Raw genomic sequence first — 61,966 nt, 5'->3', positions numbered from 1 at the left:
TAATGCTCTGCAAAATGTGATAAAAAAAAAAAAAACACAGTGTAGGCCAGAACGCTATGATGAGAACTTTGTCATAATATCTTCTTCTTCTTTCAGCTGCTCCCTTTAGGGGTCGCCACAGCGGATCATCTGCCTGGTCGTCACACCAACCATCTCCATGTCCACCTTCACTACATCCATAAACCTTCTCTGAGGTCTACCTCTTCTCCTTCTACCCGGCAGCTCCATCTCCAACATTCTTTGACCAATATATCCACTATTCCTCCTCAACACATGTCCAAACCATCTCAACCTGGCCTCTCTGGCTTTATCTCCAAACTGCTCCACCTTCACTGTCCCTCTGATCTGCTCATTTCTAATCTTGTCCATCCTTGTCACTCCCAACGAAAATCTCAGTATCTTCATCTCCGCCACCTCCAGCTCAGCCTCCTGTCTTTTAGACACAGCCACAGTCTCCAAACCATACATCATAGCAGGACGCACAACTGTCTTGTAAACCTTCCCTTTCACTCTTGCTGCTATCCTTCTGTCACCCATTGCACTGTCCATTGCTCTGGATGGTTGACCCAAGATATTTGAAGTCATCCACCTTTACGACCTCTACTACTTGCTTATTCACCTTTCCACCTGCCTCCCTCTCATTCACACACATGTATTCCATCTTGTCTCTACTGACCTTCATTCCTCTCCTCTCCAGTGCAAACCTCCACCTCTCCAGATTCTCTTCCACCTGCTCTCTACTCTCACCACAGATTACAATGTCATCTGCAAACATCATGGTCCATGGAGCCTCCTGCTTCATCTGTCAACCTGTCCATCACCATTGCAAACAAGAAGGGGCTCAAAGCTGATCCCTGATGTAACCCTACCTTCACCTTGAAACCATTTGTCACTCCAACTGCACACCTCACCACTGTCTCACTATCCTCATACATGTCCTGCACCACCCTAACATACTTTTCAGCTACACCTGACTTCCTCATACAGTACCACAGTTCCTTTCTTGGCACCCTATCATCTGCCTTCTCTAGATCCACAAAGACACAATGTAGCTCCTTCTGACCTTCTCTGTACTTCTCTACCAACACTCTCAATGCAAAAATTGCATCAGTGGTACTCTTTCTGGGCATGAAACCAAACTGCTGCTCACTGATCTGAATCTCTTGCCTTAGCCTTGCTTCAATAACTCTTTCCCATACCTTCAAGATGTGGCTCATCAACTTTATACCTCTGTAGTTACTGCAGCTCTGCACATCACCCTTGTTCTTAAAAATGGGGACCAGTACACTGCTTCTCCACTCATCAGGCATCCTCCTCTCCAGGATATCGTTAAACAACAGAACTTTGTCATAATATGCTTTTCTGAATTCATGATGGGTAACCTGGCTTTTTTAAATGCTCATCCTGTTAAAATAGAACAGTTCTAAGAATAAGTAACAGAATGTAACAGTTGTTCTATAAACCTGATCTCAGTGTCTTAAACAACTCTACATGTAATTACAATCTGATTCCTGAACAATGAATCTTTTTTACAGTGTGACTCACTGCATGTTTAAAAGTTTTACTGCCGTTCACTGTATGTTGGAGTTTTGAATCCTAATGATGCTGGGAGAGGTGTGCAATACAGGTAACGATGAATAATAAAGAAATCACTGTACTCATTGTTTTGGATTGCATTTTTAAAGCTAGGCACAGCCAGTATTTAGCAGACCTGAATACTATCCAAAGTTAAATTAAAATTTTTCTCTACAGTAGGTATTACACATTACAGCAATGTGAGCCTATAAGGGGGCTTTCACACAAAGAATATGGCTTCAGGGGACTGACACCATCTCAAAATGAAGAGCAAACATTTCTCCAAGCAAATTAGGTGCACACTTTTCTCATTAAATGTTAGCGTCTGTAAAACACTGGAACAACAGTATCGTTACTCATTTCCTTTTGCTAGCTTTTCACATGAGCACCTTTAGTTTTACGTTTTGGCCCATGATGCACATGTGTGTCAAATGTAGTTTCACATGTGAACCTGTGGTTTCAGTCAATTTCCGGCTGTTCTGTTTCACACTGTGGGAGCACAAGTTGTGCATGACTGTTACAGCTCGCATGGGCAGGTGATTAACATATACAGTGTTTGCACTGCTGAGCAGAGCAGCAAGAAACATCTACAGATATTCTTGATCCAAACTAATATCATTCAAATCAGACACTCTTCTCGGTAAAAATGTCATTCTTAAAAGAGCACAGTACATTTGTTTATTCTCAACGACATTCTCACTTGTGATTGGGTACTAATTTCAAGTTCTGTGACTGGGGAATTTGTTGTGGAATGGAATGCATTGCATTTTTAAAAGTTTTGTTTGGTTTTTGATTCATTTTTATTTATTCTTATGGCTTATTCCACTGTATTTTGCTGTGTGATGCATGCAGGTCCTTGTCTGTTATGTAAATACTGTGCTCCATTGCCACCCTGCACACAATGATATGACAAGAGGAAATGTTTTAAATTAGAAATATGTTCAGTGAATAATGATATAAATTAATATTAAGAGCAGATCACATTCCATTTTCTCCAGTTATCTGCAGATAATATTATGAGACCACAACAGTGCAATATTATCTATTTCATCACAAAAGTGTATGATGATGAAAACAAAATAAATGATTAGTTAACATAGATTCACCTATGAACCCTACTCTTCCTTCTGTGTGTGTTTTTTGTTGTTAAATTTTTTTATCAAGTTATTTGGGCTCCAACCAACACTAACAAATGGGCAGAATGTCTTCAAATAAGAAAGATGTCCTTGGTCCTCACAGAATGAATAGAGGATGACATGGGCTACATTGCGTTTTGGAACAGTGAAAGAAGCACCGAGAGTTGAACCTCCTCATTCAGTAACTGAAACAATATGAGAACTTTCACATGTAGCTCACTCCTCTGTAACTCTGGACACAAGTTCACCCTCCATATGGGGTTAGTTTACACACTGTTACAACCAAGACCTCCCAAAGAAAACAATGGGAGAATTCCATATGTCTCCCATACACATTTTACAGAACATTTTATCCAGAGATTCAAGAAAACATAATATAGATGAACAAAAATGAATACTTGTTCTCTGGCTGATAGAATGCATACTAAAAATGCTAGCAAGCTTCTGATCTGGTGAAAACTTAACGGCAGCTATTTGAGCAAAAATATCTGCGGTAACCAAAACAAAACAGGAGCAATTACATTTCATAAGGTGGAACAGTGTAAACAGAGTTAGAGAACGCTCCAGTGAATTTCCATCTACATTACACACAAGCTTAAACCTGAGCAATTAGGAACACTTACATGGTCAGCCATGATTCCCTGGTTAATATATATGACATGAAACACAGGCCAGATTTCCTCACAATGCATCTCCATGAGAAATTCAAGAGAATGCAACAGTGATGTACGACAAATCGAAAGCTGCACAAATCGAGAAATGGCTATGAAAAACAGCTAAACAGTCGAGAAAGCCCATTTCCAATATCAGAGCAATAATTAAGAAGCTTGAACCAACTCAAGATGTCTAAAGTTATGAATCTAAAGTTATGCTAAACTTGTGACTACAGTACTAAAACATTTGGTGAAGTGTCAGTAGTGATAAGGTTTTGTTTGTGACAAAATGGAATGTTCAATCATTGGTTTTAATGAAATAATTAAGGTATAAAGTCATTTAAAGCAAAAGCATTTTAGTCTCAAGTCCAAGTCAGTTGTTTTGAACAGTGACTCTGATCTATATCCTAATTTAGGTGAACGCTATTTCTACTAACTTTCAAAATCTCTCTTTAAAACTTTTCTATAACACCTTTGGTCCAGGAAACATTGTTTAAATACATTGCTACTATTTTTGTTGTTAATTATCAGAAAATTTAATTCAACATACATGAATACATGCTGTACTGATATTTGTCAGTACAGCGTGTATAGGCGTGTACACCTGTGCATGGATGATCATGATTTAAACAGTGACCCAGAACTCAGAATTTATTTATTCTGTAGTTAATTTTTACATTTTCAACTCTTCAAAGTAGTTGTTCTTACCCAACATTTGCCTTACCCAACAACGTAACCCAACTTAATTTTAACCTGTAAATGTTTTTTTTTTAATTATTATTATTCAGACATGGAAATATAATTCCAGCTATTTATATAATAGCAGCTATTTGAGTGAAAAGATCTGCGGTAACCCAAACAAAACAAAAGCCATTATATTTAAGTGGAATAGTGGAATTTCCATCTGCATCAGATTATACACACATTTAAACACCGTGGCAGAAACTTTTCATGTGTTGTTTTTTTTTTTAATTTTCTACCAAAACAAAAAAAGAGATTCAATTGAGGTTACATAAACAGCATTTTCTCTGATTTACTCACAGTTACAAATGACCAGATTACAAACATCTCATTCACACACAAACTGTACTTTTCATGCAATTCATGTGTAACCCCACTGCAGATGCCCTGAGATGGTGCATTAAAAAAGAAATAAATAATACATTTAATACACAATTAAAGGTATAAGGAGAACTAAAGTTCAGTTAAAGAACACACCATGGTTTTTGGACTAAAATTGTCTTTTCACTACAAACTGACTTTTAATCAAATCAGCCTGACTGTGAGTCCTTATAATATTATCAGTAATAAACAGCATTACTGAATAACCTAAAGCCAGGGATGAGTTTGATAAACTTATAAAAAGCTTAAAAACCCTTACCTCGCTCAGTGCTGCATTCAGGGAAATATAATCTCTTACACTTTGTCGGGACCAGGAGCTATTTTGTAACAAATAAGGTTTAAAGGTAAACTATTCTATGCCATGTTTTTGTTCTGAATATAGTCTAATCAGTTACACTAAAATCAACAAAAATAAAAGAGTTTTGAACCAAAAATAAAAAAATGTCAAATAAAAGATGTCAGCCGTTGAGTTTTTGTGGAAGGTATGGAAAAGGCCTTCTTCTTTATTTTGCTTCAGGAGCCTAGGTGGTTTCCGTCCAAGCACAATGTAAGATCATCCCAAGTCATCCTGTGTTTTATCTTGTTTGATTGTGATGAAGTAAACACCCCTCCTTTCCTATCATCTAAGTCCCCATTATATCCTTATTCTAAACTATCCTTGACAACCTTTATCTCCACACATACATGTTAGACATGCCATACCCTTCTCTCAAGGCTTTCAATTTAACTCTTGCTTTATTATGTCTCCAAAAACTGGCTTCTACAGGTTCTTATCAGCTTTGAGGGTCAGCTCGTCCTTGTTTTTTACTGTGTCAGCATTGCTTACTTGCTTCTAGTTGCTGCTAAAGTTTCAGGGGCTCTTCAATGTCTAAACTCCCTTACACAAGCAAATCAAGGCCTATCCTTATATAACCCGCATTTCATGTGGTGTTAATATAATTCACATTAAAGACTTCCCGGTTAGTGAAGGGTTAACTTTCGCCTAACCTACGTGCTGCACCACCAATCTTAACCAGTCGAGATTGAGAAGTTGCCTCTTGTCCCGCACACTCAGTACAACTCCGCTTCCTATTCGAGCTGCTACAATGAATTACAGCTGAGAATTTAGTTGTCTCGCCCACTGCTTTGTGCTGCCCATCGGGACCCCCCCCCCCCCCAATGTATTTGTAAGCATTTAGAGAAGTTAAAATGAGATGATAACTTAGCTTATGCCTTAAATAAGTGAACTTATATCTTAAATAAGTGAACTTATATTTTCGGTTGAGTTAGTTTGGTTTAATCAAGTTTAGTTTGGTTCTAAGCGCAAATGTGGAGTTTGTAGAGTAAAATGTGTTTTATTTACTCTTAGCCGTTGCTGGCTAAAGCTGGGTTGAGACAGTCCAGAGTCCAGCCGCGATTCCAGGTCATTCCAGAGGTACATTTTCCTTTGTTTTTCATGGAAGTGTGTTTGTCAACAAACAGAATAATTGTTGAAATTAAGCAAAGAGCTTTATTTTCATTTACATACATGATGTATAAACATAGACAATATATATATATACATTTTAATGCACAACCTGCAAAAACATAAGAGAAAAAAGATTGTTATATGGAGATGTGTATAAATATCTTAATACTTACCTGTTGATGTTCTGAACCTGGGGGAAAAAAGAGTATTGGTTATTATTAATCATTTTTATGTGTAATTGTATTGTTTGCATGTAACAGTGAAATGAAAGGTGTTATAGCCACTTAGGCTTAAGTATAGAGAAGTTGCTACCATACCTGTTTTGTTTAAACAGGTCAGGTTTTTTTATTGGGGACCATCAGAATCCGGGGAGACGGTACCTGGTGGATCTACTGAGAATTAGATGGCGAGCCACCCAAGAGTTGAACTGTTTTTTTGAGAATCATCTTCACTACATACTGGTGAAGTAGGAGAATGCTAGCCTGAAAGACTCTTACCTTCCTTTCACTCACAAGCACAAGCACTATTTTTGTTATTTTTGATATTTGTTCTGTGTTGGATATCTGTATTTGACTTGCTGCTAAACAAAAACTCTAACTAAATAAGTTAATTAAAGAGAGAATTCTATTTAAAGCTAATGGGTTTAAATTAAACTAAATAAAGTAAGGGAAAAAGAGAATAAATCTTAACCAATATTAATTTAACCAAATTAAATACTTTCAAGAGTCAACTTAAACTAGGGGACATAAGTGAAAAAAACGGTATATTTCATTTAAGTGTTATTTTTTTTACTTTCTGAAACTCTGTAGACCTACCTTCATCCCACAGTAAAGTGTCCACTCCTTTTGAAACTTTACCACAGTCTCCTGTGTATGCTGTTATACACCTCACCTCCCACTGAACCTGGATATACTGGTCCATAGCCTTATTGCAGCTTTACCCATTGCAGCCTATTTATAGCGTATATATATATATATATATATATATATATATATATATATATATATATATATATATATATATATAGCATTGCAGTTTTTGGCAACCAGCCATATTGTTGAAGGTAAAGCAGCTGTTACTCTATGTGGTAACTGCAGCTAAACGGGTGCTACACTTAGTGAGAAGATTAAAATTGAAACAGAAATTATCTGTACGGTTTTAACTCTTTTAATGATTAAGGTAGTGATTTAAGAAAACATTTTATTAAAACTACAACTTACTGAGCCTTCAGTGTGTGTGTGTGTGAGTGTGTATGTGTGTGTGTGTATAGTTGGACGTGACAGTTGTTTGTTAAACATCAACCCCCAGGGTAAAGAGAAAGTAGAATATGGAATAAAACCACAGACAGCATGATTTTTTCGAAGGTACATCTCAGTACGTTTAGTCAGGGAACATAACTCTCCCATAATAATAATCCATTGAAATGATATTTTCTAGTTGTATTGACTCTGCACACCCTGTCTTGGCTCCAGCCTTTTTATTTTATTGTTCTGCTTTTAAACATTCTGTTATGAAAAGGTACAAATTTTGACCTGGGCAAAACTTAAGGCGCACAACTGGACCTTAAAACCACTGTTGTACCTTTGAGAGAACATTTACATTGTTTGTACCTTGATGAACAAAAAATGTACCTGCGCACCACCTTTATTTCTAACCGTGTAAAAAGTAACAATCATTTCTTATAAAAAAATTTGATAACAAAGTGTGTTAAAGTGAGAGGAGAGAAAGAGGTGGTGGGGAGTGAAGGAGAAACAGAAGTGGAGGGGAGAGGATGAGGGACAGGGACCAGGTTGAGCACATAGGTTTCTTCACCTGGAGGTGAGGGGAAGAGCTAGCTGGCAGCTGCTGTCTCCAATATGTTGGTCACTAGAGGAGCTTTTACTCAGCCAATTTGCAGTGAGGTCCCTGTAGTTAGTGAATAACAATATCTTGTAATGTATAGAAGGACTTAAAATCCCTTATTACATATTTGACCACTTAAAAACTCAGGTTTATTACACACACACACACACACACACACACACACACACACACACACATATATATATATATATATTTTATTTATTTATTTTTTTTTTTAAGTGGCCATATATAGAAGGATCCTTCCTGGATTGTGGCCTTGATGTGGTGGAAGGGCTTGTGTGGTCTAGCGATCTTCAGTGCCAAGCTGTCAGGAGCAATGTGCTCCTGGTAGGGTCTCCCAGGGCGAAAAAGGTCTGGACGGGAGTGGGGATACTGACGAGTCCCCGGCTGGCAGCCATGCAGTTAGAGTTTGTCTCAGTGGACGAGAGGGTCGCCCCAGTGTGAATTAAAATCACAGAGACCTCTGATTATGATTATTATTACCTCTGACCTCTGTTATGTGTGCTTATGCACCAAACAACAGGTCGGAGTATTCGGCCTTCTCAGAGTGAGTGGGTGGAGTTCTGGAAAGGGTCCCGCCTACAGACTCTATAGTCTTACTGGGAGTTTTCAATGCTCATGTTGGCAATGACTGGGAGACCTGGAGCGGCGTGACTGGGAAGCATGTCCTGCAAGCAAGCAAGCAAAATTTATTTATGTAGCGCTTTTTACAACAGATGTTGTCACAAAGCAGCTTTACAGAACAATCAGTATTACAGAAAGAAAAGAAAAGAAAATCCAGGTCCAAGCCCGCATGAGCGTTGCCAGCAGCGACAGTGGCAAGGAAAAACTCCCTAAAGAGGAAGAACCCTTGAGAGGAACCAAGACTCAGAAGGGGAACCCATCCTCCTACAGTCGACACTGGATAGCAAACATTATTAGTATGAAGTTTTATAGTACAAAGTGGGAAAAGAAAGATCTGAGGGTGAGGATTGCACAGCGTTGTAAAGCAAGAAGCTCAGTGGTGGTCAAGCCGGTCCAGAAGGCTGGTGAGCAGCGGTACCCAATCAAGGCAGAAGAGGCAACAGCATCAAATGCACAAGATAGGCAGTTGATCAACTCGGCAAAGAAAGGAAAGAAAAAACGCAGTCAGTTCTGTAAAGCGTGGCTGACCACAGATTACAGTATAACAGAGCAGCAGAGACTCTGGCAGGTCTAGATCTGACAGGGAAGACTAATCACCAAGGCTTGACTTTACAAGTGAGTTTTTAGCCTAGACTTAAAAACTGAAGCTGTGTCTGAGTCCCAAACATTAACAGGAAGATTATTCCAGAGCTGTGGGGCTTTGTATGAGAAAGCCCTCCCCCCGATGTAGCTTTATTAATTCTAGGTACGAGTAGTGAGCAGCACCTCGTGATCTAAGTAGGTGTGATGGTTCATAGTGGGAGAGAAGTTCACTCAGGTACGGGAATTGTTTGCAGTGTTGCTGTCGCTGTTGGAAGGACTTAGTCTGTGCATGTGCATCGATGGGAGTAACCAACCAAGCTGGTGTGCATTAGCGTCAATAGTGACTTAACTGGTTCAATGCTACCTACATATTCATTAGTTTACAGCTATGGAACAAGTAATTGTATTGACATCAGCAGTGTCTGTTACCTGGAATGTGGTCGTAGGCAGGGCACTTGCGGGCCACTGTTTTCCCTCTGCTGTTTTTATTGTATTGTGTGCCATTGTGGATGGTATAGCTTGTAATTGCACCATGTTCACCTCGCTTATAACTAAGTCACCCATTGCTATTTTATGAATGAAAGTTTTTTTTATTAAGGATGCTGTGTTGGGGTTTAGATTTTAGATATTACAGTTGTTATCTGTCAAGCATTGTAATAGCATATCACAAGTCCTTTATGTGTTATAAGTGGAGTTATATGGTATGTAGTAGCTCAAAGCATTTGCATTCCTTACCACATTAATAGCTTTCAGATCTACATCCTATATGTTTCTTGCATTTTTTCCCTTCCCAAGGTGCACATGTGTATTTTCATGCACGTTTATGTACCAAAAACAGCCATAAATCATTTTTACATCACCATATCCAACCTCTCTTTACCTCTCAGAATTAAACTGCCTGTTGGTATTTTGTAAGAGTGATATATGTAAATGCAACCTCTTTTATGATTGGCTGTCCTCTATGGGGCTTCACTCAAAAACAGCTCAGAATGAAACCCTGGTGGAGCTTCAGTGTGTTAAACCGCTGTATTCTGAATAGGCTGGCATAGGTAAATATGTTGGTTTTTGTGACATCATAGAAACTATTTTGTTCACCATTTTTTGCAGCTTGCTTTCCGTTACAAGAAAGTGAATGGAACATTTTAAAACTGTAACACTGTGTACATACTACGTCAAACTCTTATTCTCAGAGTTTCCACTATTTATCATGATTAACAGTAGGGAGAACAGAGTGTACTGAGTCAGTGGGTAAAATTATCCATCCTTTGTATTTAGACAACCAGACACAGAAATAACCATGTAATTGCATGTTTATTGAGAATAATTAATTTCACATGAATTGAAAAATGTGTGATCTCCACATGATTGGAGGTGAGCATATGAAAAGCAACTAGTGATTATCTTTCCGAGCAAAATTATAAAGGTTAAGATGTATCAGTTTAGCCTGCTAAAAGAAACAGAAACAGGCATTTTCTTGAGGCAATAGCTCAATGTATCTCAATTGAAAGGAAATGAAACCACAGATGTAAACCAAAGATGTAACCAAGAAACCACAAATGTAAAACCAATAGCGGCTGATCTCCATTGAAAGATCTGAGGAGAGCAGCCAGTCAGTGTCAGATGGGAAATGTATTTGGCATGCTGCAGAGGAGGAAATATGTAGAAACTTGATCAAGAAGAAACTCTCAGTACATGTTATTACAGACTAGCAAAGGCTCATCAGATTTTTAATGGTAAGATGGAGTGTGAACTTTTCAACCACATCAAGAGACTACCCTGCTGGGAAAAATCATAGAGAGCCATGACAAGGATCTGTTGGTTTCTGGTGGTGTCCAGCAGGCAGTAGTGGTGTTTTGTGTTTTCCTGATGTGTTGATATCACAGTGTAGATGTTCTGGGACTTATACCAGATGTATTTAATGGTTTTCTATTGGACTGGCATTTCTGTTCTTGAGAACTGGACGGAGCAAGAATGAGCCAGTTTGCGAGGTCACTTTGTTCTCTATTAAACATAATCACTATAAATTATATAATATTCACAACCACCCTTCTTTGAACACCACTACTTTGATTAATATGAGCTAGAGTGGAGAATCACTGGAGTGGTTTTATTTTATTCTTTACTACATTTATTTTGCTACTAGTCTAATAGTCACTGAATGATTTTGACCCAGAATACACCTCTGATATGCAGGGCCTTGTATAGCCTTTTGGGACCCCCCCATCTTGCTAGCTGATGTGTTGTGAAATTTAAAGCTAAATATTAAAAATAATTATGCCAAGCTAATGTCTTAGCTTTTACTAGCTAAGAGGTGTATTTCTGATGTTTTGATGCTGAAATAAGTGAAAGTTAAATCTAATTAAATTCTAGTTAAATTGCTGGTATCTTGGCATTCTCTATCCACTGCGCTTAATGCTATATTTCTTGCTTACGCAGATTACATTAAGCATAGTTTGATCTAACACAGGAGGCAGTTACAACATTGTTGCTTTAAAAACAACATTAAAAAACATTAAAAAAAACATTACAAAGAATGTTACATGATACGATATTCAGCCATTAGATTGGCTTCTATTAAAATAGTAGTATTACAATTATTCTAAGATACCATCACTCAACCTTGTAATAAAAATAAGTAACATTATTGTGAAATAAAATGAGCTGAATATCTTGATAGTGATTGAAGCTGTTCAAACTTTTACAGGAAATGAGTGTGGTGGTTATTAACTGGTTTCTCTTAAGTAATTTAATGTTTTTTGTTGTTGTTTGGCTGCCAACTGTAGCTTTACTTGATGTGAGTCTTTAATATGCATCACCTCGTTTACATGTTGATTTTGATTGGCTCTTGCCTATGACACAGGTGAAAATACTGCAGCACTAAAAGGCACCAGTGTGTTAATCACTGCCAGTGACTTTATGACTTTATTAGTAAAGACAGCAGTTCTACATAAAGCCATGAACTCTCCATTTGCATGCTTAAAAGGTTCTTTGCATCTTAAAATAGTTCTTCATATTGATAGAGAATGTGTTGTAGATGAATCTATATAGAAAGTTTTTAAAAAGGTTTCTATATAGAGCTAAAAAGGGCTCTTCTTTTGTTATAAGTTTGATATAATAGAAGAAGCCTTTTTAGCGCTGTCACGATTGGCTCCTCCCACTCCATGTGCGTTTGTTTTGGTTTTGTTACTCCGCCCTTGATTGTGTTCACCTGTCCCTCATTGTCCCGTGTATTTAAGCCCGGTGTTTGCCCCTTGTGTTTGCCAGTCTTTGTATGAATGTATTGGTCTATGTTTGTTTGCTTGAGTCTGTTTATAGTTTGTCATGTCTGAATCCCGATGTGTCCGTATTGGCTCTTTGACTCTGGACCGTCTTGACTATGACTCTGGATTTGCCCATAATAAAGCTTGCTTATCTCAACGTGTGCGTCCGCCTCCTCGCTCCTCCTTACAAGCGCTATATAGAACCGTTTTCACAAAGGTACTAAAGAACCTTTAAAAAAAACATATTTTTTAAGAGTGTTAGATAAATAAACCTGCCTGATAAAGGCCCTTTAATTATGTAAATGTAAGAGTGTTCTCACAATAAGAGAGCTTGTACAGTAAATGTTGTTCTCACAGTGTTTTATGTGCTTTGATGGCTGTTCCAAAAACATCAGTCTAATGTTGCGATCTACTGTAGTGATCAATAATAGAATAATTAGCACTGCTTATAAGTGGTTTAGATGAATCCGACTGAATCTCCTGCGTCACATCAGACTGGGTGAAGTATAAACAGCACTTGAGCTAATACAAATGACCCTACCAAAAGTCGCGGAACACTCTTCGTAATAGGGAATAAAACGTCAGCCACAAGTAAGACGTCACAGAGCGGAAATCCCAGAGGATGAGGTGTGTGTTTGTGCTTCGTGGCGTGGAAAAGCTTCTGAGGAAGCTGTCCCAGTCCGGTGCTGACAGTGGCAGCTCTGACTGGAAGTGTTTCCAAAACCTGCAAGACAAAATCAGACAAATTTAAAGTCTCGGATTCACTGACTGGAGGCTACAGCAGACACAGGCAGGTGGTAAAGGCTGTGTATGTGTATGTACAGAACTTCAAGAGGCCAAAAATTCAAGACTTCTTATTAGATATCAGATAAATAACAATGTTTTATTTCTCATTTCTGACATTTAAAAAATGTTCCTGCCAATAGCGCATGATAAGCAAGCAATAGGTATGATTACTGAATTTAACTTTTAGATAATGATTTTAATTTTGATTTTAGACAAATTTGTAATGACATGCAGTTAGCACCATGCTAACAGGTGGGGTAAGCTTCCATTACTCATTAGCTACATTAGTCTCATAGCTCCAGTGTAAAACTGACGAAGCAAACTTCAAACACCAAAATGTCGTGGCTAATTGACTTGTTAATTGATGTTTGGTGTAAATGGGGCAATTGGACTTTTTGAACTATCGCTTTGGGTTCAGCATTAGACTGGGTTCAGGTGTGTGTCATGTGTGTATATATTATGTGTGTGTACTGTGTGTGTGTCTGTATTGTGTATTTGTGTGTGTACCTGTGGTGGTAGATATCTGGATCTCGGCTGATTCTGTTGTTGAAGCCAATGTACAGATCGTCCCACAGCAGGCCGTTCAAAACCACATGCCTTATCACCCCCACTCTGTTCTGGATCTAAATAAACAGTAAAACATAACCAGATCAATTAGCTCAGTGGTCAAATTCATGCATGTGGTCATTTTGGGTCCTCCATCCATCCATCCATTATCTTCCGCTTGTCCGGGGTTCGGGTCGCGGGGGCAGCATCCTAAGCAATGAAGCCCAGACCTCCCTTTCCCCAGCCACTTCCACCAGCTCTCCAAGGGGGATTCCGAGGCGCTCCCAGGCCAGCTGGGCGATATAGTCGCGCCAGCGTGTCCTGGGTCTTCCCCGGGGTCTCCTCCCAGGTGGACTCGCCTGTGACACCTCCCGAGGGAGGCGTCCAGGAGGCATCCTAACCAGATGCCCGAACCACCTCAGCTGGCTCCTCTCGACGTGAAGAAGCAGCGGCTCTACTCCGAGTCCCTCCCGGATGACTGAACTTCTCACCCTATCTCTAAGGGAGAGTCCAGACACCCTGCGGAGGAAACTCATTTCGGCCGCTTGTATTCGCGATCTTATTCTTTCGGTCATTACCCAAAGCTCATGACCATAGGTGAGGGTGGGAACGTAGATCGACTGGTAAATCGAGAGCCTTGCCTTATGGCTCAGCTCTTTCTTTACCACAACAGACCGGTAAAGAGCCCGCATCACTGCTGACCCAGCACCAATCCGCCTGTCAATCTCCCGCTCCCTTGTACCATCACTCGTGAACAAGACCCCGAGATACTTGAACTCCTCCACTTGAGGCAAGAGCCTATCCCCGACCCAGAGAGGGCTCTCCACCCTTTTCCGCCTGAGAACCATGGTCTCGGATTTAGAGGTACTGATTCTCATCCCAGCCGCTTCACACTCGGCTGCAAACTGATCCAGTGAAAGCTGAAGTTCGCGGCCTGATGTCCCCAATAGGACCACATCATCTGCAAACAGCAGCAATGTGACCCTGAGGTCACCAAACCGGACACCCTCCATCCCTTGACTGCGCTTAGAAATTCTATCCATAAAAATTATGAATAGAATCGGTGACAAAGGGCAGCCCTGACGGAGTCCAACTCTCACTGGGAACGAGTCTGACTTACTGCCGGCTATGCGAACCAAACTCCAGCTTTGTTTGTACAGGGCCTGAATGGCTCGTAGCAAAGAGCCATGTACCCCGTACTCCCGAAGCACCTCCCACAGAATACCCCGGGGAACACAGTCAAATGCCTTCTCCAGATCCACAAAGCACATGTGGACTGGTTGGGCAAACTCCCATGAACCCTCCAGAATGGAGAGGGTGAAGAGTTGGTCCAGTGTTCCACGACCAGGGCGGAACCCGCACTGTTCCTCCTGGATCCGAGGTTCGACTATAAGCCGGACTCTCTTCTCCAGTACCCCTGCATAGACCTTGCCAAGGAGGCTGAGGAGTGTGATTCCCCTGTAGTTGGAACACACCCTCCGGTCCCTTTTTTTAAAAAGAGGCACCACCACCCCAGTCTGCCAATCCAGTGGCACCGCCCCCGATGTCCACGCAATGTTGAAAAGGCGTGTCAGCCAAGACAGCCCCACAACATCCAGAGCCTTGAGGAACTCAGGGCGGATCTCATCCACCCCTGGAGCCTTGCCACCAAGGAGCTTCTTAACTACCTTAGCGACTTCGGCCTCAGTAATGGACAAGCCTATTCCCATGTCCCCAGACTCAGCCTCCTCACTGGAGAACGTGTCGGTGGGATTGAGAAGGTCCTCAAAGTATTCCTTCCACCGCCCAATGACGTCTTCAGTCGAAGTCAGCAGCACATCATCTCCACTATATACAGTGCTAGTGGCACACTGCTTTCCCCTTCTGAGTCGCCTGACGGTTTGCCAGAATCTTTTCGGAGCCGACTTAAAGTCAGTTTCCAAGGCCTCACCAAACTCCTCCCATACACGGGTTTTTGCCTTGGCAACAACTGAAGGCGCAGATCGCTTGGCCTGTCGATACCTGCCAGCTGCCTCTGGTGTCCCACAGGCCAACCATGCCCGGTAGGACTCCTTCTTCAGCTTGACGGCATCTCTCACCTGGGGTGTCCACCACCGGGTTCGAGGATTACCGCCCCGACAGGCACCAACTACCTTACGGCCACAGCTACAGTCAGCCGCTTCAGCAATGGAGGAACGGAACATGGCCCATTCTGAGTCAATGTCCCCCACCTCCCCCGATATCTGGTCAAAGTTCTGACGGAGGTGTGAGTTGAAGATCAATCTGACAGGTTCTTCTGCTAGACGTTCCCAGCAAACCCTCACTATGCGTTTGGGCTTGCCTGGTCTGACCGGCATCTTCCCCCACCACCTGATCCAACTCACCACCAGGTGGTGATCAGTTGACAGCTCAGCTCCTCTCTTTACCCGAGTGTCCAAAACACATGGCCGCAAGTCCGATGACACGACTACAAAGTCAATCATTGAACTGCGGCCTAGGGTGTCCTGGTGCCATGTGCACTTATGGACATCCTTGTGTTCAAACATGGTGTTCGTGATGGACAAACTGTGGTTTGCGCAGAAGTCCAAAAACTGAACACCACTCGGGTTCAGATCAGAGAGGCCATTCCTCCCAATCACACCCCTCCAGGTCTCACTGTCATTGCCCACGTGAGCGTTGAAGTCCCCCAGTAGGACAATAGAGTCTCCAGGAGGAGCACTTTCAAGCACCCTTCCCAAGGACTCTAAGAAGGCTGGGTACTCTGAACTGCTGTTCGGTGCATAAGCACAGACAACAGTCAAGACCCGTTCCCCAACCCGAAGGCGTAGGGAAGCTACCCTCTCGTCCACCGGAGAAAACCCCAACATACAGGCACCGAGTCAAGGGGCTATGAGAAAGCCCACACCTGCCCGCCGCCTCTCACCATGGGCAACTCCAGAAAAGAATATAGTCCAGCCCCTCTCAAGGAGATTGGACCCAGAGCCCAAGCTGTGTGTTGAGGTGAGCCCGACTATATCTAGCCGGTATCTCTCAACCTCGCGCACCAACTCAGGCTCCTTCCCCGCCAGTGAGGTAACGTTCCAAGTTCCAAAAGCCAGTTTCAGCAACCGAGGATCAGAACGCCAAGGCCCACGCCTTCGGACACTGCCCGATCCACAACGCACCGAACCCCTACTACTGCCCCTCCCATTGGTGGTGGGTCGATGGGAGGGGGGACTCATGTAACTCCTTCGGGCTGGGCCCGGCCGGGCACCATGAGTAAATGCCCGGCCACCAGACGCTCGCTGGCGAGCCCCTCCCCCAGGCCTGGCTCCAGGGTGGGGCCCCGGTAACCCTGTTCCGGGCAGGGTACACAAGTCCTGTTTTTGTGTCTTCATAGGGGTTATTATGGATCACACTTTGTCTGACCTGTCACCTAGGACCAGTTTGCCATGGGAGACCCTACCAGGAGCTTTTGCTCCAGACAACATAGCTCCTAAGATCATTCAAGCACGCAAACCCCTCCACCACGATAAGGTGGTGATCCAAGGAGAGGATTTTGGGTCCTGTGATGTCTTTATGGAACGTATTAGCATAAAAAGACAATTTTAACAAACTGTAGCCAAATTCTTATCAGATTTTGATTTTTGAATAATAATCCAATATTTGAAAATGTCCAATTACTGAATAATTATAATTATAATAATAATTATAGTGAAAGGGCCTCCAGTGAGCTCCAAGGTCCCTGAAATGCCTTTAGCAGCTGTTACTCCACTGAGGGATTCTGGGTGCAGTCAGATTTCTGAGGCTGGCTTGTGCTAAATCAACTAACTCCCTCTACTTGCCTGAGACAAGATTGAAGAGCTCTCTCGATGGTCAGTTCAAGACCTCTTTACCTTTAAGTGTGGTTTAAAACCCAAGGTGTACACAAACTAACAAACAAAGTACAGAGACTAACAAAAGAAAGCTTCTCAGATCTTTTTTGACCTAGGTCAGCATGGACTTGTTCTAGCTAGCTTTCCTCTCCAAACACAGAACAGGTGGAGCCAGAGAGCTAATAGGGCCTTCTCATTTAAAGGTAATTAGCTATTCACTGTTTCCCGCTCTGATTGGTAGTACATGATCTATTAGCACCTCATCAAGAATCTCACCCTCTTTCCTTTTAACTGGATCTAAACATAAAAAGGGGAGAATAATTCTGATACCAAATCAAATTGGGGCAGTCGTGGGCGGGAGGTTAGGGAACTAGCCCTGTGACCGGAAGGTCACGAAGAAGGTTCGATCCCCAGTGCCAACAGTCCATGACTGAGGTGTCCTTGAGCAAGACACCTAACCCCCAATTGCTCCCTGGGCACCTTGGATAGGGCTACCAACTGCTTCAGGCAAGTGTGCTCAATGCCCCCTAGCGTGTGTGTGTGTATTCACTAGTGTGTATGTGATGTTTCACTTCATGGATGTGTTAAATGCAGAGGTGGAATTTCCCCGTTTGTGGGATTGAAAAAGTATCACTTAACATTAGATTATTTTATATTTAGATTATTTAGGGAATAAACAAATAAGACATTCATTTATATTTCTTAATGGACGATTTAACCCATGCTACCTGAAAAGCAACACACATATTAAAAGACAGAAGCAAAGCCTTTGTAATCTTTTGGTATCATTATGAATACATTTGACCACAATATGGTCGTTCACCAATAAATCAAACAAAAAAGGAAGAAAAGTGTCCAGAAAGGGGTAACTCCCATATAGATTCTCGACCCCGTTTCATTCTTAATATTGTCAGTCTCCTCGAAACAAACCCTGACGAGTTTATTCCATTCAGAGTTGATATCTCTTTTAGAAAATTGATTTTCTGTTGCTTAGAGAGTTTTTGTTCAAACATGCAGTATTTTGTTGGATTTGAGAGAATGATAAGAATATCAATGAATAAATATGATCACTATGTTAGCATTTCTTTCCAAATTCTTTATTGAAAAAGTGTCATATCGTCATGCAAGTATGGTCTGCTATAAACATGTAACAGTGTAATAATCTGATGTTATTGGTTACCTCCAGATAGGCGTGGTCTCTCTGTGGTCTGACGGAGGGAAAGGAAAGATCCAGGAAGTCTACCAGATAATCATAACCTCCATCCAGCGGCTGAAAATCATCATCCGTCTCAATCATCTGACAGACATTCAAAACGACAGGTGAGAATTTTACAATGGAAAAGTCCAGATTATTTCAGATTAGCCTACAAAGAGCAGTGCGTTCTGACACAGCTTTGCCTTGCCTGATTAAAAAACAGCCGACAGAAATGTTTGGATATCTGGAAAATATATAATATGTAATATTTTATATAAACTTACACTCGCCGGCCACTTTATTAGGTACTAGTAAAAGTTTGGACCCCCTTTTGCCTTCAGAACTGCCTTAATTCTTCGTGGCATACTTTCAACAAGGTGTTGGAAACGTTCTTCAGAGATTTTGGTGGTTATTTGAGTTCCTGTTGCCTTTCTATCATCTGGAACCAGTCTGCCCATTCTCTTCTGACCTCTCACATCAACAAGGCATTTTCGTCCACACAACTGACCGCTCACTGGATATTTCCTCTTTTTCGGACCGTTCTCTGTAAACCCTGGAGATGGTTGTGTGTGAAAATCCCAGTAGATCAGCAGTTTCTGAAATACTCAGACCAGCCCGTCTGGCACCAACAACCACACATTCAAAGTCACTTAAATCCCCTTTCTTCCCCCATTCTGATGCTCGGTCTGCACTTCAGCAAGTTGTCTTGACCACCTCTACATGCCTAAATGCATTGAGCTGCGGCCGTGATTGGCTGATTAGCTATATGTGTTAACAAGCAATTGAACAGTGGCCGGTGAGTGTATATATTATATAAGGTTGCATTATTACTATTGTGACAGCGTAATTCCTTTGGAAAATATGTTAATTTAATGGGAAATCACTGTGAGAATTTTGCACTGTAGACCTTGTCAAATGAAAAATCGCAGTTGAATCTTCTCTGCAAATCCAACTTTATCACTTTAATTTACATTGTCGATTAATAGAGCTACTGCTTTGGCTGTACTAAGCTCTTCATAGGTGGGGCTTCATATAGCAACACTGATGATCGAGAATTCAGGAAGTGTGAAGGCAGTGAACACACGAGTGGTAACCAATTAACAGACAAATGCTAATCATCTGTTACCTCTGTTAACTTATTTCTCTTTGACCCTTAAGCACCTGAAACCAAATGCCAAACAACTCGACATGATTGATTCTCAGATGATGAAGTTGACTCGTGAATGCATCAATGAAGCACACATTTGATCTGTACTGGTAAACTGAGATGAACTTTTCTTCATAATTATAACTGCTTTGAATGTTATTGTGCGACCACATCACTTCTGTTCTCCAGTGTAGTTGTTTGAACTCAGTTTGAAAAATGATTGCAGATGTCAGGAGGTTGCATGAGAGTTCTCCTCTAGTCCTGGTGTAAATACAAAGACACAGGTTCATTCACCTTTTATGTTTTCGATCATTATATCATTATAATCTTGCGTCTATGAAGAGTTTGTGCTATTATATCAGGTCACTGTGATTTGTGTCTCAGTTTAAGAGGGACACAAAAGCTCTGCATATGGGCATAGAGGAGACTTGTTTATCCACTGTTTCACAACCCAACTATGAATGAATACACAAAGGAGATGCAGCATGGTATGTAAATGCTTTCTTCCTTGGCTCATTCTCACTACAGTATCTTTAGCCATTGGAAATGCTAATTTGTGCTAATTTGCTAAAAGAATTATATAAGAACATTTTGTATTCACATTACTATTTTCTATGTATGAAATGTTTTTTTTTTCCTTTTTAATTTGTATAAGAAATCTTTTCTAAATGTAGTGATGTTGATATCAGCTAGCCATGGTTTTATTTTGGTTGTATTGTTTTGCTATTATCTGTCCTCCGTACTGTGAATGAAGCTGATAGCAGTAAACATGATTTACCCGAATCACCAGGTTGTAGTCCTGAAATCCTGCCCAGTTATAATAAGCCTGGATCCAGCTTTTGTGTTCAAAGATTTCTGATGAAATGGCAGTGTTTAGTTTATCCACATACACATCAAAATGCCAGCTGTCCTTAAACACCTGAGTACCACTCGGGGGTTCGGTGATCGCATCCCTGTAGGTGGAAGGCTGGAGTTAAAAAATACTGATATATCACAGACATTTTTACTGTATTAAATTATTAATACTCAGGGTGAAGTTAAAATCAATATCTAGAGTGAAGTTCTAATAACATTAAATTCCAGATGGAAGCGCTAAAAATTCATATCCAGACGTATAGTAACGTTAATATTTAGAAAATCTAGAATTAAGTTTTAATACATTAATCTTTAAACATTAAACAGTTTTGTCCTCAATGCAGTTCTAATAAATATAATCTCCAGAATACAGTTAATATTCAGAATGAAATTCTAATCCAAGTAATATCTAAAATTTAAAAAGTTAAAATTGATATCCAGAATAAGGTTCCAATAAAATTAATGCCTCAGGTTCCAAAAGTGGCTATCAAGTCTTGAAGCAGACAACTTGACAGGAAATGACTGTACATTAATGATTACAGTATATCATTAATAACATAATAATTATGTATGTATTTATATAACAAACAATCCTGAATACCTGAATTCTTTATCTTAAAATATGAATTGTTTCTCAATTATATTGTTTCAGTTTATACCAAATATGGTTACTATAGAAAATAATGGGACCTATGAACATGAGAAGTGATTTTGAACTTTATAGTAGCTTGTGTGTGTGTGTAATCTGACTTGTGATGCATTAGAGCTTTGGCAAGGTCCAGTGTGGATCCGGGCAGTGGTGTCCAGGTGATTATATCAGGGCAGCGGTCCTTTATCAGTGCATTCAGCTCCGCTGGGCTGTTCTTAATGTTGATGTCTTTAATGTACCTGTGGGTTGTATTTACATGCGGCAGTACATCCTCATTAGTACATACAGAATTAGTGTGAATTTATTTCACTGTTTTAGTGTTGACTTCTTAAACTGTAAGGGTCTGTATGTGGGTCCACACTTTAATTCCTCACCCTCAGAGCTACAGAACTGGGACAGCCTTATAATAACACCTGAATAATTCATAGTAGATTCTCAATAATAATAGTAGTTACTGAACACCTAAAGCACTGTAAGTCACTCTGAATAATAGTGTCAGCTCAATACCATACATGTAAAATGTCCTGTTCAGACATTGTAGCATTTGAGAGCAGCTTCACAGCAACAGCACTGGATTAATGAAATGAGCTATCTAGCTAACTACTGGTTGAACAAATGTTTGAATGTTGCTGAATATTATCAACAACCACATGAGCAGAACTTGGGCCATTTCTGTTCAGATCCTTAGTGAAGGACTCTGTACAACAGTAATATACAAAGTAAACCTGAATGTCTGTTAGAAGCTGTTTCATATATCCATATTATACGCACAAAATGTCCAAGTCTAACTGCTATTACATTACTATTAGCATGGTGCAAGCATAATACTATCACTTATATAAGGGTGCAAAAAATGTCATTATTGCAGTGTAAAGATCTAATAAAGCAGGCATTTTATGTGTCACGGTTGGCTCCTCCCACTACTCCAAGTGCTTTTTCTATTTACTTTTTGATCGTCCACTTGCCCATTTGTTTTGATCTTCCACGTGCATTTGTTTTTCCATCTAGTCTGGCACCTTGTTTCGTGACTCCACCCCTGATTAATTCCACCTGTCCCTCATCATCCCCTGTTGTATTTAAGCCCTGTGTTTGGCCTTTGGCTTTACTGGTCTTTGCTGTTTGACATGTTTGGTCATTTGATCATGTTGGATGTATGCTTGTTTCATGCTTGAATTGTTTGTAAGCCGGTTCTGATTCGTGCTGTTTGTATAGTTTGGATTTCTGTGTGCTTTGTCATGTCTGTTCCTCCTGCTCTTCATATTAGCTACCTGAACCTGGACTTTTGTGACCACGACCCTGGATTTGCCCTTTATAAAAGTCACTTATCTCAGCGTATACGTCCTCCTCATTGCTCCCTGCTGTTACATTATGAAGCATTTTACAATGTTTCTTCAATAAATATTGCCATATAATGGCATGCCCACAATTTGGCTGTTTCTGACTTTTGGGTGAGAACCTTTTACAGCGATGTCAAGCATGTCTAATCAAATTTTGCGACCAAACTTATCCACCCCAACATGTCCTGACTACAGACTGCAGGAAGGCGAAGGAAAGTATAGTGGGCGTAAATAAATCAGCCCATAAAGATAATGAATCTAGTGGGAGTTTCATTCTGTGTAATACATCACAACACATTTAACACAGACTCACATATTTGCTTTATATATTGTACATGTATATTTCAGGTAAATCAGCTCCATTTGACCCAGTTTTTATTTTTTATTACTTGTTGTTCTTGGATCCACAGAATTCTAGTTATTTGTTAACAGCAAGTGAATCAATGTAGAAAAATGAAAACTTATTCTAGTGCTTTTTATTGAACAAGTGAGAGAGCTTAGCCCTATTAGCTCATTTATACCAGACACCACTGGTCAAAAGTGATGTAAAAGGTAGGTGTAAAGTGTAAATGAACCTGTCTGCTGGGTGGGCTTCAATGAAGTAGCCAGCGAATGGGCAGTAAACTTTGGGCTGCAGAGAATCCACCAGCTGGGCTTTATAATTTAGCAGCTTCCTCCTCTCGGCCTTGATATAATCAGCCTTCCAGGTTTCTACAGGACAAACATACACTCTTACAGTCCTGATGTGAATCCTGCTATAATCGGGAAAGACCGGAGTATTCCTGGTGTAGAGCTTTGGGCCATTTACAGTGAGATCATGTAAAAACTCGCACATGAGCACAGGAGCGCTGAGTCAGTTTAAAAGTCAGTTTCACTTTATCACTAGTTAGCAACCTTGGTCATCTCAGAGTAGCATATAAATAGTAAATACGTGTAAGAAATGAAGAAAATAAAATTGGCACTGATTTTAGAAAAAGTGGTAAAAAGTCAAGTGTGTGTGTGTGTGTGTGTGTGTGTGTGTGTGTGTGTGTGTGGGCTGGTCTGCATTTTGCATCTTCCAGTCAGGAAACAATCTAGTCCTGGGCCTGGTAACTCATGCCTACAGACTCATTGCGGTATGTGCTCTGCTCCGTACAGGGATGGATTACAGATTGAGATCCCATCCTGGCCACTAGGGGGCACTTGATCAGCATAGATTTACGATAGTCTAGACAGGTCACTTGTCAGACACAACCCACACAGCATATCAAGACACAAACTAGTTCTTATAACAGATAATTAGCTCTAATGTGGAGGTAAAGTCAAGCTAATACGTGGAATGTAGAGGTTTCTATTTAAAACATGGTAGGAAGCAGTAAAATTCATGATAAAACAGGTCAGAGTAGAACATAAAAACATGACACGATAGAAGCAATGAAACATAAAATTATCACCAGTGTATTTTCCTTTCTGGAAGGTCATAGGGAACCCAGAAGCTCCTCCAGCGAAGTCACTCATCATCACGTCCACGTTCCGAGGGAGATGGCCGTTATTCGGCCGCGTGCAGTCCACAGTATTCAAGATCATGTGACCTGCGGCATGTTCAGGGGCAGTTTTAATGATTTTAAACAACATTGACAGCACTGAACATAAGTGCTCTAAGGCAAATAACGTTTGTGTATTTTATATTTTGACGTAGGTTCCTACTTTAGTCTATCTATCTATCTATCTATCTATCTATCTATCTATCTATCTATCTATCTATCTATCTATCTATCTATCTATCTATCTATCTATCTATCTATCTATCTATCTATCTATCTAAAAACTAAAACTGCCTCAATGAAGCCACTGCTAAAAAGAGTACCATGGATCCTTCCATACTAAATAATTTCACCCCAACTTCAAACCTACCTTTTCTAAGTAAAGTCTTAGAAAAAAAATGTTTTCAAACAAGTAAATGCTTATCGAATATCAAACAATTTATATGAGATGTTTGTCAGGTTTTCGTTCTAAGCATAGTATAGAGAAAGCACAGATTCACGTTATGAATGATCTCAGGCTCTGCGCTGATGCTCAAAATGCTTCTATTTTGGTTTTATTAGATCTTAGTGCAGCTTTTGATACCTTTGATCACAAGATACTATTACATTTTGAATGTTGGGTCGGCCTCTCTGGGACAGCACATGGTTTCACTTGGAAATGATTCATCAAAACGATGTGCCGTTTCTTGTAAAGTCCCCCAAGGTTCAGTCTTCGGGTCTTTGCTTTTCTCTTTCTACATGCTACCTCTAGGTGATGTTATTAGGAAGCACAGTATACATTTTCATAGCTATGCTGACGACACCCAGCTATACATTTCTATTCTTTAGACAGATTAACCAACTGTGTGTCAGATACTGCATTTCTCAGTGGAAGTCGTAAAATTTTATGCAATTAAATCATGAAAAAACTGAATTACTGATTGCTTGTACAGAAAAAATGATTGTTCAGAAACTGGGTTCTTCAGCTTCATATACCAAACCTGAAGTATGAAACCTGGGTGTGATCTTAGACTCTGAGCTCTATTTTACCCTGTATGTAAACACAGTCACTAAAGTAGCTTTTTATCATTTAAGAAATATCACTAAAATTCAGTCTTTTCTATCTCAGTAGAAAACTAAGAAAACTATACATCCCTTACAACTTATACAAAACGCAGCAGCATCCTAACAAAAACAAAAAAGAGAGATCACATCCCTCCTGTTTTTTAAAGAACTGCACTGGCTGCCTGGCTGCCTATCATTCAGGATAGATTTTAAGAATCTGCTACTAGTCTTCGAAGTTCAAAACAACCTAGCAGCTGCTTACATCACAGGGTGTCTGTCTGTTTATGTTCCGGCACGTAATCTAAGATCTGCAGATAGTGGCCTTCTACAGACGCTCTATGTAAAACACAGAAAGAGGCCTCTTTCAGTTATTATGCTTCTAAACTGTAGAACTCAATTCCACCTTTAGACAGTCAAGCTCAGTGCTTACTTTTAAGAAGCACCTAAAAACTTCTCTTTAACTCAGAATTTAACTAAAACTGAATGTCTTGTGGTGTTTATCTTTATCTTGTAATTTAATCTTCTTTTTCTTCTGATTCTAATTAAATACTAACTATCTATCTCTATTTATACATATCATCATCATCATCATCATCATCATCATCATCATCATCATCATCATTAACCGCTTAGTCCAGATAGGGTCACAGTAGTAAGTGGGAGAGCAGAGAATCCCAGCTGACCTTGTCCCCCCACAACTTCTTTCTCATCTCTTCTTTGACCCTGAAGTCATTTTACAAAGTAATATTGGTGGAAACATTGCTAAAAGCTGTATGTAAGACCAAATGATGCCAGTCTTTATTTACTCCTTAATGTTTATACAAAAAGGGCCTATTTCTGCTTTAAAATCTATTCTTTAGGGTTGCCCTGGTAATCTTATAAAATTGTCCAAGTCCAAGACCATGACTAGTCGAGACTGAGTCAAGTCTGACTAATGTCTAAAGGGGGCCGAGACCACCTGCGAACGAGACTAGGTCAAGACCAAAACCCCAAAAATCAAGCCCTTATCAACACCAGGCCTGAATTGATCTTTATTTTTATTTTATTAGGATTTTTATTTCACAGATTGTACACTCACAAAAAAGATGGTTCTGCAAGGTTTTAGTAAGGAGAATGATTCTGTTTAGAACCATGAGTTCAATATGAAGCCATTTCATGCTTAAACGGTTCTGGTGAAAAGTTCTTTGGATTGGTGCAGAATGTGTTGTTTATGGTTGTTTATGTAGAATTGATTTTAAAATGGTTCTATATAGCACAAAAAGGGTTCTGCTATTACAGTGTCAAGCTTGTTTTTGTGTAACTGTTTCAAGATTATCTCTCATCACATCTGGAGCTCAGCTGCTGTTGAGATGAACTAAAGCTGCTGAAACTCTGCTCTGCTTTGCTCAGTTTCCAGCCCAGTTTAACCCCTGAGCTGCTTAAGTAAATGTACATTAGTGACAGTTAAAAGAAAGAAAACAAATTTTAAATGGTAGCCCAGGAAATAAATTTGTCCAGATGACCAAGACTGAGGCCAAGCACAAATACTACTCCAGGTCACTAAACAAAAGTCTTCAGTATGGACTGGAGTACTACAGACGTACTACTCTTCTCCTTTAATTAGTAGGTACATTCAAAAGTAGCATGGCTTTTATAACACACTGCCTCCCTGGCACTTCAGTTTTGGACAGTAAGCTTCCTGATATTGCAGTCAGCTGTTAGACATTTAGTCGTATTATTGTCCATGCTGGAAAGCACAATATTCAAAGGGAATAACTCGTGCTGTTAAAAAATGACTTTTCTGAACTTTTAACACACCTGAAAGATTAAGCAGTAGATTATGCAGTAGACCACTTCCAGCTCAAGGCCCCAACATGTTCTCCTGTCCTTTATTTCTCAGCATTTGGCTCAATATGGCCTCTTCTGGGGACAGAGAGATTTAATCTAAATGGCCCAAGCCTAATCAGGGCTGGTGTGCGAGTGTTAACAGATCACCTCTCTTTTGTTCCATTGGTTATGTGCCAACAACGAGATGGCACCTGAGGACCAACTTAACATACATCAGCCTGATCATTATCGGCCTGATCTCTTGTCATGTCACATGAAGACCCATTTTCAGAGAAAATGGAAGAACTGGTGTACACAGGAAGAAAGATCCTTTCCCAGGCAACAGCACAGAGCCCACATGTTTCACTGATGAACATGAGGAGGTTTCCCTTCCACCTCCTAAATACTGCTCCCTAGTTCAACCACCCTGGCCATACCCTTCATCTGTCACGGCAACATCCACTGTCACATCTACAGGAAGCACACAGTACTCCATGTTAAGTCAACAAAGCTGACATTGGTGACGCTTGATATCTCCAGGGTCACCGCTACAGTTTTGATAATATTCGTGAAAGATTGCAAAGTATGCTGGGACTCCTGGTGCTTGCATCTTATTTTCCTGTCCTGATTGTAAATAGAATAAACAGAGCTCATTTAAGTCACTCTCTACATCAGCCTGCTCTGACAACATGCCCTTCAGCATAAATCTGATTTGAAGTCTACGTTTATGTTGCTGTTCTAAATTTTAGGTCTTTTGCAAACAAATCTTTTATAGGTTCTGATCTTATTACTTTTTGACTAAAACCTGGATAGACAATGGCAACGCTGCAGCAAAATATCTGTGCTAGTGCTAATTTAATTGTAGCTGATTTGATACTGTTGATTATAACATTCTTTTAGACTGACTGGAAAACTGGATAGAGCTTTCCAGAGTGGTTCTTAGATGGGTTGGATTGTACAACTGCATCTCCAAAAAAGTTAGGACACTGTGCAAAATGTCAATAAAACCAAATGCAATGATGTGCAAATCATTTAAACCCTAAATTTAATTGAAAATATTACAAAGACAGCATATATTTTTTATTTACAAAAATATATGCCCGTTTTTAATTTGATGCCAGCAACATGCATGTTCCAAAAACAGTTGAGAAGGGGGCAACAGAAGGCTGGGAAAGTTGTATACTGCATAGACAGCATCAATTCTGCCACCTTTTCTGGGCCCAAGCTCACTTAAAATGTGCTGGGGTGAAGTGGAAATGTGTCCTCTGGTCCAAGGAATCAAGATTTGAAATTCCTTTTGGAAATCATGGACACTGTGTCCTCCGGGCTAAAGACCACTGAGCTTGTTATCAGCACCCAGTTCTAAAGTGCATTAGTTCATTAGTATGAGTGGCGTGCACATCTGTGAAGGCACCATTAATGCTGAATGATATATACATGTTTTGGCAACATGTGCTGCCATCCAGACAACGTCTTTTTCAGGGAAAGCCTTGATTATTTCACAAGGCCAAACCACATTCTGCATGTATCACAACAGCATGACTCTAGAGTAAAAAGTCCCGAGGCTAAACTGGCCTACCTGCAGTCCAACATTTGGCTCAATATAAAATGAAAGATAAGACAATAGAGACTCCGAACTGTTGAGCAGCTGAAATCCTATATCAAAAAAGAATGGGAAAATATTTTGCTTTCAAAACTACAGCAATTTGGCCCCTCAGTTCCATCATTTACACAGTGTTCTTAATAGAAGAGGTGATGCAGCACAGTGATAAACATGCTCCCGTCCCAATCGTTTTGGAATGCATTGTTGGCATCAAATTCAAAATGGCCATATGTATATATGTGTATGTATATATATATATATATATATATATATATATATATATATATATAATATTTCTCAATTTCAACATGTGATATGTTGTCTTTGTAGGATTTTTAAAAATATGGTTTACATGATTTTCATATCATTACAATCTATTTTTATTCACATTCTGCACAGCGTCCAAACTTTTCTGGAACTTGGGTTGTATTTAGACAATAGGAACTACTTTATTGCCATCAATAACCAAAAATCTAAACCGAGAATGCTGACCACGATCCATTCTTGGGCCCTTACTGTTTAATCTAAGTCCATACAAATAATAAAATATCTTCGCTATGCAGACGACGCCCACATCTACATCGTTCTCTGGCCTGATGACTACAGTCCTATTGACAATTTGTCATTGTTGGAGTGAAATAACTGGATGAAAGAAGGCTTTCTCCACCTAAATAAAGGAAAGACAGAGGTCATTGTCTTTTGGTAGAAAAGAGCAATGACATGAGGTTAGTGCTCATGTTGACACCAGAGCTTTGAGGGCTGAAGATCAAGTCAGAAATCTTGGAGTAACTGATTCTAACTGATTCAGGTCTGAATTTCAGCCATGTAAAAGCAATAAAGAAAGCAGCCTTTTACCATCTTGCTGATATGTTGCTGATTTGATGTAGATAAACCCAACAGATAAAATCACTAGGGACTGGTCAGTTAGTGAAGCAGCATTCAGTCATTAAGCTGCCAACTGCTGGAACAAATTCCCAGATGAGGTTAGACATGGTCCAAATGTATCCATCTTTAAGTCCACTTTAAAGACGTTCTTGTTTTTCTTGTGCCTTTGTTTAGCACTGCACATTATCTTAGCACTGTTCTAATTTCGTTGAATCCCTTATTTTTAAATGTCTTTATTTTATTTTTAAAAGTCCTCATGATCTGTTGGCCCTCTGATGAAACAGGTCAGTAAGCAAACTAACGCAGTGCATCCTACAATAAAAGCAGCATAGGCTGGTTTTATGAGTGACAGAAAACATGGAAGCACACAAAAAGCTCTGATTCCACATGCTCTTCCATTTTACTATGATCTATGTGCACATTCACTACGATAAGGGGAAGATTTTAATCAGTTAAAGCTGCACTATGTAAGATATTTGGGATATGTTGGAGTGGCGCTTGCAGTCCAGAACTAATCATTCGATATCAGTAATGCTGTGGTGGCTGAATGCAATAATACCCTCACAGTAATGTTCTAATGTGTAAAGCCTTCCTAGAAAAGTAAAACGCCCCTTGACTCAGAGGAAACACTGGTACCCACAAACGTGACATCTAGGCCTGTAATGAGCTTACCTTTATATTCTACTATTAAGCAGGTGTCCATCTCTGGGTGAACTCCATCCATCAGGATCATAAACCGCAAGTGTTCATCAACCTTAACCAGGAGATAAAAAGAGGAGGCTTAGTTTTATTTCTCAATCCCCCTTCCCTCAGATATATTCTTTTATAGCTAAAGAATGCTGCGAAGAATCCCATTTAACCCAAAGAGAAACAGTTTATATTATAAAACCTACATTTAGACTGAGTTATTCATAAAAACTAATGAGAAACTGTAGTTCACAAGTCAGTTTCTATCACAGTACCTACAATTAGAGTTATTTCTTTGTAATAATATCCCAAACTGTACTGCTCGAATGTTTCATGGCTCAGGAGACGTAATGGTGATTCTCCTAAAATTCATTAGAAGAAGTAGCATTACACAGGAGTCTTATTATCTTGGCAAACCTCAGCACAATGTTTGACTTCATTTAAATATGAACTTCATCTCTAAATACTTTAATCCTCAAGAGGAGACATGAAAAATTAGGAGATGTAAGCAAAGGTCTCCTTTGTCTTCCTATCTGAACTCGTTGTTTAGGAGAAACTATAATGACATAAAGGATATTTTTCCCCTTTACTATTAAAATTATTTTGCACTTCTGTCAAAAATCACTTTAAAAATAGATCAGGTGGAGATTTTGTACATTTGAATAGATGTATTTATTAACATACTGAATTATGCTTAAACAAAAGTATATTTAATAACAAGGGTATTATTTAGAAGTACATAAAAGCATAACTTTTTTTGTATTTTAGCTGCATTGTGGTTTCAATATAACTTCGACTAACATGCAAAAAATTAAGGGTACTGGTACCTCCAAGAGAAAACACTTGGGTTTCATGTGTAGTAGAATTTGTGTTCATTTCTTAAGTTAACTTCATTGCATACAAGAATACTTAATTATGTGTGTTTGTATGTTTATGTTTAGTTCTTCCTAAAATATATATTATTATACCTAATTATCCCTAATTATTATGTCATATAGAAGTACACTTAAACATGTAATATTTGTTAAATGCATTAAAGTGTCATTAGTGATATTAAAATATAATTTCAAATGTGGTTAAGTGCATTTTAGTTGCAGTGTGATTCAAAATGTGGCTTTTACAAATATCAGTAAATCCTATAGTCCATGTATGATATATTCTTGGTATAATAACAGTTATGTCTTCAAATGACTGCCTCAGCCAGAAACTGCCTCAGTCAGACACTGCCTCTACCAGTGCAGCTTCTAAAGCTTTACCATCCAGTCTTGAAACAGAGATCCTCTTAGCTTTTATTTGGTATTTAGCTTATTAAATTGTAAATACTGTTTGACCAGAGGAGGATGGGTCCCCCCTTGTGAGTCTTGGTTCCTCCCAAGGTTTCTTCCTCCAGTCTGAGGGAGTTTTTCCTTGCTACCATCACCTCTGGCTCACTCACTGGGGGATACATGTTGTAACTGTATGTTTTCAAACTTCTGTAAAGCTGCGTTGTGACAACATCGTTGTAAAAAGCGCTGTACAAATAAACTTGACTTGAATTGAAATGACATACTTAGATGCAACTTAAGCTTAAAATGTTTTAAAACTTTTAATTATAGCTTATTTATACTGTAAATGCACTTTAGCTGTAAGTCATAAATTGTTCCAGAGTAATGCATTTAGTATAAATTAAAATAAGTTCATGTTAAAGAAAAGTACACTTGAAGGTATTTTTTTCACAAAATATTTCAGGGTCAGTGTTTCCGCTGCATGTTTAAAAACAGGAGGAGATGCAAAGGGGAAGGAGCACAAATTGCGGTTGTAGGTGTTATGTGCATCATATTTCTGTGTTACCATCACAGCGTAACAAAAACATTTTGTTCAGAGCTTCCTGCCACAACTGTGTCACAGCACTTCCTGCCAAACTGCTGAATTGACAAAAGAACGGCTAAATTATCAATAGAATTTACTTCAAGAATTGACCTGTTGTAATATTGAGCTATTTGTTTGGAGTTACAAAAAGACTGTTCATTGATTTTACTTGCAGTATTTTGTGGAATTTTAAGTATATTTTTTACATTAAGTGCAGCAAAAGAAAAAGATCAATTCTTAAACTATTTACCTTACTTTAGAATGTTTAAAATAATTTTCCTTATAGCATTTTCATGGTAGAATAGCCTTTTTATATGTCTTTATCAGAAAATGTCACAATAAAATCTTTGCTCTTTTGCAGAGAACATTCCATGTCTAACACAGCACTGTTCAGTGATAAATGCCAACATTGTCCAGCTTTAACAGACAATTCCTATCATGCTTTCTGGAATTGTCCAGAACTAATCCAGCTGTTTTGGCCAGAGCTCATGGACAGACTATCAGAGGTTTTGGACCTTGTCATCCGTTTACGTTCCATTGTAGCACTGTCCTCACTTTCAGCACCCAAGCACCTTAAATCCTTTATATTCATATCACTTACCATTGGCAAAAAGTTATACTGCTGAACTGGAAGGACAGAACCCACATTTCAATAAAGCATTGGCTTAACCTCCTCACGGATCACTGCAACGTGGAAAGACTTACAGCAAATTTTAAAAATAAGACAATCATTCAAGGAAACCCGGTCACAATTTTTATAATATATTGAGAGCTGATTTCTCTCTCGAAACTCATCAGGTAAGGTTTAAAATCCATACATAGTTGTGGCCAATGTATGTTGGCACGGGAATATATATATAGAGAGAAAATAAATAAATAAATAATTACACAGCACTGCTCTTTGATTTATTTCTTTGTGTGTTTCAACCAGAGACCAGAGTGAAAAAGAATGTTAACTGATGCTGATGGTTTGTACATGCTATAATGATATTGAGGTGTTTTAAGACCAGTGTTACATTTATTGCTTATGACATTGCATCCTGTAGCAAATAAATAAAAGCAAAAGTAGTAAACATATCAATAAAATTGCAAAAGTGCTTAGTGACTTGGTAAAGAATTCACTAAAATTGCACAAATACAAATACAAGTACCATTAAGTCAAAGTGGGACTTTCATGAATGGAAAAATCAGAGTTCTGGAGCTGAAGATTTGTAGATGCTGTAAGTGATTCAGCACTAATCAATCAAATGTATCAAATGTCACAATATGTAGTTTTCTGCTTTGGTCTGGATCACAACTCTTTTCTTCTGCCCTTTTTCCTTTCTTATGAACTAATTCCACACCCAGACACAGATACTGCAATAAATCTGAGCTCATGTGTAGTTTTACTGGTCATAGCAGGTCCAAACTGGAGAGCAGAAGAAGAAAAGGTCTCTTACGTTCTGCCAGATGCCAAAAGGGACGACATTAATGTTGGTGAGATTCACTCCACTTCTGTTCAGATACCTGCAGTGCACATATACACAAACACACCTGAGCACCTTCACCTATAACCTCCAACTTCATCAACACACCTGAGGAACTGTAAATTAGTTTTAATCTAATCTCTGTCTGCTGCATCTGTACTGTATGTTTCCCTGAGCTTAGAAAACAGGAATAAACCTACTGACTCGAAACTCATTTGTAACAGAAGTCAAAGGGCAGATGTTGAATTCTGTGAAGCTCTGAAAGGACAGATACAGATTTACAGCTTCATTTACAAAGACCTTTAAATGGCTCTACAAGAAATTTGCTTAGGCAAAATTTCCTGTTCTACCTTAAATTGTGCAGCAGTTACGTTTTGATACCTGAGGTTGCTGCACCATTTAAGGTGGAAAGGGAAAATTTGATCATGAAGCTGGCGATTAAAAAGCTAAGTTCAGCTTCTTATCACCGAAGAATTCTTGTTGGCAATAATAAATAATTGCCCCCCTCTTTTAAGGCAAATGAGGCCCTAAATGTGCTGTCACTGCAGGCCGGCAGGGTCACCTACAGATCGGCGCTAGTAGCTGTTAATGAAGTGATGTGGTTTTTTGTTTGTGCTCTTTTTTATTCTGTGACTCGTTTGATTGATTCATGCGTAAAACTAAAGTTGTGAATGAATCGCGAGCGCCGGTGCTTTTCAGTCTACATCAGGTAAATGGCAAATGTTAGGGCGATATACCATTTTTGCTATAGTATGGAGACAAAGCAGGAAAACACATCCTGATTATTTTTCTAGGCTATTTTAAATATGATTCCCCTGTCCATGAGACACACAAATGTGATCACCACAGCTGGAGGCAGCATATTGGAAATGGCCAGAAAACCTTGTATTGCCTGTTTACGTAAAATTCGCTGACGACAACTGATGATGTATCCAGTTCTTGAAGGGTCGTCCCATTTCAACCTTGTAACTTTGTCCCATTTCAAGGGGGAGGGTTAAACTTGAAAACAAGGGTTAGGGGTAAAAATAAGAAATGGGACTGGGCCTAAGAGTGGGTTTTTTTGTTTTGTTACAGCAGATACAGCAGAGATGTCTGATACAAATACAGCAGGGATTATAGTGTAAAAAGTTTTTAAGGTATATTATTCTTTTAAGGTATAGTATACCAGAATACAGGCCGCGATGTGTCTCCCACATATATAGGAATGTCAGGTCGCTTCTCTGAAAGGAGCTGCAGAGTTGGAAAACTGCACAAACATGAGAAATTCCAGTTATTAAAAAAAAAAAACTAAGTGAAAAAATAAAAACATGCCTCAATATTAAATACAATAAAAAAACATTCATGAAAAAATTAAATAAAAAAAACAGGTTATAGTAATAGGCATGGATAATAGAGGCTTCCATGGTAAGTATTTAGTGATGAGGTCATTATAAAGTCATAAAAACAAACTATGTCCATTTATGACTTTATTGCATTTCTACTTATATTTTAATATGAATTCTGCATTCAATGGTGATTTAATTCTGTTACAGACAGGGATGCATCAACATTTTTTTTTTGGGCCAAGTACGAGTTTTTTTTTTTTTTTGGCCTATGCCAAATGCCAAACTGCATATAAGTAATTATTAATGTAAATCAACATTATTATAATTAACATAATAGTGAAACCATTCAAATCTGGCTGATTTTAAAGCATGGGCATTAGCTGGCTGTTATGAATTACGTTAGATCAGCGTTTCAGTAGAAAAGCACTGCTGTACAGCTGTTAGTGAAGTGGGTTTCATAGTTTTGATCTCTGCTCCTCATCTGTCTCTTTCAACAACAGTCGCTGTAGCACAGTGACAGGAGGAATCACATCTGAGCCTAATGCATCTGAAGTTGTTGAGTTTTATGTCTTGCTGGAGTCTTTTGATTGGCTGGTAAAGCTGTAGCTGAAAGTCTATTGTGTGCAGGATGTTTAGTGTGACTAACGACTATGCATTTGAGTGCCACGGTATCAGCAGCACTTCCCCATCTAAGCAGCATGATTTTTTTTACAAGGCAACGTTTAATCAGCTGCATCCTGCACCTTTGCCAATTCTGCCACGAGACAAGGAACAAGTTTTGCAACAGCAGTGTGAGAACACCGAGAACACTGCAGGATTTAGAATTTTAACAAACTAATAACTTTAACATAAACAATATTAACTGCTGATTGACCCTGTTAGCGTGTTACTGCTGTGACAGCAGTGCTGCTGTTGTTTTAGAGGATAAGCTCACCTGAGGTGGTCTGAGTGCATGTGGCTGATATAGATGAGGTCAGCTTGACACAACTGCTCCATAGCACCTTTTGGAGGCTCATGCAGTAGCCACCAGCCCCGGGCAAATGCTGGTCCAGTCAGCCAGGGGTCAAACACCATGCTTTTACCCCCTGCCTTCAGCTCCATGCATGCATGGGTTATGTAGGTCAACTATGCAAGACACAAACAAACACATGTACTGAGTGAATTTATTAGAAACTACTATCTTTATTTCCTTTACTGACCACTTTATTATTTATTATTTTTTAGAACTTCTACCATGTACTTCCACCAACTGACCATTTTATTAGACATACCTTCCAGTACTACCACTTACAGGCCACTATATTAGAAATACTTACCTTGTATTTATGCCAGCTGACATATGATTAGATACACCTACAGTGCTTGCCACAAATATTGGCACCCCTGGTAAACATGAGCAAAACACAAAACATTTCTATAGCTTATAATTTTTTCTGTCTTTTCAGGAATTTTTATTTTTTCAAATATTTTCAAATATTTTTCAAATCTGTGTGTGCCACAATTATTGGCACCCCATTCACTTAATTCTTTGTGCAACATGCTTTTGCAAAGATAGGCTAATGCTTATTGAGAACGTAAAACACATGGCAAAGGCCCATTTCTCCATACAGAACCTCTTCAGAACCTTCAGATTCCAAGGTCCACATTGTGGACCCTCCTCTTCAGTTCATCCCATAGGTTTTCTATGAGGTTTCGGTCAGGGGACAGTGGTGGCCATTGCAAAATCTTAATTCTGCGGTCATGAACTGTTTTTGTTTTGATTTCGAGGTGTGCTTTGGACCATTGTTGTACTGGAAGATTCAGTCTATGGCCGAGGTTAAGTTTCCTGGTTGGGACAATTAGATTTTGATTTATTTCTGCTGGTGTTTCTAGCCTTTCTAGCCCCCTTTTCCTCTGTAACATCATTTTTCAATCCTGATCTAACTTTTAGTTTTTATTTTGATGAATTATAAAAAATGAACATTTCATTTCTAATTTAATTTTTTAATTTAATGATTTTCTCTTTTACATTTATTATTATGTTTTTAATGCTGTTTTTATTTATGCTTTTTGTTTGTGCTTACTTTACTTTTACTTTTTTAGCCAAATCTGGCTATGATTTTTTTTTTATTTGGAAAGCACTTTGAATGACAGCAGTGTTTGAAAGATGCTATATAAATAAACTTGCCTTGCCTTGTCTTACTCAATTATTCTAATTGTTGGAGAAACAAGAGCAGTTAGTTCAAGTAAACAGTGAAGTAGTGTTAATTTCAGCACAGTGAAATAGCCAGCCTCTCTTGTGTTTACTATTTCATATGTATATGTATGTATGTATGTATGTATGTATGTATGTATGTATAGTGTGTTTTACCGTAATCTCTCCAGGTTGTAGTTCCTGTGCAGGTCTGGGATCAGTGTCCCAGGGGTCTGGAGGGTCCAACTCCAGCAGCTTCAGACCTCCATCTACAGACTGCACCACCTCTACATGCAAACACACACACATGATCACACACACAGACAGACACTGCTATGTTTCTCTAGTGCTGAAGAGAGCTAAGAGTGACATCAACACTGTAGACAGAGAATTCACTTACAAAGCATATTTCATTCTAAACTGTGCTTCTGCTGTAGCTGAGTAGCTAACATTAATGTTCATTCAGAAGGTGTGGAGTTTTGTAGGAAACAGCTAAGAGAGGTCACATCCAGCAAACATCCAGCATGTCTTTTGCCAGTCTTTGAGTGATAAATAAAAGCAATCGGTATCAGATAAAAGTCATTAATGCTGTTGAAGAAAAAATGCTTTGTTCAACGATTATGTCTAAAAAATAACAGCAAATATTGTGATAGACAAAAAGCCCATTTTCTCACCAAGTTCATCCTGCAGGAAGCTGTCTGGAGGATTTACGTACTGCATGTTGGCCACATTAAGCTTCCAGTAGTGTTTAGTGCAGCGTACTGTCCTACACACACACACACACACACACAAAACACAGTTACTTCAGTTTGTAAAACATCTGATAGTGGATTTAAATATGAATGACAATTCATATTTAATTACTTCATTTCCTGTTCATAAACATTTGCAAATATGTCTCAAATGACCAAAAAAACACTGCTGAGTTTCCACTAGTTACTCAATTTCAGTTACATCATCAAAAATGTTGAATGTTTAATCCATTTGATCAGCAAACATACTTAATAAAGGTGTGCGTTATTTGCTCAGTCAGTTTGTTTTTAATGTTTTACAGTCTGTACAAACGCCCTCTCTCAAAGTGTGTGTATATCCATCCATCCATCCATCCATCCATCCATCCATCCATCCATCCATCCATCCTCTAAGCCACTTCTCCGTCAGGGTTGCGGGGGGGTGCTGGAGCCTATCCCAGCTGTCATCGGGCGGAAAGCAGGATACACCCTGGACGGGTCGCCAGTCCATCGCAGGGCAGACAGACAGACACAGACAGTCACTCACACACTAACACATTCACACCCAGGGGCAATTTAGCATATCCAATTGGCCTGAGTGCATGTCTTTGGACTGTGGGAGGAAACCGGAGAACCCGGAGGAAACCCACGCAGACACGGGGAGAACATGCAAACCCCACACAGAGAGGACCCCAGTCACCCGGCAGTGGCTTCTTCCTTCCTCAGTGGCCTTTCAGGTCATGTCGATATAGGACACATTTTACTGTTTACATAGATACTTTTGTTCCTGTCTCTCCAGAATCTTCACAAGTTCATGTGCTGTTGTTCTTGGATTGATTCATATTTTTTGCATCAAAGTACACTCACCTCTAGAAGATAAATTGTGTATTGTTCCTGAACGATATGATGTTCTGCATGGTCCTGTGATATTTTGTGATGCAGTTATTGGGTGTGTGAAGTTCAGCAGGGTCACAGCCTCAGGGAACAATCTCTTCCTGAGTCTGCTGATGTGGTAGCGAAGGCTTCTTTAATGCCTCCTAGTTGGGAGGAGGGTAAAAAGCCCATGATTTAATTGAGAAAGGGCTTTAATGGTGTTCCTTGACCTGCCCAGGCAGCACTTATGGCAAATGTACTCATTTATGGGTAACTGGGTTTGATTTTTCACCACCTGCTGGAGCACTTTGTGGTCTGGGAGGAAAAAGCCAGCTACAGGATGAACATGGTGGAACAGCTACAGAAAAAACATCAGTGCGGTCTGGAAAAGCCTTGAAACAATCTCTGGCCACAAGAAACCTGACTCCCAGGCTGCATGGTCTTCTGACCAAACAACATTAAACATGATACCTTCCATTGTTTGGAAATTGCTGCCAAGGATGTACCAGACGTGGAGGTCCACATTTCTTTTTCTGATGTCTATTGGCTGGTTTCTTTTGATATTCTCATGATGTCAAGCAAAGGTAGCGAAGGTAGGCCTTACAATACTGCCACAGGTCTACTTACACTTACCTCAAATGATGTCAGTTGGCCTATCAGTATCTTCTAAAGCCATGATATCAATTTTCCAAGCTTAATTACTTGCTTGTTAATTCTCTTCTTGTTACATCTTTCCTTGATTTCCTTGCTATCACTACTGCTGTAGCACTATGAATTTCCCTGTTGTGGGACTAATAAAGGATTATCTTATATCATCTTATCTATCTTCTGCCTGTGTTCAACACTGAGTACAATGAAACATAGTCAGCATCTAAGCAGAAGTGCTAAATGCATTATTTATATAGAAAGGTCAAGAAAGTAACCTACAACTGACAGTTACAGTATGTACAATTAAAGACTGTAGTGTGTTATAAATATAATTATATTTATATATTTACAAATTATATATATATATATATATATATATATATAAATATAATTTGCATATTTACAGAGTGACTGGAGAGAATGTAGTATATACTGTCAGAGCAGCATATGTGAAATGACAAATATGCAGAATAAAAAGATGTGCAGTAACTCTGAGCAGATAGAAAGTAATAGACTGTATAAATATGAATAGAAATAATGCTAGGACAGAAATTGTACTAACAGTGCAATGAGTGCAAATTATATAATATATAAAATATATAAAATAGGAGCTCCAAGAAGAGGAAATACAGGCTGTGAGCATCCCACTTTAAGTGGTTTAGCCTGGCCAAAAACCTAAAATCTCCAACACACACAAAAGTGCAGCGCACGTAACCACACCACAGCAAGTAAGCTGCCAAAACAAGAGTGACCGACAGGAGGGGAGCATCCACAGGAGCACCCCACCACCAGAAGGATACCACAAACACTTGGGTGTCCTATAAAAAGAAGTCAGTTATAATGTAAAACGCCAAGACCTCTTGATCCAAAGGGGGTGCTACACAGCCAATACATTACCCAAAACAAATAAAACTAATTTGGCTGATGTCAGAGGACAAGTATTTACTTTAAAATATCTTAAAAGCTTAAGCAATCAAAAACCATAAACCAAAATAAGAAAAGCTAACACAACAAGGTATAATCAAATATTAAACAAGCAAAACATAACCAAACAATGTGAATCAAAATAGGTCAAAAACAAGTCAATGTAACAAAGAAACTGAAACAACAAATTCAAATCAAGGTAAACAAAAACAGAAATAAAACACGAGAAAAACAAAACAGTAGTAAACAAAACAGCAGTGGCTCAAATTACTATGTAGGTATTAAAACAATAATAAAATAAAAAAAGATAACGGCAAGTCAGCTGCTTCCAGAGCCTGCACGTTTGAATGGTTATGTGCCACCTAGACCGGTCAATGGTGACGCTCACATCCGACCTACATGCAGGAAAGGGACAGCATTAGCCACTAGAGCTCTGTTGCTTCACAGGCCCAACTACCTACTTCCAGGAGCCGTGAGAATACCTTTAACTGCCGCTATGCACATGCTCACCACCTGTTAGCCATTGCACCAGCCCACCCTACACCTACACAGACACAAACATTAGCCACTGTATACTAAAAAACACAGTACCCATGTAGCCCCCACTACATACCTGCATACAGACACCACCCTGGAGCGATCGGAGCGCAGGAGCGTTATAAGGTAGCAGAGCAACAAATGGCTATGATAATTCAATGCTGTTTCCAATAGCTCCTCGCTAATACACCAGAAGTGCTGGAGAAGGGGGAGACTGCATAAACTAGTGATGGGATTTTCGGCTCTATTTTGAGATGCGGCTCTAATGGCTCTTCTTACTGTGGAGAGCCGGCTCTTTCGGCTCCCAAACGGCTCCCCATATATGTATTTTTACATTATTAATTAATAGCTTAAACCTAATTTTATAACATTTTGTTTCATTATTGACATTGTTAAGCACTTGTGATGAGTAAAAATGCTGCTTAACAATGCTTTACAAATAAAACTTTTATTATAACCAATTATTAAATTATCACAAAATAGCACCACTTCCACAAAAAGGCTGGGATGTAGGAATGGGGGCAGACGTTGTGGCAGCTGAAGAAGCAGTTAGAGTTGATATTATTGCACCTGAAGAAGTAGTTGCAGTTGATGCACTTGCACTGTGAGAAGGTTCCCTTTCTGGTCTCGACTCCTCGAGCAATACTGATGAGTGTGATGTCCTCATGTGCCTGTGGTGAATTTGACCTTATTAATTCTATAGTCGTAACATTATTTTCTATCATATTGGTTATTAGACTGTGTACATTCTGGTTGAGTTTATCCTGTGGGCCTCTGACTGAAATATGGTGGAGCTGATTCAGGAGGCAGCTGCACCCCCCCCCCCCCCCCCGAATGTAAACAATGCTATATATTAGACTGGGGCTACTCTGGACAATAACGTACGTTTATACCAAATTTGGCTAAAGAAGATCCATACATTGAACAAACTGAGGCTATTTTGACAGAAGCCAGATGTCCACAACGGTATAAAAACCAGGAGTTGGAATGTACGTTGGAACGTACGAATTTTGGCTTATCTCTCCAAGCTCTTTCGCGAAGGCTTGTCTGTGACTTCGACCTCTCAATGCTAATAAACATCTTTGTATGCAAGAGACGAGTGTCACCGAAGAGTTTGTTCCTACACCTTTACAGCATCGCAACTAAAGAAACCACACTGTGCAAGTTGTTTGTCGAGCCTGCTCTATATGAAATGCTGACTTTGCACAGTCTGCACTGCCCTGGAGCTCGACGTTGCATTAAAATGAGTCCAAATCTTGCTACGTTTTCTGTCACTCATTTTCACACCTAGGCCTATTGTGTTCTCACACAGACTCCCCTTCTTTCTGCCGTGCTTCTTGACCGCTGTATGTGAGTGAGTGTCTGTATTAACACCTGCCCACGAACGCAATACAGCTTGGCCAATTGCCTGCCGTTTCCACAAAAAAGTGGAGATAAACTTTTTTTTCAGTGTTTCCCCGTTACCTTATTAATTGAAACCGACTGAGGAAAAAAAGCTCTCCGCTCTGTAGCACTGGCAGAAGCAGAGCGAGACGCGCAAGGAGGGGGGGAGGAGGGGGGAGGAGGGGGGGGAGACAGCGAGGCAACGAAGGACAAAAAAAAACGACGCTGGAAAAAAACTGTCGGCTCTGTGGCCCTTGCAGAGCACAAGCGCAACGACAGGGAGGTGGAGAGACAGCGAGATACTGAAGATAAAAAACGGCTCCCAAATAGGATCTTAAAACGGCTCCCATTGTGGAGCCGGTTCCAATCGTTCACTTCAAAGAGCCGACTCTTAGAGCCGGATCGTTCGCGAACGACACATCACTAGCATAAACTAGCACGCCAGCACCCATCAAATGACCATCAGCTCCAGCCAAGTCAAGGGCAGGGGAAACAGCACACACTGTAAACCCACATTTTATATGGACCCAAATACATTAGGTCTCTTGGACAGAAATATAATGATTTCCCAAACATTTTAGATAAACGGAACCTTTTTGACCACTTTGTAGATACAACCTGTATCTTTGGACTGCATTAATCAATTTGTTCCATTGCTAAATGGAAAGATTTCATTGGCTAGTTTGAAAGCCAGATACATTTGCCCCGCTCCGCAATGTTTCTGAAGCGAGAACGTGCGGAGGTGTGAGCTTTTGAGGACGAAGGGTTGAATATAACAACGACAAATGAGAGAAAGAAGAAGAGGAGGAAGAAAAGGAGGGAAAGAAGACAAGGAACGGTGAGGTAGTGCGCGCGATTCACCGTTTTCAGTCAGTCATTTCAGTTTGTGTTACTGTGTTGTCTAGTCACTTCAGTATCTCTTGACTCTATCGTGCTATCGTGCCGTTGTTTAGTTTATGCTATGACCACAACGTATTTTCTATGACTTGTATTTAGGTATTTATCATTGGGTTGCGTATTGTTTTCAGCGTTGCATATGTTCTGGTATACTTTTCAAATTATTTTTCCAGCTAAGCCGCTAGCTGCTATGAGCATGTCCACCATGCAATGTTAGGTAGCCATTTCATTGCATCTTGCTTGTTTGTCTCCAGTGGTTAACACGTTGTTGTTTATTTGAGGTTATTATCGCGACTCATTCTCTAGTCTTTGTGAAGTGGTATCGCTGGCCTGGTTATTTCAGCTAAGCTGCTAGTTGCTAGGAATGTGAGCACGTGCACGAGTTCAATGGCGACCGATTTATGGACAGAGGACAGAAAATATGAATTGGAAGTGTAAATACTGCGAGTTCAATTGTGACAAAAGGGGGCAGATTTTAAAACATTACAGGATAAAGCATGGAGGTTACTCTAGAAATGAACCCTTTCCTTGCCCTCACCAGGACTGTTTGTGCACGTTCCGGTCTTTTGGCACTCTCAGCACTCACGTGTCTCGGTTCCATATTGAAACCCACTCTCTGCAACCTGCACCACGTGCAGTCAAGTTGCGCTGTCTGTTATGCGAGTTTCTTGAACCATGCACAGATGCCACGTATTTCACCCACCTTCGTAGTAGACATCTTTGAGACAACCAGAAAGTTCAGTGTCCGTTTAAGGCGTTTGAGAGCTTTTTCCATGCAATTGGAGGTTATCCCCCTGACCCTTTGCATGACATTTTGGAGGGCATAGTTCCCATAGAGCTGTCTCTTTGTATTGCAGACTTGGTGGCAAAGAAGTGCATTACATTAGAGGTGATCAATGAGGCCATCAAAACATTTTCCTTATGCTTGCACAGACAAAACTGATTGTCCACAGCCTATTGTGAAGGGCTTTGATAAGAAAGGGACTATAGGAAGAAATGGCCATGAAAACTGGTGCCTAATCAGACTCCTTCCTCTCCTTATTGGCCATTGCATTCCTGAGGGAAATGATGCTTGGGAAACAGCCAAACACCACTATATCGAGCATTACTCCAAACTTATAAAGCTGTATGGCCCACTGTGTGAAGTGTGGACAATGAGATTTGAAGGAAAGCACAAGTTCTTCAAAAAGGTTGTTCGGGATGCTCAGAACTTTAGAAATGTTCCTATGACTCTTGCTGTAAGACACCAAAAAGCTGTCAGCTACCAACTAGACTGCAGTTCGTTTTACAAGCCAGAATTTGAGATGGCCAAAGTAACATCTTTGTTGGTTACCTCTTTACCAGAGAGCATCCAGAATGCAATTCGAAAAAAAGTCCCCAATACTTCAGCTGTTCTTACGGCATCCTCCATCTGTATTGATGGAATAGATTACAACGTAGACAGTGTGCTTTCAGCTGGCTCATGTTCAGGCCTTCCTGAATTTAAGCAGATCACTCAGATAATTGCTGTGAACACAGAAGTTCTGTTCATTTGCAAGGTCATGACAGCTTGGTACTCTGAACAGCTTCGGTCATATGAACTTTGCAGTCCAGACAGTCCAACATTTTGCGTACTTCAGCTTACAGATCTGAATGACCCTTTCCCTCTTTCACCTTACAATGTACAGGGTAAATTAATGGTAACGGTGAGGCATTTTATTCACTGTTGAATGCCTTTTTTTCTCCGCAGATGGCATCATCAACCACCATGAGAGTCATCCTAACTGAAGCCGATGTCCAAAAATTAGAGCTAACATCAAGGCCTAGCTCAGTTGCGGATTTGATTATGTATATAAAAGACTCACTTGGACTTGAATATGACTTCAACTTACAGTTTCGAGACCCAGAGTTTGATAATGAACTTTGCAACCTCACAGATTTATCAGAACTGCCGGAGAAGCCAACAGTAAAGATCATTCCTGTGCTCCATTTGGTCTCCCTTCCATCAAGCTTATCTGAAAATCTGAATGGCACTGTGTCTACAGCAGATACCAAGCTGCTCTCCACTTCGTCGAGAAATCCTTTATTCAGTAGCATGTGTGTAAATTACAATCTTAACCAGTCTATCCCATAACAAACTGTCCGAACATATAGTGGTAGATGTAAAATGCCCAGCTTGACCTTGGAAGATGTTATTGGGTATGGCGATTTGGTTAATTTCATTATTGAATTAATCATTATGGACCTTTTGTGGTGAGTAGCTGTATTTTTTCTAACTATCTTTTTTATTTGTAATTTTTATTTTATATTCTGTTTTAAGTGTCATGAACAACCATTTCAGAACTCTTAAGGTACAAAGGCTGTTGAAAAAAGTGATGTTACATTTGGTGTGTGAACAACAAAGTGCCGTTGCCAGAGTTTCTGTTGTGGAAGGCAGTGACTTTATTTATATGCACTTTATGCTACTTTGTTCTGTGAATAGGGTAGCACCAACACTGTCAAATGACCATACCTGTACACAAACTACCCAAGGTGCATGGTAAACACAACCTTCAATTCGTTCAGCAGGAGTTGAAAGGAAAAGTGCACACAGCTGATACCACTGTCTTGTGTAAAAAAGGGTATATTGGCGTTTACAGTCATGGTCATTTGACAGTGTTGGCAAATAGGTTTTCTTTGTTTTGGCCTACAGGTCACGGTTGGTATTTTACACTTCCCACCATGTTTTCAGATAGTTTGGTGTGTAATATACTGGTCAAGATTGAGATTTGCACACATGCTACTGTTTAGTGTATTTGTCACTGCTGTGGTAGCACCCGCCACTTATGATGGTAAGTGTATTTTTGTATGTGATAAGTAAAACATAAAAACCCTTTGTTTTATATATATATATATATATATATATATATATATATATATATCCCTAATGTAGAATGGCTTTCTTGTTTGTCAGTTTACATTGCATTACAATAAACCTTCAAAAACCAGTCAATCTTTTTTTTTTTTTTTTTATTCATAGCTCTTACAGCAATAGATGTGCTGTTTTGGAATTGTTTAAGTATGCATGTTCTAGTTTGGCAGGTTTTCGCCATTTAGTGTTGAACCCACAACTTTACCAAGAAAATGCTATGTAAATGTGGAAGTACATACAAATATATCTTGGTACGATACTGCTGAAGACTAAAGATTCACATATTACCCCAACCCCATGTTTAGTAGTAAAATTAAGTGCATATTTAGCACTAGCCAAATTAAAAGGTTTGGAAAAAATAACAAATAATATTAAATTATGTAAACAAACAATCAATTTCAACCTAACTAATAAGTATAGATTAGTATAACATGAGAGAATAGTTTATTGTACTGAATCAAACAATGCAGTGTACCTTAAAATGATGGTACAGTCAACCTTAACTTTTATGTTTATTCAATGGTTAAGAAATCAGTTTTTTTGAGGCAACGTGTAACCCCAAATGTTTTGGGTTCATTGAACATATTCGGGTTTACAGTGCACAAGCCACTCACAACCAGCCAGGCTCTGCTGGTTACACATAGATCGGCTGTGTGGAACTGTTGGACACGTTCACTATGAGCCTGAAGCTGGGGAGAGTACTACAGCTGTGAAAAACATCTTGCGTTGTACCAGCACCCAAAGGACCTCAGCAGCTACAGGCTGGTAACACTGACTTCACATCTGATGAAGACACTAGGCAGGCAGATCCTTGCCCGTCTCTGCTTTCCAGTGATCTCATCTATGGATTCATGCCAATTTGCCTTCCAACCTGTCCTTTGAGTGGATGACATGGTCATCTGCCTCATATGTAGAGCTTTTTCACAGCTGGAGAAGCCTGTGAGCACTGTGATAATTCTTTTCTTTGACCTGTCTGGGCTGAAGAACACGGGTGGATCATCACCTGTCAAACTGGATTCTAGACTGCCTGACCAAACACTACACGGGGCATAGTACTGTGTGGAGCAGGGAACAGTTCTGGCACTGTTCATCTTCACCCTTTATACTGCAGCTGCTGTCTACTGAATTTCTCTGATAATTCAGCGATCATTGGCCTCTGTCCAAATAAGCCCCCTGAACCAAGTGCAAGTGGTGGGAGATAGGATAATGTTAGCTAAGATAACAGCTCCTAGAAGAGGAAGAATGGCTCCCACCCCATGCATGTGACCCTGGCAGCACTGAGAAGTTCTTTCAGCGACAGGCTCCTTTACCCCAGGTGTGTGGGAGAAGGAGGGTTATTGCAGGTCCTTCCTTCCTGCTCACCTGCCACACTGACAGGATATTTTACACAAATTGCATATGAAGTATTGCACAACATGGATATTTTACAGAAATTGCAGCCCATGTGTAATATGTGTAAAATATCCTTATAGTATGAAGAGTTTTTGCTTTTCAATATCAAATGTTTATATTGTTAATTCAATCCATGTCAAATATTCCATGGCAATTATGTGTAAAATATTCTTATAGTGTGATTTTTTGCTTTTCTATTTGTAAAGCTCATATTGTTAATTATGTGAAGGATAAAGATTTGTTTTCATTTTAAGCAATATATATATATATATATGTGTGTCTATACAGTAATAGTAACATCCTGTAACCCTATTCCGAGTAGTTTCTGAAGAACCAAAAGCCACTGTGCAGCTCAGAAATATGACTCCTATAATGTCTGTCAAAAAGCATCGTTTTAGAAGTGAAACTACAAAGATTTTCATCTTGACAGTTTGGAATTTTTAAAACTCATTTCAAATTTACTAGCTTGTCATCTTCACTGCAAATGCATTGAGTCATATTCTGCATCCTATTTCACCAAAACTAGTTACCACTGACATGTAGCTACAGAAGGTCTTTCTGGATGTAGTCAAAGTCATGGAAATGGGTGTAGCGTAACAATGAAAACTTGTGTACTGTATCCAGTGGTGTAGTTGCACTTCGAGATGGATGCTTATCAATCAGACCATGTTCTAATTTTAGTCATCTAAATGACGACAGCTGGGCAATAAGAGTAGTACAGCACTATTAACACACACACACACACACACACACACACCACACACACCTGCCGTCCATGTCCTCTATGTCTTTAATGAAGTGGCCCCCCTGGTGCTTGCACTGGTTCCTGCAAGCTTTAATAGTGTCTTGATGTTTATAGATGATGAAGCATTGTCCATCCGGACTCTTGGTGAAGTTTATTCCTTCTTTAAGGTTCCGAGCATTTGAAGCATCCAGAGTTAGCGCGGTCCGACAAACCTGAGCCATCCTAAACCTGCAGGATATAGAAAATGACTGCAGTTCAGTCAGGACCAAAGAAATATTTTATTTCCATTTGCAGTAAGTTATATTTGACAACAAACATGACATTGAACAAGTCACATACAGTAGGGAGGAGACGGGGAGGAAGTGGGTGGCAAAGTGGCAGCGGAGAAAGTGGAAAGAATGGACAGGCTAAAGTATCTTAAACAAGCGCGCTGACGAATTCAGCTAATTCTACACCTTGCAAATTATTTTTCCTGAGATTGACTTTGCGGCGTACCTGAGCTAATGCTCTGCAAAATGTGATAAAAAAAAAAAAAAAAAAAAAACACAGTGTAGGCCAGAACGGGGGCAGGACACTATGATGAGAACTTTCATGATGGGTAACCTGGCTTTCTTAATTGCTCATCCTGTCAAAATAGAACAGTTCTAAGAATAAGTTAACAGAATGTAACAGTTGTTCTATAAACCTGATCTCAGAGTCTTAAACAACTCTACATGTAATTACAATCTGATTCCTGAACAATGAATCTTTTTTACAGTGTGACTCACTGCATATTTAAAAGTTTTACTGCCGTTCACTGTATGTTGGAGTTTTGAATCCTAATGATGCTGGGAGAGGTGTGCAATACAGGTAACGATGAATAATAAAGAAATCACTGTACTCATTGTTTTGGATTGCATTTTTAAAGCGAGGCACAACCAGTACTTAGCAGACCTGAATACTATCCAAATTTAAGTTAAAATTTTTCAGGGGACTCACACCATCTCAAAATGAAGAGAAAACATATCTCCAAGCAAATTAGGTGCACCCTTTTCTCATGAAATGTTAGCGTCTGTAAAACCTTTTGCTAGCTTTTCAATCGAGCACCTTTAGTCGGGTGCTGTTTTAGTTTTACGTTTTGGCCCATGATGCACATGTGTGTTAAACGTAGTTTCACATGTGAACCTGTGGTTTCAGTCAATTTCCGGCTGTTCTGTTTCACACTGTGTGAGCACAAGTTGTGCATGACTGTTACAGCTCGCATGGGCAGGTGATTAACATATACAGTGTTTGCACTGCTGAGCAGAGCAGCAAGAAACATCTACAGATATTCTTGATCCAAACTAATATCATTCAAATCAGACACTCTTCTTGGTAAAAAATGTCATTCTTAAAAGAGCACAGTACATTTGTTTGTTCTCAACGACATTCTCACTTGTGATTGGGTACTAATTTCAAGTTCCGCGACTGGGGAATTTGTTGTGGAATGGAATGCATTGCATTTTTAAAAGTTTTGTTTGGTTTTTGATTCATTTTTATTTATTCTTATGGCTTATTCCACTGTATTTTGCTGTGTGATACATGCAGGTCCTTGTCTGTTATGTAAATACTGTGCTCCTTTGCCACCCTGCACACAATGATATGAACAAGAGGAAATGTTTTAAATGAGAAATATGTTCAGTGAATAATGATATAAATTAATATTAAGAGCAGATCACATTCCATTTTCTCCAGTTATCTGCAGATAATATTATGAGACCACAACAGTGCAATATTATCTTTTTCATCACAAAAGTGTATGATGATGAAAACAAAATAAATGATTAGTTAACATAGATTCACCTATGAACCCTACTCTTCCTTCAGCATCCTTCTTCCAAATGAATCTCACTGAATCGTCTCAAGTAACATCTTTTAACCACAACAGTAGCTTCAAATTCAAACACTGGCATGCTGATGACAAATGGAATTGAGGCACTGGTGGATAGCAGTGGCTGCAAAGCAGTGGCCAGAGGGCTGTAAAAGGAGGAGCATGGGGAGAGTGTTCATGTGAACATATTGATCTGTTGAGATAATTTTTTTCATTTTTTTCTCCATACTTTCAACTGTTTCTTTTTTCATGTTTCTCATTTCATTTCGAAATTTCCCACAGTAGCCAATAAGTATGTGTAATAATAATAACGTAACACATAATACATAATAAATGTGTCATGTGATTGTTTTGATAGAAGTCACAAACTGCCAGAATATGAAGCAAAATGTTAGAAACATGAAAAAAAGTGTAAAAATGTCGTTTTCTTTAACTTGTTGGCTGACCAGCTTAGCAGAGAGCTCAGGTAGTGTCACGCCTCAGGTGGACTCGGATACCATCTCGAACTCCTTCTCCCAGACAGCATCAGGAGCTCACATGACTGTGTCACTACCAACTGGCAGTCTCTTGATTACTGATCTGATGCACCTGTACAGGTTAACCTACTGGGACACTATTTAAGACTAGTCCAAAGTAGGCTTCGGTGCGAGGTATTGCTTATCTTTCACAAGAACATACTGAGCGATTTCTTTATCTTCTATGATCTCCTGTTATGACCCTTGTCTCTCATTGTTACCAACTTAGTCTTTTGGATTTACCCTTTTGCGCTTTCGCTGGTGGTTTTGGCTTTCTTGGAACTGGTTTTGTAACTTTCAAATTCTGTCTATCCCTGGTATCTAGTTAGCTTCTTCCGCGTTCGTCTCTCTCCTGTCAAGCATTACAAGAAATTATTACGAGAAATGGCTATGAAAAAGAGCTAATTTAGGTGAACGCTATTTCTACTAACTTTCAAAATCTCTCTTTAAAACTTTTCTATAACACCTTTGGTCCAGGAAACATTGTTTAAATACATTGCTACTATTTTTGTTGTTAATTATCAGAAAATTTAATTCAACATACATGAATACATGCTGTACTGATATTTGTCAGTACAGCGTGTATAGGCGTGTACACCTGTGCATGGATGATCATGATTTAAACAGTGACCCAGAACTCAGAATTTATTTATTCTGTAGTTAATTTTTACATTTTCAACTCTTCAAAGTAGTTGTTCTTACCCAACATTTGCCTTACCCAACAACGTAGCCCAACTTAATTTTAACCTGTAAATGTTTTTTTTTTAATTATTATTATTCAGACATGGAAATATAATTCCAGCTATTTATATAATAGCAGCTATTTGAGTGAAAAGATCTGCGGTAACCCAAACAAAACAAAAGCCATTATATTTAAGTGGAATAGTGGAATTTCCATCTGCATCAGATTATACACACATTTAAACACCGTGGCAGAAACTTTTCATGTGTTGTTTTTTTTTTTAATTTTCTACCAAAACAAAAAAAGAGATTCAATTGAGGTTACATAAACAGCATTTTCTCTGATTTACTCACAGTTACAAATGACCAGATTACAAACATCTCATTCACACACAAACTGTACTTTTCATGCAATTCATGTGTAACCCCACTGCAGATGCCCTGAGATGGTGCATTAAAAAAGAAATAAATAATACATTTAATACACAATTAAAGGTATAAGGAGAACTAAAGTTCAGTTAAAGAACACACCATGGTTTTTGGACTAAAATTGTCTTTTCACTACAAACTGACTTTTAATCAAATCAGCCTGACTGTGAGTCCTTATAATATTATCAGTAATAAACAGCATTACTGAATAAACTAAAGCCATGGATGAGTTTGATAAACTTATAAAAAGCTTAAAAACCCTTACCTCGCTCAGTGCTGCATTCAGGGAAGTACAATCTCTTACACTTACTGAGCCTTCAGCGTGTGTGTGTATAGATGGGTGTGACAGCTGCTTGTTAAACACCAACCTCCAGGAAAAAGTAAAAGTAGAATATGGAACAAGAGCACAGACAGCTTCATTTTAATAACATGCAAATGATAAACAAAGCAATACGCTAATAGAAAAACATGAAATGATGTCTACAATTGTTGTAAATTGTGTTTTTGCTGGCTAAAACATTATATATCATTAGAATAAATAAGCAAATACAGTCTCAGAAATAAAGGTATGAAACTGTGACTGGGGCAATTCTCTTGTCACTGTGGTGATACCCTCAAGGGTACATCTCAGTACCTTTAGTAAGGAAACATACTTGTCCCATAATAACAATCCATTGAAATGATCGCATGGATTTGTTGAATTCCACCACCAGCGCACCTGATTAAACATAAAGTATGAATTTCCCAAAACAAGTATAACAATACTTGGCAACCTCAAGAAGTTTGGAAATGGTTAAATAAACACATTTACATATTGTCATATTGACATATTACATAATGTCCAGTGAAAACAAGTGTCTTCAAAAAGGTATCTTGAGAGGACAAAATAATCTTAACCTTCAATGTAACTTACTGTATTGTGATTCTTTTCCAAACATATATATTGTGGCGGTGGAGAGATGGAGCCGCCGTGACGACTCCCCACAGAGAGAGCAAGAGGAGAAGTAAGTAAGCCATCATGGATTTAAGTTTCGGTTTTATTTTTTGTTTAATTCTGTAAAAGAAAAAGCAGTTGTGTGTCTCTGAGCTCTTTTTGGGTTTTTCGGTCAGTGAGCATCGTTCCCTCCCCCAGCCGAGCCACAATGTGTGTGTGTGTGTGTGTTCCATGAATGTCCTGATAAACCAAAAAATCTGACTTTTGTTGTATCATGTTGTATCACGTTGCTGCCCCCAGAGGCAGGGGTTGGTATTGCAGCCACCATACACGTCCTTACGATCCATACACATGACCCATACACAGGAGCCAATAAGTCAAAAAATCTGACTGCACAACAGAGAAACCTCATGTACAAGTGAGTATTAAATTCATATTCCAATTATTTTAAAAGCAGTCTTAATAATTGATTACAGTCAAAATACAGTAGGCTTGCCTGTTTCAATTAGTTTACCTGGTTAAATATGCTGCATTTTAAAATACAATAAAAATTACCATTCATTAATTTTGATGTAGTTAAGTAGTGAAAAAACTGAATGAACTGTATTATTTTTAACATAATGACTACACATAATGACTACAAGTCTTATGATATTAACAGATTAACTATCTATCAAAATTATAGGCCCCATTTCTGGCAATGAGTAAGAGATTGTAAAATATTTAAAATATGACTTTTTGTCATTGTTCTCTTACTTAAATCTATAATGTATGTTTTGTGGACCTCTAGGGTGGAAATTGCTCACAACATGAAGAAGAATATTTTGTAATGTGGGTTGTGCTTTGCACCCCTTCCCTGGCCTACCCTGAATATTTACTGTAACATGCATACTTTGTTTCATGTCTGTTGATATTAAATTCATTACAGTCTTTTGACATATGCAGCATTTGCTGTGGCTCTTGATGAAAAAGTATTCAAACTTCCAATTAAAAGCTGTCTGTGGGTCACATTTGGCCCTTGGACCCTGTTACCATCATGTCTTCATCAGTATGATGTTGATTTTACATTTGAGACCTAAACATCGAGCACTGAGCCTGTGCATGTGATGTAAAGATGTATGATATGATGGCCTATAACTCCCTTTAAATCTGACCTGCCACCTCTGACCTTTAAACTACTATTTTAGGCTTTACAGGGTGACTCATAGCAGCACACTTTATTTTAATGTTAATATTGTAATCATGTAATGTATATATAACACTCCATATATAACACTCCACAGCAAGCACAGGGAATAACATTTCAGCTGAGCCAAAGTATCTAAAGACTTTCATATGTAAACCAGACTCATAACATTGGGAAATTACATATATTTTCTGCTAAAATATTATGCTATGCCTCTAATTTTAATGACTCATGTACTGTATGTCAATAGTAACACATAATCAGAAATAGAAACATCAGAGTATATGTCACCAAGAATCAGAACTTATAGATTAGGAGTGTTATATACAGTACAGAACTGGAATCTACACCAACTGGCTAGTTCATTAAATACACCTCCTTGTGACTGCATTCACTTTCCATTTTATCTGCTCCACTTACCGTACAGTACTTCTTTTCCACCAACAAAGTACCGGTGCTCATGCTCGAGCTGGTGCTGGTTGCCAGGAACTAGCGAACCCTATAAGAACGGGCCAACATTTCCACTGGTTTGAGAGCTGAGCGATTGCGTATCTGGATGTGGACAGTCCTGAGCCCAGAAATAGAAGTCGACAGACAAAGCACAAAAATAACATGGCGGAAACGTTCTTCATTTGCAAATTGATGATACATTTTTCTGTTGTTTTTTGTCTGCTTCCATTGTTTTCACTCTTTCTTCTGCTTTTTTGGAAAATGGCGGTATCAACAACTTTACTTGGTGCGCCACTGTTTCCTTGGTTCCAGACCAGCAAGTTCATGGAGTTGGAACAGCACTGGTTTTGCCGGCCCCAAACAATTTCTTTTGCAGTGGAAAAGTGCAAAACGGTTCGAGATTTAGGCACCAGCACCATGTCGGTGGAAAAGAGCTATAGGAGCACTTTGTAGTTCTACAATTACAGACTGTTACAGCGTCCTGTGACCACTGATGAAGGACTAGAGGATGGCCAACACAAACTGTGCAGCAGCAGATGAGCTCTCGTCTCTGACTTTACATCTACAAGGTGGACTGACAAGGTAGGATTGTCTAATAGAGTGGACAGTGAGTGGACACAGTGTTTAAAAACTCCTGTAGTGTCCGATCCACCACCCAAATAGTACCTGCTCTGTGAGGGTCCATGGTGGTCCTGACCACTGAAGAACAGGGTAACAGAGTATCAGAGAAACAGATGGACTACAGTCTGTAACTGTAGAACTACAAAGTGCACCTATACAGTAAGTGGAGCTGATTAACTTGATGATGATTTTGTAAACAAGGAGGTGAACTTAAAAAAGTGGCCAGTAGGTAAATAAATCCATGTATGCCACTGCAAGGTTGTGTATCACTGGTAACAGCAAATTATGTAAACTATGTTTCAAAAATAGTAATAGTTAATATACATTACACAAGTGAATACTTACTCTAGTTTTAATTGCCCATGAAATAAAATAGTGTTTATACAATGGAACTCACTATGAACGTGGCTAGAGATGTCAGCCACAACAATAGCACTGGTTTTAATAATCTTATTCAATCATGGGCAATGCCAGGGAGGGGTGGGGGTGCTGTAGCTAAACCTAGGACAACCATAGCACCCCCAAGAAATCTCTGTGGTTTATTTAGAATTTTTAATTTGTGCATGTGAATACCATAATCTATAATTTGACAAATAAATAAATGCATTAATAAAATAAACCATTTATTTCTAGACTTAAAAACATAAAGCCAACACAGGTGATCTGATTCAGCCAATGGGCACAGCGCCTTTGAACTTTTGACCTTATTTTCACGCCTTGTTTGTTATATTTGCAGCCAGTGTCAGAGGAAGTGCGTATGGAATTTTTCACCCCAGCAGATGGACTAGATGTAGACTCACTACTAGCCAGTATTTTCCCCTGTTGCCTATTTTGAATTTAATGCATTTGGCAGTTGAGGCACTAATTCTGACTCCTTTTAGTTATCTCTACGTGATGCTCATTCATACAACATTAGGTCTGTGGAATGGAATACAGTTGATTAGTTACAACACAAGTTTGTGATTTCTGAATCAGAGGAGAATCAGTGCACAAACCTGTGTCTGTTGCTTGCTGCTTGGGTGCAAGGCTTGGCCATAGTTTAAATTGTGAAATCTTATATTCAGAGGTGTGTTTACGTAGGCTGGCTTGTGACATCTGTATCCCATGAGCTGAATATCTCTCCTTGTGTTTAACACAAAATAGCAATGTAACTGTCACGGATTGGTGTGTATATGTGTGTCGGGGGTGTTGCAGTAAAAATTAAACTGTGGCGACTAGCACATCAATGGGAAGCCCTAAATTTCAGAACACCCACGCTGAAAAAAGTCAAGCTACCCCCATAGCACCAGCAAAAGAAAATCTCTGTGCCGCCCCTGCATTCAATAAAACATATCAGGAATAATCAGTAAAATATACACTAATTCATGGTGAGTAAAACATACGTACATAACAAACATGTATCAATAATGCCCCTTTAGTAAAATACACCATTTTAATAGCTGTTGCTGAACAAAACATCAATAAAGCCACATCAACAGTCTGCTGCTTTATTGGAAATCTTCCCAAATGTCTTGGGGATGGTGATAGTCATTTTGAAAAAAAGGAAAGAATATAAATAAGAAACATATACGGTTGTGGTGGCAAAGATATGATAACCCTTTCCTCTCACATCCCTTAATGTTTTTTTCTGCTTCTGGCAACTCATTTCGCTGCACAGTTTCAGTATTCCCTGCCCCAACATACCTGATCCAGCTCGTGAAGGGTACCATCATTAGCTGATGTTCCGCTCTACCACACCCTCTTTAACTCAGGAAAGGCTTGTAAATTAGCTTATTAGTGTGTTCAGGTGTGTTCATGGTGTGAGAGAAGAGAAAACACCAAAACATGGAAGGTATGGTGCACTCCAAGACCAGGGTTGAAAACCACTGATGTGGTGACCACTTGGCTACAAGGTTATAAGTGGAACCGAAATGTACACAAAGCTCTGTAATAAATTCCACCCTTCTGCTTTAAAATTAAGGCATTGTTATGGCTTACTGCTGCTCTTCAGATTCATGCAGCGTAATTATCATACATTTAACTGCACTTGTGTCATGCACAGTTTTATGGGGTAGCAGGAGTGCTCAGTGTCTTCCCTACAATATGACTGGCCACCCCAGATGCCACCCCAAATTATGTGCCACGTTATTGTTTTCCACTTTGTTGTGGGATGGGTGTTTGGCCAGCATGTTTGTTTTTACCAAGCATGTCTGGTCTGTCCTGTGTTGCTATCAGCGGAACATAACTCAAATGAAATCTCCATGCTCTGACTCCAACACATGCAAGCACCGGGACCCCAGGCCAGCTGGACACAACTTTTCAGTGGAACAGCAGTGCAGTGTACAAACGGTAAGTGCTACTTGTAAGCTTCTAAACTGTTTTGCTCTTGTCATCTCTGCTGATCTGATGAAATTTGTTTGCATGCTAATGTTGACACTGTAGCCTTTTAATGTTATTAGGCTAAGTGGTTAGCTAAAATACTAGACCTGTGGTTCTCAACTGGTGTGCTGTGAGGCAAGATCAAGTGTGCCATGACATTTTAGGACGAGTCTCGGGTCAAAAAGTTCACAGACCTCTGGTTTACTGGATTAAATCTCATAACACCACAACGATCCTACATATTGTTCATAAGTAATTGAAAAAAATTCTTACATACAAGCTGTCTAAACAATTAAATGAATAACGAGAACTATATTAGACATGTTTTTGGTTCTTAGGTAGCTTAGTTCAGAATTTCTTCAATTGAATTCATTTCAAGGCATGCTTTGGTTAAACACCTAATGAAGCCTCCTTCTGTCTCATGACAGTGTAGACATTCTTTGAAAGGACTGAATGATAAATTTAGTGTAGTGAAATCTACCGAGTTGTACAATGTCCCTCCTCACCTCCCCGCCGTGCCACGTTAAAATGCCACCATGCTAAAACTGCCACCCCTTTGCCACCCTGGTAAAATTTTCTAGATCTGTCACTGACTAGCATATCATTCTGCCATAGTTTCACCTTCACATGCTTCAAAGCTTATCCGCTAGCTAAGTTATTTCGGCCTTGCTTGGACAAATCAGATTTGAGCAGAACAGATCTGACTTTTCTTCAGTCCAATTCAAGCCACATTTGTAGATGGTTTTGAATGTGAATCAGATCTGATTACTGGATCTGTGACTACGTTTGACTGGTCAGCTAAAATTTCATGTGGTTTTACATCAATCGGGCCACAGCGGTTCATGACGTCAGAACATGCAAAGAGAATGTCAGTGATGCATAAACAGGGCAAGTAGAAGCTTTTAACAGACATTTAGCCATTGTTTTAAATTGCTCTGAAACAGCTTTCTGAAATGCCATTTGGAAATATGTCAACATTAAGTGGGAATAAATAATGTAAATAAAAGCATAAAAAAGTTGTAGTTGAAAATACAATTATATAAAATATCTCTTAAAATACATATATCTGGAAAAAAATATATAATAAAAAAAATATTTAATTAATATTTTATATATATATATATATCCGCTAGAAAACTGCAGAGCTGCTCTGAGAGGAACGGTAGGACTGTAGTTGTAGTTCACTGAGGGGGAGGGGCGGCATTGGCGGGAACTACGTGCTGTTTTTGCTTCTCACAGGCTGGAAACCTGCAATTCCTCTCAGTATTTCCACAAGGAAGACACCGAACAGACTAGTAAGGCGTTTAGAGTTTAAAGTTTAATAGTTTTGCTGGATTTCCTTCGGGATGAGTAAAGTATATGTGTATATATTGTGGATTTTTACATCTTTAGTAGTATACTTTTGAGCATTAATATTTGTAGTAGTATACTGTTAAGCATTAATATCAGAAGGCATTAACTCGCACTTAGCATTAAAGAGTTATGACATTCGCATGGCAGGGCAGGCTACAACAGGCAGTTTGTGACAAACATGCAGAGATGTACGCAGCAGGAAACTGGCCAAGGCCACAAACTGAAGTAGGTCTGCGCTTAACCGTTAAAACGTGAGGTTTTCGTTAGAACTTGTTTTCACATCCATATATTGTAAACCATATGTCCATTGCACCCACTAAACAGGAACATGTACACATTTAGGTTCAGCTTATACGCACACACATATTCAGCTTCAGGGTATAAAAGGAGTCAGAACACATTGGGAGGTCAGAGCTTACTTGGGAGACACATGATGCATGTTCTCTGTTTGTGACCTCTCCAGAATTCTGTAATAAAACTTTGTTTGTTTCACTTCAGTCTGATATACTTGTCTAATTTTTTTTGCATCAACGAACACGCAGGACTGGTTTCGTCCACAATATCTATCTTAATGTTTGCCTGTCGGCTATGTTAGGCAGGGTAGCTAGCAGCTAACGCTCAGCAGCCGAACAGCCTGATGATGCCAACAGATCCAGCCATGATTAAGCAGTTTAGCTGAACGTAACTTATTATTCTTATTGTATGTTTGTCCCAGCAAATGAAGTGAGTTTAACAGTGCGACCAAAATGCTTTTCTGTGTTTAACCCGCCGAAATATCGGGTTTCCGTCGTTGGTCAGTTTTTCAGTCAGTGGTTTGTAAGTGATGTAGCTGTTTAGCCTTAGTGGGTTTTTTGGGCACTCTGCCTCGCGCGGTTAACTGCGGTCTAGCGCTGCGCGCTGAGTGAAGCTGAGGGTGCTGAGAGGGGCGTGCAGGGCTGTGGGCTTCTTGCGAGTAAAATGTAAACTAGAATGATATGCTGGTCTGATTGTTTGAATCTTCTCTAAGAAATCTTTAGAATGGTGAAAAAAATGGGCTACAAGTTGTGTGATTGATATGATGTGGATAAAATGATTAATATTAAAAGAAATTTGTGTTAAAGACAAAATGTTCCAAAAAATGAAGTTACTGTGTGATAAGAATGATGTGCACATTCAAAGAAACATTTAGAAGAATCGTTCCATGAGTAGGAAAGATTGTTAGAACACCTGTTTGTGCCAAACGGCTTGTCTGAAAACTTTGTCCTGCCATCTATCCCATCACTTGCAATCTAAGTCAGCCTCTTTTTTGTTCTAAGTGAATGTCTCTTGGTTAATTATCAGTGTAATATTCATATAATTTAGTAGAACAATTGGAGCACTATATAGTAATTTTCTGGGGTTTTTTTGGCCATGTTTTACTCTACTCATAATTACCACATTATGTCCATATATCTGTTCTTATTACTGATATGAACTTTAAAAAAATTGAAAAATTATATGTAATTTTTACAAAAAGACAAAAATTAGCTTGTATTTTTTTGTCATTTTTAAACTGTTAAATCTTTTTACTTTCATTTTCTTCCTTGTACACTCTCAGAAGGTGAACCAAATCAAGAAATTGTATGTCGTGCTGAAATTTAGCCAGTTATTTAGCCAGGTGATCATTAAAAAAAATGAAACCTTGCATTCATTTTAAATAGTATTATTGTTTATCCATTTGTAAGCTAATGTTTTATTTTGTTGTAATATTTTCTGTGTAAATTACTAAAAGATTGTTGCTACTGTTAAAAAAAGTGTTTGGGGGTTATTATAAAGATGAACAGTGATTAACTCTGCAACTTGACATTATTCTTATTCCTGTCTATATTAGTCTTATTCCTGATTTAATCTCTCATACTGAATTAAGCACTGTATGTGACAATGAGGTACCCTTAGATGACTACAACCTTTTTGGAACTGCTTATTACCACTATTAACAGGCCTAATTATGGTAAAGGATAATCACTTCATTCTTGCACACAACAGCTCACAATAAACTGAATTAACTCTACTCCTGAACGCGTTGTGCTCAGAAGGAGAGTGAAACATCTTCTCTCCAGCACTATCTTTTATCATAAGAGTGAAATACCTGGCTATAGTGGATGCTATTTGTGTTGCTCATACCCTGGAAATACCTGTGTAATTGTGCGGCCAGCTACTGGAAAGAATTAAACGAAGACTAATTTAACCTGAGTGTCGTTGGGTGGACCTTTGGGTGTGTACTTTAGGCTAATATGTCCATTTGAAAAAGACCACTAATGTTCTGAAGTTCAAACTGAGCGATGTTTTATGTTTACTATTTACAGGACGTGGCGTATTTGCAACTTCTCCATTCGAAAAAGGACATTTTATTGTAGAATGCAGAGGAAAGCTCTTCAAAGAAAACAGTGTAGATCAGTTTTCAGGAAATGTAGATTATCTCTACACTTTCTGCCATGATGGTATTGCATATTGGTAGGTACAACTCTACAATACTTACTGAAATTATATATTGTTTCATTCTTTTCCTCAACTGAAAATATGAAATTTTAGCTGACGGTTAACTGTAATGTAAGTAATTGCAATTAACAATATATTTTTTTCCATTTTATGCAGCTATTAATTCATAGACCTAAATAGCTAAATTGGCTTATTAGCTAGCTTGTTGTTACAGATATAACTAAATACCTCACAAAATGTATTTCAAATAAACAAGATATCAGATCAAGCATTTTCACAGTGTATCAGTACCTACAATGCTTGCTTTTGCCCTGTTAAAAGTTTGCTTATTAATACTAAAAATACTATTTTCCCCATATGGGATCCTGCATTTGCTTGGTTTTATTTTTAACATTGATGCTTTTAATATCTTTTAGCATTGACACGTCATCCGAAGATGGCTCCCTGGGAAGGCTCTGTAATGATAGTGTGAAGCCCAACACCAAAATGAAGATTGTGGTGATAAACATTCCTCACTTGTGTTTATTTGCTCTGAAAGACATTGATGTAGGGGACGAAATAACTTATGATTATGGAGGACAGGGCCTTCCATGGCGCAAAAAAAATCTAAAAAAAAGTAAGATGTCTTCCTTGCTTGACTCCACCTTTTGTCTTTTTTCCTGATACTGCTTCATAATTTCTTACCGCCCTTTTACACTTACTGTTCATTACTGTTTTCACAGCGGATACTCCAGGACCCGGAAACATCAGTCACCAGTGAATGTAAGGTTAAAAGAATTTGTATTTGTTAAAGATCAGGGCTATATCTAAATGTGAATTCCAACAAACCTCATCACTTATTTGTGACTTGAAACTTTTGTGTGATACACTGTGATGGAAGGCGATTCTTTGAAGGGAACACCATTATGTGTTCAATAGCTGTTAGTTGTGAATGTTTGCAGTTTGTGATACCCAGCGATAGTGGGATCTCTGAACATTTTCCTGCTGTTTTATTCTATAGTTACAGGACAGGAGACTCACCCGGGAATGAGAATGCTGAGGCTCTTGAACCAAGCTTTGTACTTGCTGTGACAAGACCTCTATCTCTTCAGCCAGCACCCAGCGGTTCTACCGACCTTTCCAAGGTAAGTGCGGCTTTCAATA

At 39.1% G+C, this 61,966-nt stretch overlaps 1 protein-coding gene across 5 annotated transcripts; it reads right to left on the bottom strand.

The window, feature by feature from the left end:
- Positions 1 to 12,520: 12,520 nt before the first annotated feature.
- Positions 12,521 to 52,592, bottom strand: LOC108411720 (cytidine monophosphate-N-acetylneuraminic acid hydroxylase-like). Of its 5 annotated transcripts, XM_037541485.1 has the most exons (17): positions 52,378 to 52,592; positions 52,099 to 52,182; positions 51,730 to 51,832; positions 48,012 to 48,218; positions 37,645 to 37,736; positions 37,148 to 37,257; positions 35,732 to 35,922; positions 34,638 to 34,718; positions 33,446 to 33,512; positions 30,144 to 30,225; positions 24,044 to 24,181; positions 23,186 to 23,321; positions 21,375 to 21,512; positions 20,548 to 20,722; positions 18,608 to 18,724; positions 13,556 to 13,671; positions 12,521 to 12,986 (listed from the first exon to the last, which is right to left on the bottom strand). In XM_037541485.1, exons 4-17 carry the CDS (start codon positions 48,209 to 48,211, stop codon positions 12,800 to 12,802), a joined length of 1,830 nt encoding a protein of 609 aa, XP_037397382.1. In that variant the 5' UTR covers positions 48,212 to 48,218; positions 51,730 to 51,832; positions 52,099 to 52,182; positions 52,378 to 52,592; the 3' UTR covers positions 12,521 to 12,799. The 5 variants fall into 5 exon arrangements, with proteins under 5 accessions (XP_037397382.1, XP_037397380.1, XP_037397384.1 ...); XM_037541483.1 differs by having other exon boundaries at positions 52,118 to 52,592; XM_037541487.1 differs by lacking the exon at positions 52,099 to 52,182.
- Positions 52,593 to 61,966: the final 9,374 nt, after the last annotated feature.

This window comes from Pygocentrus nattereri, chromosome 1 (assembly GCF_015220715.1).
Source record: "Pygocentrus nattereri isolate fPygNat1 chromosome 1, fPygNat1.pri, whole genome shotgun sequence".
Taxonomy (NCBI): domain Eukaryota; kingdom Metazoa; phylum Chordata; class Actinopteri; order Characiformes; family Serrasalmidae; genus Pygocentrus; species Pygocentrus nattereri.
Note: the sequence above shows the minus strand (reverse complement) of the source record. Positions and strands in the feature narration are given on the sequence as shown.

Excerpts from the sequence above, each read along its gene's own strand:
- LOC108411720 (XM_037541483.1), bottom strand. The coding sequence starts at position 48,211 with ATGGCTCAGGTTTGTCGGACCGCGCTAACTCTGGATGCTTCAAATGCT. Across the intron at positions 35,923-37,147 it reads TACAACCTGGAGAGATTACG|TTGACCTACATAACCCATGC; the intron begins GTAAAACACACT and ends TGTCTTGCATAG. Across the intron at positions 21,513-23,185 it reads GAAGCCCACCCAGCAGACAG|GTACATTAAAGACATCAACA; the intron begins GTTCATTTACAC and ends TACAACCCACAG.